Source organism: Culex pipiens, chromosome 1, assembly GCF_016801865.2.
Source record: "Culex pipiens pallens isolate TS chromosome 1, TS_CPP_V2, whole genome shotgun sequence".
Classification (NCBI taxonomy): Eukaryota; Metazoa; Arthropoda; class Insecta; order Diptera; family Culicidae; genus Culex; species Culex pipiens.
In genome coordinates, this window is record NC_068937.1 from 138,099,845 (window position 1) to 138,171,933 (window position 72,089).

At 39.4% G+C, this 72,089-nt stretch overlaps 2 protein-coding genes across 2 annotated transcripts; one reads left to right on the forward strand and one right to left on the reverse strand.

The window, feature by feature from the left end:
* The first annotated feature begins 25,215 nt into the window (after nt 1–25,215).
* Nucleotides 25,216–35,033, forward strand: LOC120417093 (cytochrome P450 306a1). The gene is made up of 6 exons (XM_039579072.2): nt 25,216–25,424; nt 30,593–30,902; nt 33,448–33,593; nt 33,756–33,961; nt 34,068–34,566; nt 34,631–35,033. Exons 2-6 carry the CDS (start codon nt 30,593–30,595, stop codon nt 34,988–34,990), a joined length of 1,521 nt encoding a protein of 506 aa, XP_039435006.1. The 5' UTR covers nt 25,216–25,424; the 3' UTR covers nt 34,991–35,033.
* LOC120417092 (cytochrome P450 18a1) lies at nt 35,028–43,234 on the reverse strand. Its single transcript, XM_039579071.2, has 6 exons — nt 42,426–43,234; nt 39,163–39,284; nt 38,988–39,026; nt 38,527–38,917; nt 38,171–38,435; nt 35,028–37,148 (listed from the first exon to the last, which is right to left on the reverse strand). The coding sequence occupies exons 1-6, from the start codon at nt 42,808–42,810 to the stop codon at nt 36,749–36,751; spliced, it is 1,602 nt and encodes a 533-aa protein (XP_039435005.1). The 5' UTR covers nt 42,811–43,234; the 3' UTR covers nt 35,028–36,748.
* Between the last annotated feature and the right edge of the window lie 28,855 nt (nt 43,235–72,089).

A 72,089-nucleotide genomic window follows, 5' to 3' on the forward strand; every position in this document is an offset into this window, starting at 1 on the left:
TTTAAATACATGAGAAAACTGCATGAATTTAAATAGCAACTTAGGGGACGTTAAGACGGATCGATTAAAACCATTCCGGACAAAATCGGTTGAGCCTGTGACAAGATATTCCAGTGACATTGATTTGGTACACATGTCTACATACAGCCAAACACACAGACATTTGCTCAGCTGGTGATTCTGAGTCGATATGTACAAATAATGGTAGGTCTAGGAGGTCTAATTAAAAAGTGCATTTTCCGAGTGATTTTATAGACTTTCCTCAGTAAGGTGAGGAAGGCAAAAAGGAAGCGGGTAGAAATAATAATTGTTTAATAAAAAAGAAATCATTATTGTAGAAATTATTGTCTTTTTGAAAACTTTGAAGATTAAAAAATTAATCTAGTGACCAAAACCTGAAAATAGACGATAACTAAGAAGATTAAAATAAAAATGTTACGCCCAACTACTAAAATTTTATAGCAAAATGTATTGAATTGGATTTGTGGTACTACCGAAGATTCGCAAAAAAGCAATGAATTTATGGAAATATTTTTTTCCTGAAGTTTTATATCTTTTCCTATCTGTGGTTCCATAATTAAACATTTTGATTAATAAAACAATATAAAACGTTACACAATGAATTTTAAAAAAGTTTACAATCAATTGTAAAAGTTTTTTCAATAAATATTTAGTTTTTGAAGTGGGAGAAGACAAAAACTTGAAATAAAATTTGCAACGGTCTTATAGAATTTCAGTGATTTTCCTGCCCATAAATAAAATTGTATATTTAGGGTATAAATATTATGTAACTATCTTAAGCAACCATAGCCAGAACCTTATTTTTGCTTCCCTCACAGAAAAACGTGGGTGCGCATGGTTGCTTAAAATAATAATGTAGCATTATTTTCCGAAATTATAATTTTACGTGCTGGCAGAAAAAAGTCACCTTCCACAGGTAGAAAAGTAAAGCAGTTGCTTTTCTCCATATATTTTGACGATTTTTCTTATAAAAACTTTAAGCGATTGGAGGGAGAGGTTCCCGTGGTCAGAATGAGCTCAAATTTGGAATTTAGCTTAATGATGGGTCAATCTTTGATTTTGGAATTTAGCTTAATGATGGGTCAATCTTTGATTTCAGGGGATAGCCCCAAAAAAGTCCGGATTTGGACCACCCTAGTGTTCAGGGATTCTAAATATATTCCTCAACGAAACTGTCGAGTTGTGACCAGGTTTTCGTTTACAATAAATTACAGATAGGGAAGTAGGGTCCAAAAATCCAATGAAAATTTTTACGTACAACGGCAAAAAACACGATCAAAAAATGAATTGACAATACAACTTTTTTTCGATGCATCAACTATGGTCCCTTTGAAACGAGCTGTCAAGCAGGACCTTTTCTGTCAAGAAAGGGCCGCGAATTATTATTTTCAATTGATTTAAATAAGCCTTATCGTTGTGAACAATAATATCTCAAATTTAAGCTTAGTTTTAGGACACAAATGAGTGTGTTTCCGACTTGGACCTAAACCAAGTGTTGAGAAATTATAATGTTGAGTTCATTATAAAAAAGTTCCTTAATTGGTTCGTCTCTTAACATTTCGTTCAAGTCACCATCCTGCGAAAGCTTTAAATAATTATAGGAATGGCAGAAATTAAAAATAAAATTATATGGTTTCTTTTGCAACTGTTTATTACTAAGAAATTTAACGTTTAAAGCCATTAACATAATTTTTTTAATAGCGTCAATCAAACACAAAAAATAATAAATTAACGTCCAAAATAGCTTGGAATAACTGTCCAAAAGGCAGAACGCTCAAAACGGGTTGGCTCGTAAATAGAACAAAACTAGGGAACTGGGGAAGCCACAAAACGTTTCCAAATGACTTAGTTTCCTGGCCGGAATGGAGGCTGCTCAGCTGGCTGGACGGGCCCGACGATTGAAGCGGGCCAGAAGAAAGAAGAGGCGAGGCAGCAGTTCCATCAGCTGATTCGTAACAAAGCCATTACGTGGCGAGAAGATCCGACATAAAAAATCGGCAACAATTTCTGGGAGGCCAGAAATTTGGGGTCTGTGAGGAGGGGGGCCTTCGAGACACTGTCTGCTCGCCCACTTGTGGTCCAGGGTTGAACTCCGCGGGGGGACTCTGTCCGGTCGGTGTCCGGAATGGGTCGCTTGGTTGGCCAAAGTTGCCCCGGCACTTCACGCTATTATATACCGTTCAGACGCGCAGCGAATGGCCAAAGTGTGTTATCTAAAAAGCAAGTCAAAACTATTTAAATTTTTGCTTCTTCATTCGGAGTGTTACACCTCTTTTCCTTTCGCGGCTGGCTTGACTTGTGTGTCCCGGTGGTGGTGGCGTGCATAAAAAAGCGCCCGAAATTGAATACACAGACGAAATATTTTTCTTCGACGAATTACGAGAGAAAGACGCAGACACCCGCGAGAGATGAAAAATTGGACAAAGCGCAACACAGCAAAAGCTGAAAACCAGGCTGACTGCCAAAAAACCAGACTGTTACTACTACTATTAACACTACACACCCGGTGACTACTACAGCAAACATTACGGCCAAAAAGAAAAAGAAGGGACGCACAGACACAGACGCAGACTTAAGCGGGCGCGCAGACTTTTGCTTTAGGTAACGTTCGGTTAATGAACTCACGAATTTTGTCCAGACTTTCTCCAGTCAGCTGGTCAGGCATATTCAAATAAGGACCCCAATCCGTTGGTTGGTTGGTTGGTTGGCTTTTCCTCTTCTTCTTCCAGATTTCTTGCTATTTTACGGTGCGTGTTCTTCAGTTGGTGTTGCACACGCATACGCGTAAAGCTCGCCCGACCCAAAGTCCCGTCAGCCGCCAAAATCTGCCTGGTCACTTACCTCTCTCTGTCCGTCGATCTGTCTGTCTGTCTGTCCGTTCGTCGTTTTGTCTGACTGTCTGCTGATGCTGGGGACCCTTTCTGCGTTGGACCTCTGGTCCATTATTCTTTTTCGGCCGGGTTTTTTTTTTCGTTTGGTCGGTCAGCTTATAACGTAACACCCGCCAAGACGACCGACGACGACGACGACGCAGGGCAATGCTCCGATTGGCAATTCGACGCATGTTTTATTGAACTTTCCAGGCTGCGTCGACGGCGATGGCGGGAGGTGCGTCCGCTCTCTTATGGGTCAAAACGGCCGGATCTGGTCCCGCCGGAGACGGTCCGCGCTGTGACTTTTGTGCAGTAATAAAAGTTTGACATTGCCGAAAGTTTTTATAACTTGATTTTATTTCTCAACGATTTTTTTCAGTAATAATTCATATGTTAATCTTTTGGTGTTGCGCAACGTGGCAGAGTCTAACAGCTGGGCTGGTTTCGGACAGATCAGCTGGATAACCGAATGGTTTTTTGGTACCCATTTTTTACGCACGATTCAGTCTTTCATTCGATTTTCAACGTCGAAAATATGAAATTTTAGCATTCGTGACGAGTAATAAAAGGTTAACTCTAGAGTGCCTTTTCAAAACCACCAATGCGCCATGGGTTTGCTTTGTACATAGGACCTTTTGAAAAGTAATCGAGAATTGTTATGCTTATAATTTTTGGATTTACAGTTAATTTTTAACGTTTTATAAATTGTAATTTTAATTACATAACAAGATCATTATTGTGTACAAAATCCCATCCAACTTTGATTGGTCAATACACGAAGGTTAGCTTTATCTTGTTGGATCGTTACGGATAATGTGACGGAAAAATATAAAAAGGAAAAAAAATAAAATTAGGAAGTCATATGGAAGATAATTTCTTCTTCCTGCAATATATTTTTGTGCAATTCCGTCGTGAAACTGTTTGCTTTTCCTGTGATTCTCAAACGACGAAAGAGTCTGCTTTTCAAAACAAAAAGCTAGGGTGCGGGAAACTTCACTAGATTTACTGGCATCGGTTTTTCGGTTTTTTTTTTTTTGAAAACTTTTCAAACGTTTTTTGAGACCTGAAATTAAGAAGCCTCAAAAACTTGTGACAGGAAATAGTAGTTTTTGCACTTCCGCTGTGAAACTGACAACTTTTTCTGTCCTTCTGGAGAAACCTATTAAGAATAACATTTCATTACCATTACCCTACTAAAATAACCATTTCATTACAAATGGGTGCAGAACTTGAACTTTTCATCACTTGTGTCAAAAAGTAACCTTTTTTAATATTGTTTTTTCAGCACTTGTTGTATCTATCCAACTCGGTAAATTATTGGATAAATAAAAGACTCGTACTGAAAAAAACTGCTTTTTGCAACTTGTTGCATAAGCTACTATTATGCAATAAGGTGCAAAAAGTAGAAACGAAGAGTGCTGAAAAAAACAAGTTTTGCTACGAATTCCATACAACATTTTTTGCAATTCCGAAAAACACCCATTAAGTGAAATTTTAAGTCAAATTTCCATGTATTTTGTTAATAAATCGTTTAAATAAAAAAAATGAAAAGTGTTACTTTTCAAAACAAGTGCTGAAAAGTTCAACTTTTCAGCACCCATTTGAGTGCTGAAAAGTAGAACTTTTTAGCATTTATTTTGAAAAGTGTTGCTATTCGATTCTGTTATTTTTGGTACAGAAAAGTAGGCTATTTCGTCGTTCAAGAATGACAGGAAAAGTAAGTAGTTTTACGATGGAATTGCAAAATAGTAGTTTGAAAAAGAGGATATTTTCAGCACGAGTCGTACATTTATCCAACGAGGATCACCGAGTTGGATAAATACGAAAGTGCTGAAAAAATCAAGTTTTGCAACGAGTTCCATACAACATTTTTAGCAATTCCAAAAAACACACACTGAGTGAAATTTTATGTCAAATTTTCATGAATTTGTCAATAAATCGTTTAAATTAAAAAATGTTGAAAAGTGTTACTTTTGAAAACAAGTGCTGAAAAGTTCAACTTTTTAGCACCCATTTCAATTTAATTCAATTCGGTTTTATTGGTGAATAATCAAGATACAATGAGTTATTTTGAAGTGCATAACAGAGTTTTGGAGTTCCTTTCAGCTGTGTGTTGCATCTTAATCCATGTTGGAACAATTATTTCTTTAACTAAAGCACTAGCAAGAGTAAGAAAAATTCAAAAAAATTAGCACCCATTTGGAAAAGTAATACTTTTTAACATTTTTTTGATTTAAACGATTCTTTGACTGATTTTATAGACATTTGACTTATAATTCTGTTCAAAAGTGTTTTTCGGAATTGCAAAAAATGTTGTATGGAGCTTGTTGCAAACTTGATTTTTTCATCACTCGGTGAACCTCGTTGGATAAATGTACGACTCGTGCTGAAAAAATCTTCTTTCGCTTAAAATCCTATTGATAAGTAGTTTTTGGAATTGCAAAAAATGTTGTATGGAAGTCGGTGCAACATTTTATGTTTTAATAAATACTTTTGGCATGTTTGTTAGACTACTTGCAACGGCCTTACTCAAATGAATTTCAATGCAAATCGATTTCCAAAAAATCATCGAAATAAAAAGATGAATTGTCAGAAGAAATTGTAACGACACTAAGTAAATCACTTTTTTTCATAAATTCGGTTGTTCTGCGACCCCATTTTTGTCAGATGTGAGAAGTTGATTCCCTGTTACATAATCAAGAGAATTTTCTCAATATTTCACCTTCTTGAATTTAAAATGCCTAAATCATTTTTGATTTTTGAAATCATTTTAGAGCTCTTAAGGAGGAAATTGGAAATCTGATTATTGGTCAAAAGTGGACTCATTATGGGTGATTCTCCGCCAACTCACACAGCAGTTGCCCCGACCCCTCTTCGATTTGCGTGAAACTTTGTCCTAAGGGGTAACTTTTGTCCATGATCGCGAATCTGAGGTCCGTTTTTTGATATCTCGTGACGGAGAGGCGGTACGACCCCTTCCATTTTTGAACATGCGAAAAAAGAGGTGTTTTTTAATAATTTGCAGCCTGAAACGGTGATGAAATAGAAATTTGGTGTCAAAGGGAATTTTATGTAAAATTAGACGCCCGATTTGATGGCGTACTCAGAATTCCGAAAAAAACGTATTTTTCATCGAAAAAAAAAAACTAAAATAGTTTTAAAAATTCTCCCATTTTCCGTTACTTGACTGTAAAAATTTTTGGAACATGTCATTTTATGGGAAATTTAATGTACTTTTCGAATCTACATTGACCCAGAAGGGTCATTTTTTCATTTAGAAAAAAAAATCATTTTAAAATTTCATGTTTTTTCTAACTTTGCAGGGTTATTTTTTAGAGTGTAATAATGTTCTACAAAGTTGTAGAGCAGACAATTACAAAAATTTTGATATATAGACATAAGGGGTTTGCTTATAAACATCACGAGTTATCGCGATCTTACGAAAAAAAGTTTTGAGAAGTTGGTCATCATCGATCATGGCCGTTCATGGTCACCCGCGACAGGCACTGACGACGAAACAAAGAGAAACGCAAATACCTTTTTTTCGTAAAATCACGATAACTCGTGATGTTTACAAGCAAACCCCTTATGTCTACATATCAAAATTTTTGTAATTGTCTGCTCTACAACTTCGTAGAACATTATTACACTCTAAAAAATAACCCTGCAAAGTTAGAAAAAACACGAAATTTTAAAATGATTTTTTTTATAAATGAAAAAAGTGACCCTTCTGGGTCAATGTAGATTCGAAAAGTACATTAAATTTCCCATAAAATGACATGTTCCAAAAAATTTTACAGTCGAGTAAGGGAAAATGGGAGAATTTTTAATACTTTTTTAGTGTTTTTTTCGATGAAAAATACATTTTTCGGAATTCTGAGTACGCCATCAAATCGGGCGTCTAATTTTACATACAAGTCCCTTTGACACCAAATTTCTATCTCATCACCGTTTCAGGCTGCAAATTATTGAAAAACACCTCTTTTTTCGCATGTTCAAAAATGGAAGAAGTCGTACCGCCCCTCCGTCGCGAGATATCAAAAAGTGGACCTCGGATTCATGATCAGGGACAATAGTTACCCCTTAGGACAAAGTTTCACGCAAATCGAAGAGGGGTCGGGGCAACTGCTGTGTGAGTTGGCGGAGAATTACCCTTATACCTTAACAATAAGCTCAAATTTTCAAACTAGCATCTGCGATCATAAAACTTGAAAATTTCGGATCATGAGCTCAAAATTTAACTCTTTTGTCTTTACTTATATATCCGTGAACCACGCTATTGCACAGGTTATCGATGTCAAAAGTGCCAGCTGTCCAAACATAAGAATAGGCACTTAGTAAAATTAAATTGAAGTTAGCTTTTTAAATGCAAGACGATTTATCCATTAACCTTCTTTAAATTTAGTCTTTGTTGAATTAATATGACGTTTGAACGAGGTGTTATGAAATAATGTTTTCCTCAAACCAGTTACTAAATTAAACCCACACTACTGCATCGACATCAGTGGAAGTGGGGCCAACCGAAGTGGTGGATGGGTTTGGGTGGCTAGTAGCTGTCGACTACTAAAGAGACCGTTCATTGAACTCCGATACACAAACTTGAGGCCGAGCCAACGACCGCTGCCGATGCGACGTCTTCACCGATGAATACTAAGCCAGCCAACCAGGCCCGTTTTGGGGGTGGTGGTGGTTGTAAAAGTACCACTATGAATTCTAATTTCTGGAAACTTTCAAAAATGGTCGATTGCCGCTCGTTACAGAGCTTGACCCGATTTCACCCCCTTGTTCAGCGATACCGCCAACGTGTATAGGTTCACAGTCACGTCCGCTGGTCGAGCAAGAATGTGGTTTGATATGGGGAAATTTTTTCAATCTACTAATTACTCCAAGCACGTCATTTTGGTTCGTTTGCATACTCACCCTGCCCCCCATAGGGGGTGCCACCACTAAAAACACTTGTTAGAGTTCCTCGGATTGCCTTGGATTATAAAGTCGGACTATGACACTGACAACGGGACACGGTTTCTCGACCACAACAGGTCCCAATGCTGCTGGGCTAGTACATCCAGCAGGTGTATCTGTGCTGTGAATTACCACCATAACATCTCCGAACGGGGTGGTTTGCTTGCAGAGGTGAAGGGTTCGAAATGAGAACGCCGAGATTCACGAAACAACACAGTCTCAACTTTGGTGCACACACTCTACTGTAGTGCATCACTAATACCCCGACTCTAGTACCACTACCGTGCACACGGAGATTTGTATGCTAGTGACGGCGGCGATTTGCCACAACATCACCACCACCGCAATGCACTGCACTGGGGGAGGGTAGTGGAGCGCTGGACCCCTCTCGTCCACCCTCAACTCTGATCCCCTACTGCAAGTCATCGTATGCGGCTTTGTAAGTATGGGGCAAAAAAAATTGTAACCGGAGAGTTCATTGACTTGCATGGAATTTAATTTATTCAAATGTCAGCGCACACAGACGCGACTGGTTTGTTTTGATATTATATAATATCTTTTCCATACGAAATAAATCTTTTTGCAGGTTTTTCTTTTTCTTTTCCTCAACACACGCCTCGTCTCGTCTTGCACCCACCTTCCAACCCTCATGTGTGTGTGTGTGTGTGTGCGGTTGGGGGACCAGTTGAGAGCGGGTTGAGCAATTTCTGCCGATCGACCAAGCATCTTGATTAACCGTCACCAATTTGAGGTCATTATTAGCTTACCCAATCGTGTGCAGGTTTTGGGCGAAGATAATATTTCGGGAATCGCCTTGTTTGAGCTGCATTGCAAGTATTCGTACTATATTCACTCCAATAATTTGTTTGTTATGATTGAGTGATAAAAAACTTACCGAATAACTCAAATTCTCTAGCCGAAAAAATATTCATATCAATGTGAAATACATTTTCATGGAGTCGCATAGTATTTCATAACAAACTGCTTTTTGTCGTTATGCGTTTCTGTTAATTTTGGTCGAAGGGGAATATTTTTTGGGACTCAGAGTTGAAGTTGAATTTCTTAAATTCGGAGGAGCCTGAATCTTCAATATTTCAGAAGCAGCTGCTGAAGCTCACCAACCAGTGTTTAGGAATAAATCTGGTTCAGTGAGAATTTGCTAGGCTGCCATATTTCATGTAAGATCCACAGATCCCACCAGCAAACAACCCGGAATTGCTACGAACTACATCACCGATCCCTGGAAGAGGTGTGCAGCAGTGCAAATTCCACACCTTCACAGCTAATTGTTCTGAATGTGGTGCCGCACTGCAATCTTCTTAACTGTACATTGGTGGCCGTTGCTTCTTTTCGCGAGTCATCGCCACCGCGTTGTGCTGCTAGTCTTTCACACGTCCATCAAGCTGCTGGACCGGGGAGGTTCAGAATTAAAATCCTTGCGCTGTGACAGCAATTCTGTTCCGCGTTTTTCAATCATGTGTCGAGTTGTACACCCGGGGAGCTGATGGGGACGGTTGTACCTGGTAGACTGGTGGTGATCGGGCAGCGGTGTCTCCAAAACTTTCACTCTCAAAGGTACATGAACTCGGTTTACATCATTCCGCATGCGATCACGTCATTCTCCGGTTCTTGCGATGTGTTTTTTCTCCTCTTCCTGGTACGATGTCCGTATAGAACGACTCGACGGTCAAGTGGACGGTACCTTGTTAATAACCATCCACCATCAGCTGGAGTACGGCGTACAGCGTTCTGGACGACATGCTGTGAATTGTTAATGTCCGAGCGCTCCATACTCTCGTCTCCTGCGCGGCAGCTGATTAGGGCTGATGGACTGGCGCAAGGTACTGTTATTGACAATCGCACCTCTTCGCCGTCCCATAGAGCGGCACGGACACGGAACGGGTTCTGCCTGAATGGAGAAGCCAATCAGCCGCCGTATATGTGTCACAATTTACGAGAATGAGTACCATCCATCGTAAAGCTAAGCCAAACGTGTTCTACTCCCTGTACACGAGCAGCAGTCGGTGGGAACTGAACTCTTCTTCTTGGGACCGATACGGAATTAACCGTAACGTTTTGTACGCCACAAACGGATGTAAACGGTGCTACCTGCTGCCGGTCACGTCTCCAACAATTGATTTATGGTTTTATTCTTCGAACGTCATGAGTTCAAGTTCTAATTTTTAACCCCTGAAATCATCAACATGCTTTAGGCATGATCTATCTAAACGTTTTGCCCGATTTTTCAAAACTAACAGATTTTTGCCAATGTTTTATTAAAGAACCAACTTCTCATACAAAATCTAGTTACAAAAGGTTGGGCAGACCTGCTCTGTAAACTTCTTCCAAGCCCAATATCCAGACATTCCCAACGCTCTGCCCAATCCCACCACAGAATCCCAAAAACTAGGACAAACCCCTTTCGCGAGATGGTTCTCCATTTTCGTCTCCGTCACCGCCGCTGCTGACGTGTAAATATGTGCTTTTTTCGGACAAACTTCTTTTCAAAGCTCGCTGGCCTTTTTGATCTAGCTGTCTGCCTTCTCAACAGCACTCTCTCTCTAGAGGCACTCGACAAGCTGACCGCGATCAGAAGATCATGTCAAGTGTCCCCCCCACCCCCTCTTTCCCCTTCCCTCATCGTGGTCCGTTCTTCCTACCCAACTCTACTGAAGTGCTTGACTCTAGTCGAAGAAAGAATCGCAACTCTGAATTTGTGTCAGCGGTGGCGCACTCTAAATCTTGCCCTCACCGGATGATCGTGCCTAGCCGGTCAGTACCTACACGCAGATGCTTCTAATTACGTTAATTTCTTCTCGTTACCACCGGTGTGTATTAGAAAGACGACGATTTTTCGAGGCCCAGCTGGGAACGGTTGATTTGTACGATCGTAAAATTGCGCTCCGTCGTCCTCCCTAGCAGTGGAATGAACTTCTCATTTGCATGCGCCAGGAGACATTCGCTAAGAAGTCACTGCTAAATTGGAATGATATATGAGCCGCTGAGCCTTGTTCGCAGCATCTAAGCTAACGCTAAACTAGTCATTAAAGAGAGAGAGGATCAAACCGTTTTGCCAGAGCGATCGTCAACGTCGCTTATCTAACCTTTCATTCCAATTGGATTATTCTGCGGAGAAATGGGTTTTTACGTAATTTAACTGTTAACTGCACTGTGACAAGTTACACACACACATACACTCATCGGAGTCTGCTTAGCGGTTGTTTGTCAGCCGGATAAGCTGCGGCTACATCTAATCCGAAGTGACTTTTTTTTTCTACTCCAAAGCTGTCATTTGCATAAGCTTCGGCGTAGGGAGCGTTCTTTTATTACGTAACGCGAAAAATCGGACTTTTAGACCCCCTCCCCCCCCCTCGTAACAAAATTTCCATACAAATTTTAAAAATTTTGTATGGAGCGTAACACGGCCTCCGACCCCCCCTCCCCCCTACTGCGTTACGTAATAAAAGAACGCTCCCGTAGCTCTGCGGCGGTGGCAGCGGTTGCAGCTCCGATGAGATCCGGTGTTTTGTCCCACGGATGGGTTCATAAAATGGGTCACCCTAACGGGGAATCACGTGTGGATAAAGCTGAGAGGTTTGTTTGACCAAGAATGATGTTTGATTTGATGCACAGTCCCGACTCAATTATCGAAAGCATCGAATATCGGAAGTTTTGATTAGCCGAAATTCGATTATCCGAAGGTTATTTCTTGTTACAGCCCAGACTCAAATATCCGAAGGTTTGATTATCCGAAGCCTCGAACTCGATTATCTGAAAGTTTTTGACCACCATCTTGGATCTAAAAATTCAAAATCACTTAAGGCCCGAGCATGGGTAAATAACAAGGGAAATGCAAAATAATACCATTCAATGGTATCAATACCAAATTTTGATTTTCGCGAGCCCTTGAAAAAATGTCTAAAGTGTATGTTAATACCAATCTGTAGTATTATACCAAATTATGGTATTGTTTTGTTATTGGGCAAATTTTAAGAAAATGTCGAATTTTGACATACTGTTACTTACTTACATACTTAAAAACGCAAATCTACTCCAAATTACAGCCAACTATTTTATTTTGGTCTAAAAAAGTCATTAAATGAACTTTATAAATTAGGGAATACCATACATTGGTATTGTAAAGGTATTTTAAATAAAAATATTTTAATATAAAGGTGATTCATAAAAAAAATCTAATTTAAATGATGTTTAACATTCTTTAAAGTATGCTGATACATTTGAAAATGATAAGAAAAACGTTTATATATTTAGACGATTAACTTTACAACAACAATAGGTTTAACGTGAAAAAATTAAAATTTTATAATGGATTTTACGTAACATTGAACAGTGGTCCAGATCGCAAAATTAAGTGGAAAATGGATTTTCCGAAAAATTGTGACGTTTTGGAGCTTTGGTGTCTTCAGAAGAGTTGTTGCAAATGGAAAGGGGCAACTTTTGGTTTGGTTTAAAATTAGGGTGGTTCACGATTAGGGTGATTTTTAAAATCTAACTTTTCAGGAATATTTTTGGGAATTTTTATGTCTTGTAAAAAATTGTTGGGCTGGCCAATCCAAGCAACTTTGTCCAAGACACCAAAATTTTATCTCGTAATCTACGCCTTCTATGACCAAATTTATAGAAAGCATCTGAGCAAATCTTTAAAATCAGTTTTTTGAACGTGGCAATTCAGGGTTAACTTTTAGAGAAAAGTGATATTCGGAGCACTTTTAGAGCTCTAAAAAACAAACATTTTCATTTTTTGACATGTCAATTTGGACTTAAGGGTCAAAAGTTACAGCCATTTTAAGGTAAAAAAGAAGAAAATTTAAAACTCAAATATCTCGAAATGGCGCAAGCCAAATTTTAAGCACTGCATTAGAAAGAGGAAATCTAGCACTACAAACGCTGAAAAAATCTCAGGGGTGTTTATCTTAAAACTTGAGATATTTTCATTTGAAAAAGTCTAATTTTCAAGGGAAACCCATATGGGACCACCCTAAAGAAATTCGAAAATTGTCCAAATATATGTTTTTTTCATGTAATTTTGCCCGCTGAATCTGAATCTGCCCTCAGAATTGAGCAAAAATGTCAACAAATCGATTTTTGGTCATATTTTGGGTTCAAATGATAATTTTACGTGGCAACCAAGGGCACATTTTGGTATTTGTTATTATGCCAAGTAATACTAAAATATGGTATTCCCGTGTTATTTACTCTTGCTCGGGGGGGGGGGGGGGGGGTGCACAGCAACCAAGGAAGTTGTTGTCTTATTATTCTAAAATTGTTGAACTTACGGTCCCAATCCTGAGATAATTTGATTATAAAAATTTGTTTGTAAATCTTTATGGAAATAGTAGCTCAAGGAATGAATAAAAAACATATCGATAAGTCCCGTAGCTTTGAAGATACTAAAGGTCTGTAACAAAAATCTTGGTGCAAAAGCTCTATTTGATGTGCACCGTTAAGCGTAGTTTAGGGGTCATGTCAATGCTCGAGTCTGGACTGTATTGCATTTTCTACTCTTAACATCAAATTTGTGATCTTTCTTCAAATTTTAAAATGTTGAATGCAGTCCAGACTCGATTATCCGAAGGCCTCAGAAAAATTTTACTTCGGAAAGTCGAATCACGAAAAAAAAAGTTTTCGTTGCCTAATTTTTTTTATTGTTGAGCTTAAGTATGACCCTTGAACTATGCTAAAGTGATTTAAAATGTTTGAATCCAAGATGGCGGCCAATATGGCAGTGACGGAATATTGAAAAAAAAAAACATTTTATTATTTAATATGCAATCAACTATTCAAATTTAACTAAAATAGGGTCGCAGAACTCAAATTTGATGTATAAAACAAGAAAAAACAATAAATAGAAAAAAATCATGATTCGATTCGTCTGGACTGTATTTCATTACAGTCATATTGGCCGCCATCTTGGATTTTAAAATTCCAAATAACTTTAGAGTAGTGTTGAGGATATATTCAAGCCAGGTTTTTTTTCTTTTTTTGTTTATCCAAAGTGAATTTTTTTCCATGGCCTTCGGGTAATCGAGTCTGGACTGTATTGATTTAATAATGTAGCAAAATATGTTGCCATTGTTGTGTCAGAAGAAGAATCGAATAGAAAACGCCAAGGCAGTGCTGTAGAGCGAACGATTTATTTATTTTATTTGATGTGAATACTCAAAAGTTTTTTTTTCGAAAGTCATATCGACAATGAAATGAAAAATGGACGTAGCAATAACAAACAAAGCTCAAAAAATCGAACTTCGTAATTCGACATCGTTGAATCTTGAAACGAGTCAACCACCCAAATACACTCTAAATCAAAGAGGGTCGATCGGTTGAGTATGACTCCTATAGTGCTAAACCACCGGCACTTAAGCTCTTAGTATGCGGTTAGTGGTGCCTTCTGTTGCCACTATACTATTTGAGTAGCTACCACAGCTTTGCCTGATGCTGTATAGTATAGTCAAAGGTGAATGCACTTTGGTTTGCACCGCCTGGCGTTGAATCGGTCGTGGGAGGAAGGAAGGAACGGGTTCGCTGCAAGCCGGTTGATCCATGTGAAGGGAAACGCCATAAGGAAGGAGGGCCCCAGCAAGCGAATTGTAATCGAAACCAGCTTCAAACTAGTTTTGGGTCCAGCGTAACCACCTCCAATCACCCGAGGTGTCACCGGCTGGGTTGATTAAGCTAATCCGGAAATGTGTTTGAATCATTCTGTTTGTGTTACAGTTGAGCAACCACGCGTCCCCACCGGTAACCGGATCCAACCGCGATCCAACGGTACTTGGACGCTCGTTACATTTCGACCGTTCCCCCAACCTTTGTAGGTCAAACCACTGCTGCTGATCCGTTGTCGAACAGGTTCTGAACCAGAATCAGCTGAAGAGCGGTGTGATAGTGGTGACGGTGTGGTGGGTTGAACCGCGATCTATCATTCTGGTCGTCATACATGCCCGAATTTGATCCATTGCTTCACATCTGGCCATCGCGCTATCTTGTGCGACGACGTGCTACCGCGCTGCGCCGTTTTCTTCAAATCTGACTAGGACATCGCAAACCGGCTGTGACCAGTCTACATCGCAGTTCCCATATGTAGGTCTCGGCGCAAAGTACGAAAGCGTTCTCTTCTATACCTCCTTCTTCTTCTTTTGACGATCAACTCACAGAACCACGCACCGTCTTACGGTCTGAACCACGGTGAAAGATACCTTTCTCATCGACAGCAGCAGCAGCGGTGGCAAGCTCGTCATCGTTTCTTTTCGGATAGCCACCAGACCAACCCCAGCCGGGTCTACCAGACTTGGCCAAGCCAAACCCAAAGCCAGAGCTTAAAAGCTTTGCACAAAAATTTATGTCAACAAAGAGTTCAATGACCGGATTTAACGCTTCGTTCTCTTTCACTCACGTCGAGCCGTGAATGCCAAACCAAACACCATCGATTTGGGTGGGTGGTAGGGGCTGGGAGGAAGGGAAACTCGTCCGCTGCTATGACTGCGTGAGTGAGCCGAAGATTACGATATACTACACACCATCACACAACTGACGCCAGGTGTAGTGTCTCTCACTATAGTCGTCACCTGTATTGGTAAACGCAGTGTTTACTAGCAAGAAATTGAGCCTGAATTTGCAATTAAAATTAAACCTTTTTTTAACACTCCGACGACGCTGACGACGACGACGAGAGCGTAAAGTGTGTTTTAACAACACTGATCGTGCTGAAGATTGTATCGCCTTGTTCGGTGCAACTGCCACCGGGTCTTGTAAAACTTGTACGGCGCGGCGCTACTCTCTTGAAGCCTTAGCAATTGAGCCTAGTCCTGAAGCAGCGGCAGGTCGAAGATTTTGATAGAGTGCAATTTAAAATTTATAGTTTTTCCACCTGGCGTGTGTGCGTTGTGTGAGCTAACCGGCGCGCAAGATCAACCTCCTTGTTCAAGAGTAACGGAGGTTTGTCTCGATGCATGATTTGTTGCCACTGTCAGTGGGGACTAGTGTAATGCTAATTTCTTGCTTGGATTGCCCAGAACTGCACTATATTGACACGTGTATTTGAGAAAGAATGTGTGTTTCTATGTATTAAATCGTGTTAAATTTTATAATATTTCAATAAAAAGTATCCAATAAAACAAACAACTATAGTAATAATCAAACCTTTGGAGTCGCTTAATCTTAAAATTTTGAAACTCAGCAAAACCTTTTTAAAGTAATAAGCACCTTGAATGATATTTAGATTTATATTATTTTCAGAATCGGAATTTTTGCTGAATTTAAGAATAATTGATAAAAATGATATATTACTCTATCATGCGCCCTTTCATTCAAAATGAAATCTAAACGAGGTTTTCAAAATTTTTCTAATTATTTATCTATTGGAAAGTATAAGCCGTTGATGTGAATGGATCGAGATAACCTTAAATGCAATCATTTCCCATCAAAATTATTTTATGCAAAGCCGTAAATTTTGTAAAACTGTTGGTGACCACATTGCTCCCCCCCTGTGCTCTGACTTGTCTCAACTTTTGCCAACCGAATCAACTTTCTAAAATGTCTGGCTTTTGGAATTCACAAAAAAAATCCCCTCTGTAAGCTATGAACAATACGGTTGCACACGTCAGGTTGCGATTTACCTGGAGTTATTTTTAATCCTTATTGGCTGGTCAACTTCTTCACAGTCGTTCAACGAATTCGTTTTCTTGTTCAAATTTCTTTCGCAACGTGACGTTAAATTTTACGACAAAACAAAACCATGTTAATTTGAGAAATGTTACACTTATCGCCATTTCACCCACTGGGTCGCGATTTACGAGGGAGTGCGAAGCATTTGAACAGAGGAAAGCCACCATCGAAGAGAATGTTCGGAAAAAGGGGGCGAAATCTTTCACTTCGTTCCTCTGGTCTGCGCTGGCGCAAAAGTCAAACACACTCACATGCACGTGCCCCAGCTGCGTTTCACCCCGTGCCACCACCACCCACAAAGACAACATTTGTATTACATAAATGGGGCCTAGCGTCGTCGTCGTCATCTGGTGGGTGGGTGCTCGGGGAGCGAGCGAAAAACCGCCACATTTCGTGCCGATCTCCGAGTACAATCTGGGGTCGATCTTGCATAAAAAAAAGATGTAAATGAGTCCTCGAAACTCATTTCCAATAGTAGGGGCAATCCGGGTTTCGCGTTTACTACGGGGAGCTATAGAGTTGAACGGATTCGTGAAAGAATCGCGCACGAACCTCGAAGCCGGACTTCACGTCGGGAAGAAAGTTGTCTGCTGCCGAAGGAAGGGTAATTACGAAACATGTAAAACGTAAGAATTGTGCACGTTTTCATTGCATCCTCACGTCCCTGGTTAATCGGCTAGTTGGGAGGAAAAAAAAATGTTGGCTATCCACCAGCACTGGGACCTGATTGATTTTACATAATTTGACATGCTTAAAATTGTGTAATATTTGACATTTCTAAATCAAAATACCATATCATAAGTATACAAAATCTTTCCTTGACTAATTTCTTTTGATTTTGAAAATATTTAAATTAATGTTTTTAGTAGGCCATACATTTTGTGTCAAAGATAGGGGAACTATACCCTTTCTCAGCCTATTTCTAATATCGGCCTATCAGCACTTTAATCATGAATTACAGCTTTCATAAAGTGTTTTTGACTGTTCCAAAGTAATAAATAGTTCAAATAAAAGTGAGCAAGCAACTTTTCATTGTTGATACATCTGAAAAATGTTGATTTTATAGCGGAAAACGGCAAAAGTGATGAGAATTGGTCGAACGGCTTAGTGTGATTAAAATGGGTATATTTCCCCTACATGCATAAAGAATATAATTGTCTCCTAAATCATTGCCAATCAAACTGAAAGTATAACGCTTCTCCATTGCATAGTTGTCCAGAACGCAAAATTAAGTTGGAAATGGATTTTCCGAAAAATGGTGATGTTTTGGTGCTATGGTGTCTTCAGAAGAGTTGTTACAAATGGAAATGAGCAGCTTTTGGCTTGGTTCAAAAATCGATTTTTGATCATATTTTGGGTTTTAGGATAGTTTTACATAGAAAAGTTTTTTTTGACAATTTGGCTCAATTCTGAGGGCAAAGTTACATGGAAAAACATATAGTTGGACAATTTTCGAATTTCGTTAGGGTGGTCCCATACACATTTCCCTTGAAAATTTGACATTTTCAAATGAAGATTCTCTGGTATTTCTCAGCGTTTATAGTGCTATTTCTCCTCTTAGAATACAACCTGACGCTTAAAATTCACCCTAGTCATGAACCACCCTAATTTTGAACCAAACCAAAAGCTGCCCTTTTCCATTTGCAACAACTCTTCTCAAGACACCTCCAAAACGTCACCATTTTTCGGAAAATCCATTTTCCACTTAACTTTGCGTTCTGGACCACTGTGCATTGAATTGAATTCCCTACATGGCATTGCTTCAGCCATTCCAGAGATTATTTTTTTTTAAATTGTAGTTTTTGGGTCAAAAAACACAATTTGTGAACCACAAAACCCTATTTGCGATAGGACCACCCTAATTTTTGAACGAAAAATACTAGTTTCAATACTTAGACAAGGTATTTCCATGCCAAATTAGAGCCAAATCAAAACACTTTTTATCTGGTTCCTGCTGGTTTGACGTGAATTGTAGTATATAGCATTTTGAAAATTATGTTTGGAATTTGAAATGATTTTTAATTTTGCTCCCCTCCCTTCACATCGACCAGAGCCGAGGGACAAAATTTTTAACCTTCTACATCTCAACCCCAACTTTAGGTGAACTTCGATTTTGATAAAAAAAATAAGGATGGAAGTTTGATTTGTTTTATGTGATTATTCCAATGTTATTAAAAATTTCAATTTTTCTGGGGTCAACTTATTCTGTGATTTTCAATTTTATTTCAAATTTTTTTTATTATTATTTTTATAAAAATATAAGCTTTTCCCGGCAAACTTCGTCCTGCCCTGTTTTGGTTTCCTGACGTTTCTTGCTAGTTTGCTTATTCAGCCTCCTGTGATCAAAATTTGATTTTACGCAGCTTTTCTCATACAATCTCCAGATTATCCGGAATCGGTTCCAGAGCGGCTAAAGTTGTCACTTTTTGGCGTAAGAACCTTCCTTGGGCTTATACGAACCCAACGCAACAAAAAGCACCTCGATCCGACGCTCCATATTGAACTGATTCGCGTTCGAACAAAACCGTCGAATTTTTTATATATATAGAAGAAGTATGGAGTATTTTTTGAATTGCGCCAGCCTTAACGCATTATTTTACAAATGAAATGATAATGGTATCATCCTATAAAAGAAAACGTGAAAAAGAAGCAAAAAATTGAAAAAGTTGCTGTAAAATCATGCAAAAACTAAAAATGAAAAAGAGTATGATAGGAGGGAGTAGAATAAGCCAAATATTATCAGAAACAATCATAAACAAAACAAGATAAATGCAAAATAAAATACTTAAAAATTAAACAAGAAAACATCGAAGAAAGAGAGAAATAAAGTTTTTCGCTCAAAACGATTAGGAGGTCGGAAACACGTAAAAATGTATACTAATAAACTTGGTACCACCCTTACGCATTCTAGATTTTGAAAGAACATTATTCTATGTTGATTTCTAGCTTCATTATGTAAGAACGCTCTAAAAACTAACCTTGCAAAGTTATAAAAAAACACGAAATTTAAAAATGATTTTTTTTTCTAAATGAAAAAATGCCCTATAGGGTTATTGTAGATTCGAAAAGAAAATTGAATTTCCCATAAAATGACTTGTCCCAAAAATGGCAGAATTTTGGATACAGTTTGTGTATTTATTTGATGAGAAATACGTATTTTCGCCATTCTGAGTACGCCATCAAATCGGGCGTCCAATTTTACATAAAAGTCTATTTGACACTAGGCTGCAATTTATTGAAAAACGCGTCTTTTTTTCGATTGTTAAAAAATGGAATGGTTCGTACCGCTCTGCCGTCACGAGATACCAAAAAAAATGGAGCTCGAATTCATGATTAGGGACAAAAGTTACCCCTGAGGATAAAGTTTCAAGCAAATTGAAGAGGGGTCTGGGCAGCTTTTTCCGATTTAGTGTGAGTTTTCGGAGAATTACACAATTAAAAAACACACAAACAAAAAAAAACAATGCGTTCAGAAACTACACCCAAAGTTAAAGAACGAGGGGATAGTCCTCACGAAAAGAAACGTGAGGAAAGTGCTATTTTGCGATAGTAAAGTCCTCTCGCGTGTTCATTTCTTCATTGGAACAGTTCATCCTATTGAATGGCTTATATGGACAAATGACCGCCACTTAGTCACCGAACCATGGTGGCCCATACGGCAAAGGCACGGCTCAATAATCCGAAGGTCTTGGGTTCGAGTCTCGGTACCGGTACTCGGTACCGGTACTTGATAGATGAACTTTTTTTGAAGATGAACCCATGAGTAAAATACTCTCGGTAATTTCGGGATTCATCCTCTCCGTCCGCACACAGTACCATTTTACTACCGAATCGTGATCTTTATCCTCTCGTATGCCGATGCCCAGTTCTGGGTGTATATACCGTAAACTGGGGTGACTTTGATAGGTTTTTCAAATGCCCGTCAAATTAATATCTAAACATTTTTGAGAGTTTTGAGTGTGTAAGCATTAAGGGATATCTTATTATCGAACATATATCCAAAAATGTGACTGTAACATTGGATGTATCAAAATTAATGGCCAAATTAAATTTCTATCAATGTCACCCCGGGCTATCAAAGTCACCCCAGTTTACGGTATCAAGTATAAAACAAAATTTAAAAAAAAAATTCTAAAACAAAAATAATGTGTTTATACACAAAATGTATAGATCTTCCATGATCATTCCCGAAGCAACAGTCCGTGGACTTTGCCCTGTCATTGCGTTGCTCCCTTCAGAACATCTCCCCAGAAGTGAAACCCCCAGCTGTAAAACGGGACAACGGGAACGGGCCCCACATAACCTTCTTTCTGCTTAGCACTTCAAACCCTGTCTCTATCTCTCTCCCACACACACCTCATCTACAAAACACTAAACATCATTATTGAATTTTTATTCTTTTTTCTTCCTACTACTTTACTACTAATTACCATTTACATCATCCCACCTTCTCTATCAACCCTTTACACATCTCCCCCATTTCCCCCTCTACTTTCCTCCACCATCCTCATAACTTCACACCCTCCCCTACTAAAATATTCACCCTATTAAATAAATTCTCCCAACAAAACATTTCACAAATCTCTTTCAAAACCCAAAACCACCCTACCCCCACCACACCCCCCCCAACCCCAACAACAAACCCAAATACCACATTTCAAATATAATCCCTATAATTTTTTCATCATAACAAATCACTTCATACCTTTATCTTCCCCCCCACCCAAAACCCACAAAAAAATTCACAAAAAAAACCAATCAAACAACAATCAAAAACATCCTCTATACAAAACTAATAAAAAAAAAACAATCCAAACCCCCCATATAAACCACAAAAATTACAATAACAACCCCCTCCCCCACCCTTAACATCCCATATCAAAATCCATTAATCTACCAAATTAATTTATACCCCCCCCCTAACCCCTCCCTCAACCCCTCCCCCCCAATCATATACCTTCATTTACTACAAACAACTTCATCACACTCCCCTAACCACACACCAACTAACATCCCCCAATCAACCTCCCCAACCTCAAACCCCACCCCCACCCAACCCAAACACCCCCCATCCCTCATAAATAATTCACCCCCCACCTATCCACACCCTCAATATCCCCCCCCCCTTTCCCCTCCCCCCCTCTCCCACCTCCAATTCATATTCCCTCCACTCCCCCTCCTCCCCTACCAACTACCCTCTCCTAAACAATCACCACCCTATATCCCTTCCTCCCTTCCCTTCTAACATCTATTCCATTTAACCCCCTTCTCCTCATCCCAACAAAAAAAAATCATAATCAACATCATAACTAATAATTTCAACTTCCCAACTCAAATCCCTCCAATCCTATATCACCTCCCTTATTTTCCTTACCAATTCACTCTTACTACATCCTTACCTCTTATCAACATACCCCCCCCTCACCCCCATAAATCCCCACCATTCTTCAACTCCTACATTCATACTTACCACATACTCTTCTTCCTTCCCAACATTAACCAAAACAAATCCAAATACTTCTTCCTTAAAACCTTTAATATTATATTAAACCTCTATATAACTATAAATATACAAATTTTTTCCATTCAAAAACTAAATACCCCCCCCCCCCCCCCCCCCATTACTCATAAAATTCTAAGTTGATTAGCAAAAATGGTTAAGTAGTCAGAACTTGAAATTAAGTCGATAAAATTTTATGTTTTTGCCAGGAAAAAATGCCGTTTTTCTGCCACTGAAAATTTGCTGCAAAAATTTGAATTATGATGAAAATATTGTGATGGTAAATTAATTAAACTAAATAAGAAGCAACTGATGATTTGATGATTTATAACTCCTAGTTTGAAATTGATTTTTTTATTAATTGGCTTAATTTCTTTCTAAAATCATTCTATTGTTAATCAAATAATTGTACTTTTTTCTCTTCTCTGAAGTGAGAGAAATACATCCCAGATTAGGTTATCCAAACCACGATTATCCGAAATTTTGTTGAAGACTTCAGTAATCGAATCAAGAACATTTTTTATTTCTTTAAATTCCTTCAGAGATTCGAGATTTGTGCATATTTGAGTGGTTGATTGCCTGTTATGTTACCAAATGCTATTTCTCAATACTTCATAACTGCTATTTTCGGTCTCCATCCAAAATCCAACAGAAGATAAAGAAATAGTAGTTTTTTTCCAACAGGTTACAAAAAGACGAAAAATCATGTTTTGCAACGAGTTGAATATGTCAATCTACAAAATAATATCAATAAGTAATACTTTTCTGTCAGAGTAATGAAAACATGAACATTTCAGTATAGTTGGCGATGAAAGGCAAACTGTTTCGTAGTTTTACAACAGGATTGCAAAAAGTTTAGTATAGCACACAACTTTTCAACACTTGTATCGAATCGTATCGAAAAGGCTCGTTGAATAAATAAATTAATCGTGCTGAAAAAAACATCATTTTTAAAATTGGAAAACTCACTACGTCTTATTGTCTACAAAATGATTCCTCGACTTTGTACAGCTTGCGGCTCCAGAGATATCGCAGTTTGAAAATTAATATTTTTAACACTTTTTGCACAAAAGGCTAAACTTTGGGGAGATTTGGACAAAAATCAAGGGTCGTGCTTGTTATGATAGCCCACCAAATTTGAGTATGATCAGAAAATGTTGATATCAATTTGGCACATTTTGTGCATGATTGCAGTGGAATGACCCCAACCGGAACCTAAGATGACAGTTTTCGTGAGTTGCGCGTATTCACCGACAGATGGAAGGTGGGCCTCGTCGGAGTCCTCCCATCAAATACGCAACTCAAAATTTGCATGGGAAACTTTTTTTTTCATGACGGCTTTTGCGGCACGCTCACTTCAACTGTTCTAGACTAATATTTGAACGTGGCGTATCTCTAAACAAGTTTTTAAAGAAAATTCCAGAATGTTTATTTTGTCGTTTTAATCCAAAACAAGGCAAAAACAATATTTATTTAAACTATTCGCCATTTTCAAAAGCTTGGCTAGATAATATCGAAGGTTAATCTTAGGCCAACTGGACCCACAAAACGGGGTACACTCAGTTTGTATGGGAGCTGTCAACATGCTCCCGGGCTGAATGACTTATATTTAATAAGGTTAAGTTCTAGTAATCAAAATACCAGCAGAAAATTCCACAAATTTCATAGTTTCCATGATATTTAATCAGCCCAAAGATTGTTCAAGACCGAGCCACGTAGCCCAGTGGTAACGCTTCCGCCTCGTAAGCGGTAGATCGGAGTTCAAATCCCGGCTCGGACCAACACAACTGGTGATCTTTTCTCTTCTGGAATCGATTGCTTAGTAAAGGGAAGGTAGTGTATCGTCACAAACTGGACCTTATCACGACACCTTAGGGAGGCGACCTGTGGAATGTTAACATTAAGCTTAACATGTAAACATTAAGTTGAGAATGAAACTGCCACTGAATCCGCTTTGTAAATGCCGGCCCGATACTCTTCAAGGGTGTTCCCCTCAGGAACTGGGAAAAATTTACTTTTTTACAAAGATTGCTCAAGGAGCATATTGGTTTGTTGATTTTGTTCCAAAAATATCTGACGAAATTTGGCCAAAAAGTGTATGCGCATCAGAAAGTTGCTTTCGACATCCAGCACCAATAAACATAAAAGCAATTACCCCAGATTACGGTATGTTAAATTTCGATCTAACCAGTCTTACGCAGTCAACAACGAGGCAGTTCAAGTCCTTCTGCACTGCAACCAGTTTTAATCAGCAACAACAGCAACGCCAACTGACTGCTAGTATTTGCATTCGCTGTTTTTATTGACTGCAGATTTAATATTTTGTCTTCCATTTTTGCCGCTTGCAATCAGGGCTGATCCAGTCTGGTTCAGCGTGCGGATTAACCCTGTGCTCCACACTGCGCACAGGTAAATGCACTTTCTTGTGGTACCTCAGCACACTGAAGATCAAAAGTGTTCTTCAAAACTTCATCTCAGCCCATTAACGCCGCGTGGTCCAAAATCGTTCGCCAGACACTGTCCCACGAAACCGTTCGTTTGAATGTTCCTGCCCAGACCACCACCATACGATTGTGTATTGCACCAAAAAAGCAAGAAAATAAAACAACACGAGAAGCCTGTTTCCAGTCATTGAGCCCTCAACCGGCGGCAGGAGACTTGTTTCATTTCCCGTATTCGCGAAGCTGCACTGCAAGAGACCTCCGCTGCGTTATGCTCCTTCTCCCTCCCCCAACCAAGATCATCATCACCACACGAGAGCACCATTGCATTCGCAGCCGCCGCCACCGCCACCGTCGTTAGGTTCGTTGAACTGCGCGCGCGCGCTCGAACAGACTCACAAAAAAAAAGTCAGCAACCGGCTCAGCCTCTGAACTGGAGCCCACCAACATGAATTGCGCCCAAGTCCGCGGCTAATGCTTTTCCGCCTTGTCGTTTTCGTAAACGACGCCGAAGTCGACGACGCCGTGCATCGCCGCCTTGGATGGTTGAGAGCCTTGAGTTCCCAAAATCAGCGCGCGCGCGCGCGTGCGTTCTAACGGCTAACGAACTTCGAAATAGAACGATCGTTTGTTCTTGAAGAACGGGGGAGGGAAGAGAATGGAAAAAGATCGAGGAGGATCGTTTCGATTTTCGAAAAACGATCAGTCGGTTGGCTGTCAAATGTTTGAGAGTTTGTCCGGTCGAAACAGCTGAAGCGAGTGTAAATGAAGTTGTTTTGACGAGAACGGAGGATCATTCTTTAGAATTTGAAAGTGTAATTGGTGCTCACTCTGATTGATATTCATATGGAGTGAGACCAAACGGGTGCGAGTGCTTTCAGCTGAAGAAGTGAACGAACAGTATTGTTTTAAAAGTGTTCAGAAGAGGAGAGCCAACCCGACAAAGTAAGTCCTCAAATTTTTAATTCAATACAGTATTTTGGATCCATTTCATGTTTTTAAATTCTCAATTCATATATTTAAATTTATAATATTGTTAATACTTATTCTAGTTTGAAATCTCCCTTCAACATTTTCTTAAAATATTAGGGAACAATTACCAAATTCCTGATGCTACATTTGAAAAGGGCGCATAAACATTTAGACCAGGGTATGGCGGAAGGTGAATTTTATAAATCGAGATGGGAAATTTAAACGAAGAAAGTTGTTTTTAACCTTCCTGATAAGAAAGTGTGCGAATCAAAATATTTTATCGACTTGATTATCCGAAGGCCTTGGAAAAAATTCACTTCGGAGAATCGAATCTACAAAAAACATTTTTTTTTTCTTTCGTAGTCTAAGGTTTGATTGTCAAACTTTAGTATGACCCACAACTTCTCTTTATTTAGATTGAAATATTGAGAAAACACATTTGGTAGCTTAATAGTCAATCAAACATTTAAGTTTGACTAAAATGGGGTCACAGAATTCGACGTAAGAAATATGAAAATTAAAAAAAACAGTTTTTTTTTGTTCAAACCTTCGGAAAATCGTACTTCAGATAATAGAAACATAAAACAGCCAAGACTTTGAACTATCGAGTCTAGACTGTAATCGAATAAACATAAATATTTAAATTGAAACACGTCTAACCTCAAACGTCAAAGATTTACTGTCAAACTCTAGCAAAACAATGTATTTGAGCTAATGTCAAAGTGAAAACAAAAAGATAATTAATTTTAACTGAAAAATAAAAAAGGATTACAGTCATCCCACATATTCGGAACACCCACAAATTCGGAGCACTTTTGTGGTAATTTGTCAATAACATGGCATATGCAGTTTTTCTGTCGACCCTACTATTTTTAAGACCATCATTTGGACATTCTCTTGCAATTTCACTAGTAAAAGTAGTACTTTTGGAACGAAAAACCTCATTTCAAGACTATTTTATCCAGAGCAGCAAAACTCTGCCTCCAAATTGCCTGTTCCATGATTGTGGGATGTTATTGTGCCTCCCACAATTGTGGAACACCTGAATTTGACTGATATTTTCACAAAAAAAGTTATCAGACCATTCATAAAACATAACTAAGCTTGAGTTTCGTTGGTTTCAGTGCGTGAAGTCATTATTTTGTAAAAAATATGTATTCTAAAGGAGAGAACCAAAGTTTGTTTACATTAGAGCTGGGACTTTGAATGTATTCGGATATCCGGATATCCGTTCGGATATCCGAATGGATATCCAAATTCCGGAGCTCCGGATAGACGGATAATTATCCGATATCCGTTGGTATCCGGATATTTTTTCTCAAAACCCCTATTAAAATCATTAGAAAAGTGGACCCGACCCCTTTTTGATTTCCTAACTTTACGAAATTTTACTCTATGGGGTAACTTTGGACCCTTCCCACGAATCCGAGGTCCATTTTTCGATATTTCGTGACGGTGGGGCGGTGCAAGCTAGTGACTATGTAGAAAATTGGTACACTCTAAAAAATAACCTTGAGGGGTAACAACAAATTTATAAAACACATAATTTGAAAATGATTTTTTTTCTACATGGGTTATTGAAGATTCGAGAAGTAGTACATTAAATTCCCCATAAAACGACATGTCTTTTAATTTTTTGAAAGTTCAGTAACGACAAACGGGAGCGCATTTTTTTTTTGTTTTACTTTTTTGTTGAAAAATACGTTTTTTGGGATTTTGAGTACATAATCAAATCGGGCGTCAAATGTTACACAAAAGTCCATTTGACACCAACCCATTAGTCAATTACTGACAAACATCATTCTACTCACAACAGTACTCAGAGAAAGATCGTGCTCGTTATTGCAGTGTACTTATTCGTTAAATACAAGTACTTTTAGTATAGTTAATTACTGCGCCTAGTTTCACATCCATCCCGCCTTGCCTCCGCCACTCTCGGATATAACAGTTTTCAACGACTTTGTCAAATGTTTGGCTGTTTTTTCAGTCCTCAAATTATTTTTCCTTGAAAGGTCAACTCATCACTTTCATTTGCGTATAAGATCGGTTAAAATGGCGTGGAGTAACGATTTTTTCAAAATTATGGGTTTTTGCGGAATTTACGAAATTTGCAATTTTTCAGACCACCCTAGCACGGTGCAGGTCACCCTAATGGCCAAACAAAAAAAATAAAGGTCTTATTATTTTGGCCAAGGAACCCCCAGAAAATTTTGAGCCCGTTTGAGGAACTTCTTTATCGGTTAATTCTTTTTTTTAATGGAATTGCTTTATGTTGAAATAAGACACTTTTTTACAAAAAAAAGCAATCCACTTTAACGACCCCCGGGTCTTTTGTGGTCTTTGCTCATTTCTAGGCGTCCGAAAGTTATGTATGGTGAGTAGGGTGCCCAGAATATGGGACTTTTTCTCAAAACCTCGCTACACAAGCTGAATATTGTTCCTTGAGCTATTTTAGGACTCTAGGCCAAATATGAGCCAAATCGGTCATCATTTACCCATTGATACTCGCAGGTGAAGTTTGTATGGAAAAAAATCGAAAAAATGTATGGAAAACCCAATTTTCTCACGGTTTGGTCTGCACGGCGGGCTACTTCTTTTCAAATATTCCTAAAAGTGAGATTCTCATTGGAAATTTAATGCTCTACAACTTTGTAGAACATACCAACGCTGTAAAACTCGATCCTGAAAAGTTATCAACGAGTTAAAAAAGTCATTTTTGTATGAAAATCATTTTTTTCTCCAACTTTAGGCTCGGGTATCAATGGGTTAATCTCAACCAATTTCGCTCAAAATTTACACAGATGCTTAAAATAACCCAAAAAACAGTTTTCCGCTCGTGGAGCAGGGGGTCATTTTTTCTGGGCACCCTAATGGTGAGTCACCCAAAACCTTTTTTACGCAAATGGACCGACGTTTTACTTCCCCATCCGATAGATAGCCAGGAGGATAAGGCGGGAATCGAACCCGCGCCCCATAGCAACTTAGGGATCGGCAGCCAAAGCCTCTAACTACCGCGCCACGAGGCCCTCGTCTATTTTACAAATAATTATCAGAATAATCAAACAGTTCACTAATGTAGCATTATACGTGATTTATGAAGCTATCAGAAGTAAAATAATCCATTTGATTCAAATCTCCCCTGCCCCCTCCCCTTTCTGAACTATTCTGTCCCTATTGATAATGCTCCAAACATCATCACTTGTACCAAAAAATGGGGAAAATAATGCTTCCTTCTTGCTGCATTACATGTAAAATATCCGGATATCCGTAAATTTCGGATAGTATCCGTTTTTTCGGAGCTCCGGATACTATCCGGATAATTATCCGGATTTGGATATCCGGAGTCCGAAAATATCCGATCCGAAGTCCCAGCTCTAGTAAGATGTTTCGAATTTGTGGATTTCAAGGGTCAAAGTTCTTCTTCAAAAACTTAATATAAAGGTTAGATCAGCATTCGAAAGATCGCAAGAAAAGCTTTCAAATGAAGGTAAAAGCGAATCATTAAGTTCAATTATCGATTTTCTATAATTTTTTGAACATTGGCCGATCTGTAAACTGTTCCGAATATGAGGGATGACTGTAGAACATCTTAAATTATAATTCAAATTTTGATTTCCAACCTTCAAAAATTTCCGAAAAATTATTAGGGGTATAACATAAAACATGTTGTACAATTGATTGTAAACTATTCAAGATGCATTCAACTACGTTCATTTTTGATTTTTTTATCAAATTGAGCATAGAAATATTGTTTTGAAATGTTTGTCAATAACATTTTATTAATTTTCAGCTGATTAGACCGTTGCAAATATTTTTCTTTTGTCTTCAATATTGAGATATTTTGAAAACTAATGGTTTCGAAATAACTGGACTGGTGTAAAAATTATTATTTTTTAAATATTGTTAATGCCATGGGTTGCAGCTTTTTTTTGTTTGTTTTAAATAATTAAACTTAAATACAATAAATTTAAAGATTCCATATTTCAATGAGTTCTTAAAATTATGTGTGACAACATGCACTTTGGGTTTTTATTTACGCAGTTCAGACTTGATTATCCGAAGCTTCAATTATCCGAAGTTCTCCATATAAAGTTTCTTGTTTTTGCCTTCCTCACCTCAATGAGGAAAAGCTATAAAAAAACTCGAAAAATGAACTTCTTTATTTGCTCTCGTAGACCCACCTTCACGTATACCTATCGACTCAGAATCAAATTCTGAACAAATGTCTGTGCGTGTGTCTGGATGTGAGTCCGTGCACCGAAAAATGCGCACACGATTATCTCCGGACTGGCTGAACCGATTTGGACCGTTTTGATCTCATTCGATTCGTCTTGGGGTCCCACAAGACCCTAGTTATTATTATGAAGTTTAGAAAAGTACTTCAAAAGTTATGCTAAAAAAAAACGATTTGGCTAGAGTTTTAAATGTTATAAAAAAGGATGGTTTTTGTAAGAAAATCCGTCATGCTATATATTGTTAGAAAAGTATTTAAAGACCTTTCCAACGCGTTTAAAAGATTGAAGGTCTGACAACCCCATCAAAAGTTATGAGCACTTAAGTGTTATTTATACACTTTTTTGAGACCGGATCTCAAATATTTTGATGAAAAATTTGTCCGGATCTATCATGCGACCCATCGTTGGATTGGTAATCAAAAGACCTTTCCAAAAAACTCAAAAGATTGAAGATCGGACAACCCTATCAAAAGTTATAAGTTTTTTAGTGTTTTTAATAAACTTTTTTTGAGGCCGGATCTCAGATATTTTGATAAAAATATGCGAGGAAGGCATCAAACACCTAAAGGTGGATTAAGTAACATTTTTTAAAGCTAAATTCGTTTTCAGCACCCTTGAACATGCCAAATTAGAATTATTGGTTGTCTGTTTTATTTCAAAATAAGTATTCTTCGTGCTTCTCTATCGCCATATTGGCCGCTATCTTTGATGAAATTTTCCCAAAACACCTCAGAGTATTTTTGTTGTCATAAGTTCAACGACCTGAATCTTGTCAGAACTATTTTTAACATTAATGTTACCAATCAACTAAGAAAATCTTTTTGAAAATGTAGTAACGATCAATTAATAAATGCATGTTTTTGACATCAATTTATGATTTTTTTTTTTCATTTTCTCCATTTTCAGATGTACTTACTTTTGATCATAACCACGATTGTCATTTACTCAATTTGGACCATTCTCGATCGTCGCGGCAAACCTCCAGGACCATTTGGTCTCCCCGTGGTTGGTTATTTGCCATTTTTCGATTCCCAAAAACCGTACGAAACACTCACCAAGCTCAGCGCCAAGTATGGCCCGATCTTTGGACTTCACATGGGCCAGGTGTACGCAGTCGTCCTGACGGATCCCTCCCTCATCCGGGACGCCCTGAAGCGCGAAGAGCTGACCGGACGTGCCCCGCTCTTCATCACCCACGGTATCATGGGAGGACAGGGTAAGTACGAATTCGAAAAAAAAGAATTCCAGCGCAATTAGTCAGCCCCGTCTGACTCACGCTCGGCGATCGTTCACTTTCGATACAAGACGCGACACGCTCAAACATCGTTAGTTTCGGCGCGGCGAAGATCTCCAGTGGCATTCTCGAGATGATGCGGATATTTCGGCGCGACAAGAAGCTTCTCCGAGGAGCGCGCGTAGAATGGCAGAACAAAAGCTGCAAAGAACGACGCAAAAGCACGCAAGAGATCGTACTTTCATGCGAGGTGGAAGCACAGCGCAGCAAAAAAAAAAGTGAAAACCCCAACCTGAATGAAATGGAAATTATAATTTACGATGTGGTCTGGGGTTTCGAGGAGGGGATGGGGGAATGGGGTGAAAAGTTGAGTCAAGAATTAAGTTTTCGCTTTCGGTGTGGGTTCTTGATGGAGGCTGGGAGAGGGAGGGGCTCGGGGATTGAATGGGGACAGTTGGTTGACGCGAGAAAAAAAACTGATTTATGGCGCTTAACTTGATTGCACTCGCGTCGCATTTGTTGCTCTGTTGATGTTCATTCCACGATCTGATTTGGTTAGTAATAAATTCCATAAAAAAATTTAACGCATTTTTATCACTTTTCAAATATGGTTGAAAAATCATTATTAAATGCAGAAAATGACTTATTCTAATTTTTGATATTGATTAAATCGTCAGCTGTGTGCTATCTTGTGACATTGGCCATTTTGGTCGAAAATGAGTTAATGATGACGTTTTGCTATACTTAACAAACACTACAAGATGCTTTAACCAGATTTTGGAAACTCGTTTCCGTTTCCCGGATATCGCAATACACACTTGTGACATAGACCAATTTATCATCAAAATGATTGTGCACACTTGTGACACGTCATACATGTTGTTGGAAAATGTGGAAATTTTTTCTTGATTTTCACAAATTTATGTACACACATACTTTCTAAAGGCAATGTTTATAAAAATATACTGATTAAGTCGATTTAACCATTTAACCATTTGAGATTATTTTAGTTTGTATGGGAATTCTGTGCACACTTGTGACGCGTAGTACAATTTTACTTTCGAAACACACTTGTGACACGTGCTTTTCAGATTTTTGTTTATAAAATTTACTGTATCTTTTAACTGGTGTAACCAAATTAGTTGAAACTTGGAGCGTTTGTTAAGCGATAGTATACAAACCGATTGCTTCAAAAAGTTTGGCTCTATCATTCATAGTTTTGAAATTATTTACCAACAAACTTTAAAAATCGATTTTCTTGAAAAGTACTAAATGTCACAAGATAGCACACAACTGACGAAATGGAATCATTTATAGATACCAAGCACCTCCGAAAACGAAACTATTGGCACTACGCCCCCCGGGGCATGGCCTTCCTCTAACGTGGGATTTCTGCTCCAGCGCCTCTGACGAGACAGGAGAAACCGGGACCGACGTTTTACTTCACCATCCGATAGAAGCTCAGTGGATAAGGCGGGAATCGAACCCGCGTCTCATAGCATCATCGAGATCGGCAGCCGAAGCCGCTACCCCTGCGCCACGAGACCCACAAGCACCTCCATTGAATCTTATTTTCTTAAAATGAACCCGTGGAGGCGCTTGGCTTCGATGAATAGCATTAAGCTCGACTGCCTTATGTTTAGTACTGGCCTTGGTACTGGTCGAAAAAAAGTTATTATGTCGGTTTAAGTGTGTTCAGAGAGCCAATTTTTTGCAGAACGTGACGAGAAATCAACAGAGAAAAAAGTTACTTTCAAAATGGAGAGCCTTTATGTTAATTCCTACAAAAGTTACCAGCATGAGGAATCATACGAATTACTTGACAAAAAACATGAATACACTGCGGAGTCAAAAACCATTTTAAATTAGTTTTATAATCAACTCAATATTACCATAACTATCAATTTTTCCGATTACTTAAGGACATTACAGTTAGTCTATCGATTTTATGCTTTTTAGTGCTCCAAAAACCACTGTCCCAATTCAGACTGTATTCCCGATTCGATCCACTTGCAATGATGATGGTAGATGACGTTTTTTTTTATGTTTTTATTAAACGCAGTTTTTACCATTTTACAAACAAATTGTGATGGGGATGATACTGCCTTTTTCGCAAAAGTTTATAAAATTCGAATCATATTCAACAAGAAATTGTATCCTTGCAACGAAGCATCCCTGTATCTTAAAATTCCATCAATTCTAAGACCGCGTGTGAAAAAACCCCCACAGGAATTGAAACCATCGCGTTCCACGAACAAAAGCGGGACGCAAAAGGTGATTCACTTTCAAGGTTAGTGGCACATTCCTGGCCCCGAGCATCCCACCGGGGGCCAATTATGTGCGCTATTTCCGGTGCGGCCTTCGGGCGTCACGTTGCACTCTAGAACCTTCGTCGGTTTCGTGGAATTAATCGCATCAAATATTTTCGGGCCTGCTGCAGTCCTCGCTGGTGGGGCTTTTTCGGCGAGGATGCACAGCCGTGAGAGAAAACAGAACGAAGGTGAAAATTATGGTACCGCTTTTCCAGGAATCATCTGCGCAGAAGGCAATCTGTGGCGCGATCAACGGCGTCTGTCTAGCGAGTGGCTGCGCAAGATGGGCATGACTAAATTCGGCCCAGCCCGGGCGACCCTCGAGGCCCGCATCGTAGCCGGTGTGAATGAACTCGTACAGGTACGGAATCTTTTTTTCCTTCTTCCTACTGTGGTTATTCTTGGGTTTTTTCCACCGTTTGTCGAATTCCTTATGGTTGCTCCTTCCAGGAATGCTCTCGAAACATTGCCTTCTGCGCTTTGAGCTAACCTTCTCGGTCGGTTGTGTCGGTTTCGTTCGCAGGACCTAAAGGCGGAATCAGAGAAAGTGTTTGCCTTTGATCCTGCACCATTTGTGCACCACATTCTAGGAAATCTACTGAATGACCTCGTGTTTGGGCTGCGGTACGATCGGGACGACGAGACGTGGCGATACCTTCAGCACCTACAGGAGGAAGGCGTCAAGCACATTGGCGTTTCAATGGCGGTCAATTTCCTGCCATTTTTAAGGTACGTTCACATCGTTCACCCAGGATACAAACGTACAAGATCGTAAAGAAGATTAATGCTCGTTTTTTTCCTCCTCTGCTCCTTGCTGGATTCGTACATCATGCAGACATCTGCCTGCGAGCAAAAGGATAATTGAATTTTTATTAAATGGCAAAGCAAAAACTCATAAAATTTACGACTCGATCATCGAAGAGCGACGCAGAGCACTGCCTGAGGATGCAGGCGACGGTGGCGACCAGGAGGGAAAGGTCAATGACCCGGCCAACGGCGATTGCATTCTAACAAATTTCGTGCAAGAGACTCGTCGGCGGGAAGCGGCCGGCCGTCCGGAGTTGGCCTTCTGCAGTGACGCCCAGCTGAGGCATCTTTTGGCTGATCTTTTCGGGGCAGGTGTTGATACAACGTTCACCAGTTTGCGCTGGCTGTTGCTCTTTGTAGCGCTCGATCGAGACGTACAACAGCGGCTGCGGCGTGAACTTTGCGCTCTGCAGCGTGAGCCAACGCTCAACGATATTGATTCGCTGCCTTATTTGAAAGCTTGCGTGGCCGAGGCTCAGCGATTGAGAACGGTGGTGCCCCTCGGTATCCCACATGGCACTGTTTCGGTGAGTAGCCCATAAGTTGAGCATTGACAATGTTCTAAAGATGCTATCTCCTCTATCCTTACAGGACACCAATATCGCTGGCTTCAAAATCCCCAAAGGAGCGATGATCATGCCCGTGCTGTGGGCCGTCCACATGAACCCTGATCTGTGGTCCGACCCCGATCGTTACAATCCGGAACACTTTCTGGACGAATCTGGCCAGTATGTTGCTCCCGCGCACTTTCTGCCTTTTCAAACCGGCAAGCGAATGTGTCTCGGTGACGAACTGGCCCGTATGATCTTGTATCTTTACACCGCCCGAATCTTTTGGCACTTTGAGCTGGACGTTTTCGACGGCAAGGCGGTCGACTTGACCGGAATCTGCGGAATCACGCTGGCTCCACCAGCGTATGAAATCATCTTTAAGAAGTGCTCGCCCAAGTGAACAATGTCATCAACAGTAAATAAAACACAAAGAACCATTTAAGCTTATAAATATTTCGTTTTATTTTGTTTCGTAAAACCTGTCAAACCGACAATCGAGTCAATCGACTTTTCTCAACTGTCAATTTTTGAGAGAAAAACTAACATTTAAAAACATATGTAAAGTATAAATAATCACATAACACATATCTCCCTAATGCTAATCAAATTACTAATTACCATACATTTTAACGCTCGAACACTCAACCATTCGCTCGCTTCTCCCTCCTATTTGTCAATTCGCGCTCACACATGAGCTTTTTACTGCTTGTTAAATATCTGCGTTCCATATACTCTCTGTTCGTTTTCGTTTGTTTAACAAATGATATTGGCACTGATTTTCCCACTCACTCTCTCTCTCTCGCTAACTCACTCTCACACACTCGCCTAAACTCTCTTCCTTCTCGTTTCTTTCACTCCTGCTCGCTTGCTCGTATGCGCTTTTGCGGAACGAAGAGCTGAACGCGCGAAGCGACGAACCCCTCTCAACGGAAGGTCGTTGAAAGTTTTGATTTGATAAAAATGTCATAAAACTACATAAACTTGAAGCTTGCTTCCGTTTCTAAACCTACGCCGACCCAGGTCAGCTTACAACACTTATCGAGCTAATAATTAACGCTTTGCGCGCGCGCTGCGGAATAAGCGCTCGGGTCCGAAAACACAAGTATTCAAAACGTTACTTTTCGGTGCGTGCCCACGTCGCAATATCAAGTCAGAAATTTATAAAATTTAATCAAAGCTATGAAAATGTTACTTTTCATTCGGTGTCTTCTCTCCTCGGGTTGTTGTCGTCATTAAATATTACGCTGCCATATTAAAAGTAATAAATATGTACTTCATGCTGGGAATGCTTACGATATTACGATACACGAAATTACGTTTCAACTTTTTTGTTTTTTTCTAAAATTTACTGAACACATTGTATTTTGGGAGGCATCATGTTACTGTTTTTTTTTGTTTCACTACTATTCTTCGTTGTGCTTTCCATCACTGTCCGGTGAACTGTTAACACCACTCTCTTATTGTCATGCTGTTTGGCGCGTTTTTCTTTCGCTTCTCTCACTGATTTGTGCGTTTCAACTGTTGTCATATCATATTCCTCAATCCTTTTTTCTTTTCATCACTCTATTAGCTGCGGGTGTGTGTGGATATTTGTGCAAGTCTGTGTGTGCGTGTTGCTGTGTACGTGTGTCGTCTTTGTGTGTGCGTGTGTTTGTGTATTTGTGGCTTAAGCCATTTGTACAACGTAAATTCTCGTTTCTCGTGAGTGCGTTATTACCCTCTATTTTTAAAACTCGGTGCTTGTATAAATAATTAACTGTCATTAAAATGCGATTAAAATGCGGATTTCTATCTCTTTCTCTCTCTATATATGTATTAGGCATTAAAACAAACTCAACATTGTAGAAGAATGATTCAACAAAATTACTCTCCGAACAAAAACGCATGACTAGCTAGTGTACTTTCGATTTAGGTGCAGGCACTTGATTCAAATTGTTTCGTTCCACTCTGGGGACCGGTCCACTGGGGGGGAAGTGGTCAGGACAGAAGGAGAGGATAGATTTTTGTTTTGCTTGATTTTGCGCTAAAATCATGATGGTTGTTTCTCAGCTCTCGCGTCTCGCTCATGATGGATGTGTTTGTTGTTTTTACTGTCTTGTGTTTGCATGAAGCATAGGAACATACCGTGCTCTAGTTTTGAAGGCCAGTTGCCGGAGCCTTAGTATCCGCCAACATTCCTCACCCGATCGAGGTCGGTGTTGAGGGGTCGCGGGATCAGCTTCACGCGGAAGGCCTGCGGACTGATGGTCACGCCGATGATTCCCTTGAGGCTCGGCATCGGTTCACCTTCGGGCAGCTCAATCGTGAAGGTGTGCATGATCGAGGAAAAGAACAAAAACAGTTCCATGCGGGCCAGCACATCGCCGAGACAACGGCGACGACCGACGCCGAACGGGATAAAGTACTCCGGCTTGTGGACCTTTCCTTCGGCGTCCAGGAAACGGCTCGGGTTGAACTCCTCCGGCTTGTCCCACAGCGTCGGGTCCATGTGGACGCTGTTGATCAGGGGCACCACGTACGAACCGGCCGGGATTGTGTAACCGTTGATAACGACATCACTGCAGAAGAAAGAAATGGAAGAAAACCGTCAAAAATATTGCTTAAAAGTTGAGCCAGCTTTTCGCTGGCTGTGTTTCTGCCCGTCATCGTCGAGCCGTGCTGTGAATGAAACCCGCTGCCGCGAGTGGAAAACAAGAAAAACAACATTTTTGATAGCCGTCGCAACCTGTCAACTGGTCTGATGGTAGACTTCCATTGCGCTCTGGACGAGGGAAAAACCCGAAATTTTGAACCACTATTGCACGCAGTGCAATGAACTTTAACGCATGGCCATGAAATAGCAACAACATCCCGCAGACCGCCAGGTGTTTCAAAACCGTGTCACCAGGTCAGTGGCGCACGTGCGCCAGAACACGCCTCCATAAAACCCAAACACACAATTACACACGGTCCGCTTTATCCTCTCTCCAGAACGCGCGCTCGCCGGCAAGAAAGCAGAACTTTCACTCTCGTTGACCAGTTTCTCGACGAGCCGAGCAGCTGTTTGGTCCCGCACATGGGGGAAAGACGGAAAAAAGAAAGAGCTTAAAGTTCTCCACCGCCCCCGGGGTTCTACCTCCGTTTTCTTCGTTATTTACATTCTCCCGACGCACACCCGACTGCCCAACTCCAAGGTTGTTGTGGGGAGGTAGGGGGGACACACTGCTAACACAGAAAAAGCTGCGGCCCCAGCGCGTTTTATAGTTCTTTTACAAGAATTCCCGTTAAATCCCACCGAGAATAGGAGACACACGCGGACTAGGCATAGGAAGATTGGCTGAGAGTATGTGTGTGTGTGCGAGGGAGAGAGTCGATCGAGGGAGCCTCGATCGTCAAGTTGTTCTACGGTGAGCGTTTTCTCTCTTTCTCTGAGCTTTGCAACGTTCTGAGACACACGCACCGCGCGGGTGGGGAAGAACGATTCAGGGTGAGTGGAGCGATCGTGAGAGTTGAGTACCTCTCGACACCTGCTCGATATGGAAGTGACGACGATGACGGCTGGTAGGATTTGAAGGGGGATGGAATGGTATGCAGTTCTTACCTTTTCGGGGAGTGCGTAGTCGCTAGCGGGACGATGCTGGAGATTCGCATCACCTCCAGTATGGTGGTCTCCGTTATGGGCAAGTACGGTACATCTTCGATTTTGGGCAGACGATTGCGGCCAACTACCTGGTCCAGCTCGTCCTGAACCCGTTTCATCGCATCCGGGTGGCGCAGCATAAACACGTTCAGCCACAGCAGCGTGGTCTTGATGGTTTCCATTCCCGCCGAGAAGAGATCCGCAATCACCTGCATCATTTGGATTTCTGTACGGAGAGGAAGACACAAAACAAGCAAGAAAAACATACCGTGAGAAACTGGGTCAAGCGGCGAATGCGGTGCCAAGCAGGCCCTTACCATGGTCTTTTCCGTCAAACAGCTCGTTGTCGCGACCCTCGGCTTTGGCCTTCGCGATCTCATCCAGATAGGCGTCGACAATGTCGCGGATATTGCTTGCGTCGAAGGTCTTCTTGTGCTCATCAATCACCTCGCGGTAAAAGTCAAACATTTCCTGGCGGTTCTTGGCGATCTTGTTCTTGGCGTTGATGTTGCCGGGCAGGTACTGGATCTGCGGGATGTAGTCGATCGTGTGGATCTCGCCAAACAGACGCATTCCTTCCTCGATCAGCCAGTTGAACCGCTTGAACTTGGGATCCTCGAGCGAGAACCGCACCGACATGATAATGTTGCAGATCACGTTGCTCACCGACACGGACAGGTACTTGCTCAGGTCGGTCGACTCGTTAGCCTAGTAAGGATGGGAAAAGTGGCTATTATAGACACACACGCTGATTCGTGGCGGTAGTTCGGTGACCTACCTCATCATTCAGCGCTGTCAGCAGTTCGGTGACCTCAGTCTGGAAGAAGGCAGGAAGAGCACAAAACGAGCATAGTTAAGGAGAGGAATGGATAATAAGCAGGGGTGGATTCTGGCACGATCGGTTGAGCTTTTTGATGAAAATTGCTTTAAAAAATTTGCCTCCAGACACTCACCATGATTCGGTTTTCCATCAGTTGCTTCTTGTTGCCGAGCACGGTCATCCCGAAGTGACGCAGCTTTTCGTGCAGAAACCGGCGCTGTTCCTTCCACAGCTGCCCCTCGCTGTTGATGATACCTGTTGAGGCGAAAAAATGAAAATTTGTTAGAAATTGTTGAGTTTGTTATTTCTCGAGAGCACACTCATACAAAACATTCAACGCGGCTCAAAAAGCACGTGGAGCTCCCGAAACTCACGTGTTCTGAAAATGCGCGCCAACTCGCGCGCGCGCGCGCCCTCATGTGAGTGCTGAACGTGCCGAAGGCGGGAAAGCTCAAGGCCAGACCGGGACCGCAGCTGCAGCAAAGTGCATTGACTTTGCTCTTTACTAAGTCTCTCTCTCGCTGACCGGACCGGCCGCTGGTGGCGGAGAGCGGCACACTTTACGTAACCAGTTCATGAGCATAAGCCGGAGCCGGAGCGGTTTATTGTTGCACACCATGCACAGCTTCAGCAGCTCTCGGAAATGTGCACACACGACTTCGTCGCCGTTGCGCGCGCTAATCTTTATTTTTTAAACAAATTTGCGTCACTGTTCGCGGCGGAGATAAGCGCATTATGCGTTCTAGAAGCGCCGCAATCAGCACATTCGAGCGGCAGGCCTTCACGTGTGCCAATTCCGCGAAATTTGTGCCATTTCTTTGGAACGGTCGAGCGATAAAGGAATATCCCCACGGCGACCGTTCAATGCACCTTGTGTGCGGGCCGACGAAATGCATCATTGAAATTGGAAACCCAACGGACTGGGTGGTTTCGCTGATTCTGACCCTTTTTTGTTGGGCGATGAGGACTTCCTTCCCGAGAGCATAGTGGGTTTGAAGATACGTTTGACAAGTTTTAAGCAAAAAATTAAATCTACAAAAATGTTCAGACTTGTAGAATTCTTTATACACAACACACTTCTTTTCAAATTAAATTATTTCTGAGTCATTATCACAAAATAATATTTCTGAACGAGTTGTCCCACTTTGCAGCAACGCACTGCAACAGACACCTCGAATGCACAACCGAAGGGCGGCTTGTGAATCGTCTTAAATTTCACACCGGAACGTGGCATTGCTAACGTAGAAATTTTGTGGGCTTGCCACGTTACCTGCCCAAAATATTAAGCTCTTATTAGACAATTTGAACAGAGAGTAGGACCTATCAGCAAACACAGGAAATTGCATAATTTCCCCAACAAAAAAAAGTATGTTTGGCTCACCTCCATGACCTGCGGCGGCGCAACTGTCGGAACATCATAATCATATGGTCACACACTCACACTGCCTCAAACTGTATTATGCAGTCACAGGTGCCAAGTGCTGTTATTTGTGCTGATCCACACCGTCACCAGCCGAGGAGCAGCAACAAAAAAACGAACGAACGAAAAAAATGAGTCGACAATGTGATAACGAACGAAAACCGACCACGACGTAAAATACGCTTTATGAATGAAATTTAATGAGCGTGCACAAGTCAGACATTGAACGAAAAAAAAAACGCAGCGCAGATAAGTGCAACTTGGCCGAGGCCGCCGTACCTGGTGCGTTCATTCATCACGTCGAAACCCCCGGGTTTCGATAACGCGTGGTCGTCGTCGTGAAGGAATTCTCACCGGTGGTGCTCCCATTCAGGGATCTTTCATTCACTCTCAACCGGTCTGTCGGACTCCATATCTTGGGTAACGATTTCTGGCGAATGACTAATTGGTTTAAATAACAGCACCAGGGGGTGTCACCACACACCAAGTGAGTGTCATTAAAGCCGTGTTTTGTGCACCCCGTTCACACCTTGTTGACTTCATTGTTGTATGTGTGCGAAATTACCCACAAACACAAACACTAAACCTGCTGACTTGCGGTCCCCTCGGCTACAAAGGATCGTCACACTGGATCGATCTTTTGTTTAGCACACAAAAACATCGATCGCGATCGCCGCGTCGTTATTGAATGACAACGATGCTCTGCTTGCTATTGTCGCCGTATTTACCCGGGTGACATGACATAATCGAATCGTTACGAAGGGGGTGGCTGCTCCGAACGGCTTGCGTGAATGCGTCTTCATTGAGTGAGCGAGTGTGGGCAAACAAAGTTTGAATTGAAGCGTCATTAAAGGCTATCTGTCAGTTTAAGGGTAGTGTTTGATCGCGGCTTACAGGTTGTGGCAAAGTTTTTTGAACAGTTCCGTTTTTTTACATTTTTGAGTGAACATTTCCGATCAAATTATTCGCTAATTAGGGATAAATAATTTTCATGATCAGCTAACCCAAATAAGAATTTAAACAAATTATTGATTTTTTTTCGAAAAATAACATAAAATTCACTACCAAAACTATGTTAAAGCTTAATAAACAAAATACTTCGATACCCTGATATTTCACTCATTCAAATCAATAGGACTATTTTCAGCCACTTCACCCAACAAACAACGTTATCAAACTCAGGATCCACGAAAAATCCAAACTTTTCAATTTAATCTTTTCGCATTCACTCCTGAACCAGTTTGAAAACTGGCTGAAGCAGAGAATTTTTGACACTTCAAGCATTTTTTCTTTAGTTGAGTTAAATTTTGAAATGCCGCACTCTCACAAGATGATGATTTTCTGACCGAGCACGACAAAATGTTTATAATTGAAACTGTTTAATAACTGAATATTTTTGTACTTTGGAATGCCAAGATAATTTTGTTTCGAAAATCTAAGCTTAGAAATGTGCCAAATATGAGTCAAATCGGTGGATCTGAAGTGTGTGTGAAAAAATTAAAAATGATTTGCGAAATGATTTTTTCAGCTTTTTTCATCAAGAGGTCCTAGTTTTTTTTAAACTCAAACGGTTTTGAGCGACCCCTGACGCATTTACGTTCCTTATCGGTGCCAACCTAGCTATTGCGAGCTTTATGCTCGGCTAGAGTACTGTCAACTAAGCTAAGCTAAATGGTTTTCAGCGACCCCTAAAACTGATCCGATTTGACTCAAAATTTGCACAGATACTCAATTTGACTAATTTATCGATGAAAAATGTTGAATGGAAAATAATTACTTCTTGACACTCTTTTCAACTTTCACGAAATCAAATGAAGCCTTAGTTAATGGAAGAAGCATTCACAAAAAAAAATGATTTTATTTTGACTATCTTTCCTATCAAAATTCGCTCACTTTACATTCGCACAAGTCACCAGCACTTTTCTTTCAAAACACGCACAACACTCAAAGCACACGCAAAAAAAAAAGCTACTCACCAAAACCTCCCAGCGTTTTGAGCAGCGGCGAGTGTGGCCGCCCGGTAAAGTCCTCGGTCTTGAACGCCTCGCGGATGATCTTGTAGTCGCTGATTACCACGGTCAACTGGGCGCCCAGTTTGGCGCAGAACAGCGACCCATACTTCTTGGCCAGCTTCATGTACTGGGTGTGCTTTTCGCGGCCGATGAACGTGAGGTACCCAAACACCGGCAGACCCCACGGCCCCGGTGGCAGACTCTTGATTTGACACACTAACCGGAACAGCCACTGCAGGAACAGCACCACGGCCAGCGCACAGCAGAACACCAGCAGCGTGCTTCTGGCCTTGGACGCGTCCAAAAACTCCTGCCGCACCACACTCAACAGGTACGTATCGAGAAACATTTCTCCACGCTGAACTTCACACTCGAGTCAATCACCAAACTCTTTCACCAAATAAATGAGCGCAAATACGCCGTTGATCTTTTTCTTGAGCACACGCTAAGTCCTTTTGTTCATTGAGAAAAACTTTTGTTTCTGAAGATCACGATCACCGAAAATGCAGCGAGCCAACTCTGGAACTTGTACGATCACACGAAGCACACGGTTTGTATTAACTTGGCTTTCAAATTTTTCGGCAGCGCACAAAATTCAAAAATCACCATATCACACACCACGCGAGCGAGAGAGAAACTGAACTTGTAGATTCTTTTATTTTATTTTTTCACTAAACCTTTTCAATGAGGAGGAACAAAAACGCGACCAGCTCGCACGGATGGTACGGAACAATTGAAACAGTCGGCATCGGCGATAAAAAGCACAACTATAGAAGAATTTATATGTCCTTGCTTTTATAGTAGGCCCGGCCACCTAGAGAAATGCAAAAGTTGCGAGAGGGTTAAGGTGGGGGTGAATCGAGAGCGTAGCGCGAGAGGCAGAGCGAATAAGGAGAGAGCGAAACGTCGCGTGAGCGCGAGAGTGAGTGGTGCTGGGTGGCTGAGAGGGAGAGCGCAGAACAACATGTGCGATCGCAAGAGCACGTGGAGTGGCACTCACGGCTACACCCAAAGAGGAGGTAACAAAAAAGTTACTTTGAACTGGACAAGCCAAGTCGGTAACATTGAATGTCAGCATTTTTTCGTTTGGGTGTAGAGAGAACGATCGTGAGTGTCGCTCGTCCCACCGCAAAAAGGGGCAGCACAGCAGAGAAAGAACAATATTGTTCTCTCCACTCACGCGTGAGCGCCGGTAACTGCTGAGGAGAAAAGAGTGCCAAGAGAGATAGAGAGAGATAGCGGAGAGGAGCCGCCAGGTGATTAAGATCGCGATCGCGATCAGTCTCGTGCTGAGATTTAGCGCGGAAGGCAGCACGATCTCGTGCGGTGTCTTCTTTCAGGGGGGCATTTGTTCGGTGCAGATTAATGGGTCGTTGTGCGGTGAAATGTTTGTTTACATTTTTTGGAAACAAAAAAAAAGTTTCCTTGCTTGGATGTGCTGTTATTTATGTAAAATTAAATTTTCTCATTTTTTTCAACTAGTAGTGCTCAACGCAAAATAGTACTCTTTTTGAATGTTTTTGCACCGCTTCAAAATCTTCTTAAAAGTTCAAGGGGCGAAAAACTTGAAAATTACGTTGCAAAAAACTTATAAATTGATTCCAACATGTATGGTCTACGTCTTTTAGAATGAGTTGAGAACCACTTGAAAAGCATTTCGAAATACTGTTTGCTTCAATGATTCGAAAATTAAGTTTTAAATTTAGGCTGGTGCAAATATTTTTAATGAGTTTCTGTTGCCTCAGAAAATCAAGGAACAAAAAAATCAGGAGTTGATTTTTTTTTGGAAATTAACGAGCAATCTACTAATAAAAATGCAAAATGCATCACCTGCATATACAATAATTTTCAACTCGATTGAATCAATTTTGATTTTTTGTGATATTTTAATGTAAGTACCACTAAAAAAAGGCTATTAAAAAACAACTTTACATGTTCGATAGTATAACAAAATTAAAACGTTTTTTCATTTATCATCAAATATTTCAGACTTGAGGGATGGCCCTGTGTGTGAAATGTTTTATGCATTTTTAAGAAAAAATGGTTTTAGTTCGAAAGCTCATTGAAAAATAACATGATGTTTTATTTTTATTTGTTAGACAAAAAAGCATTCAAACCGACTTTTACATGGGCTGAAAATATTTTTATAAAACATTTTTAGTTTTAGATTTAGGCCGTTCCAAATATTATCCAAAGTTTATGCCGCTCCCTACCATTCAATATTGGATCAGAAAATCGAGATCAAAAATGTAATTAAACAATTTAAAAATGCAATGTTTAGTTTAATCAAACCAGTTTGAAAATACTTTGAATTTTTGTCATATTCAATAACGCAAAAATAAGATTTTTTTAATTAAAACTTTGAATTTATGAAAACATTTTTTTTAAACAAATGTTTCATCTATATTTGCAGACAGTTTTTTTTTTCATTAGGTGTTGGAATCTTGACAATTAATTTCAATGTGTGCAACTTTTAAATTATGTCAAAAACTTAGATGTTTGACAGTATTAAAAAAATAAAATGTATTTTCATTTATTTATTACTTTTTTGCATTTTTAAGAAACATCGGTAAAAATGGGAAAACTCATTTAAAAATACTATGAAAATTCAGCTTGGGATCTTTCATAAAAAATCCAAAAATAGACCTTCCGAGCATTACTGGAAAATGTCTAAGTCGAAGTAGCAAAAAACTTTTTTTTTCGTTTTCTATGTTAGTTCCTTTTTCGCAACACATTTTCTGAGTTGGTGAAATATTACGTTTTTAAATCTATTAACTTTAGTTATTACGAAGATAACTTAAAATTTGGATTGACATATATTTTTATTCTTTCGTCATGTTTCAAGAAAAGGTTTCACGTGATTTGAAAATCTAGAAGAAATATACCCATTTTCGTCACACTAACCTTTTTGACCTATTCTCTGTCACTTTTGCAGTTGGTCACTTTTCAAACAATATTTTCAGATGCATTGCAAAGTGCAATCGATGAAAAAATCTATCAAATTTGGAAAGGTCAAAATTTTCCAAAATCAGCCTGCACGTCAACGTGGTTCTCATCGCATCTCTCCGCACGCTCCCGCTTGAAAGTGCAATGTCTAGGATGACGAATCGCCACCAAGTGGTTGATCCCAATGTAAACAACAACAAACCCGATGATTGGACTAAGCGGCGGCGGCGGCGGCGGTGGCGGCCTGGTAGATAACAGTGATAATGACCTCAAAATGCTGACTCTGGGCATCAAACACCAGAAGAAGAAGATAGGCCATTCGCCACTGTATATTGCCTCATTGCTACTGTTGGCTACCGAAGATAACGTGCCTTTTGTATGAGTCGATCGGTTCCGATTGGCAACGAGTTGCTGCGGGCAGTTAGGTCATTCCCATTTGGCGCCAGAAGAGGTTCGCGTCCAATGACTGTTCAAGGGACGACGCGGGGTTGACCGCGATTGTTTTTGTGCACCCCGGTTGGCCTACAAATTCTGGGTGAGAGGAACAAAAGTGAAACAACTTCTCTCGTTTTTTACCCCCTTCGGCGTTGGCCACCGGTTAGTAAGTCAGGAGGTCTAAAAATTGGCGGAGAAAGACCGGGCCGGGCGAAGAACGCGATCATGCAACTTTTTTTTTCGCGATGCTCTCGCTACCCAGAAATGTTTTGCGTGTTTTTTGGGACGGACTTTCTTTTTGCGCCATTGTTGTTGCTGGTGTTGCTGATTTTACAAAACAACAACAACTGGGACAAACACCTCACTTAACCTCAAAAAAGGCCGATGAAAGCAGTTCGGGTTGCAGTGAGAGAGCGAGAAAGAAGTAGATCGGAATATCGATAAGGCCCCCGGGCGTCGTCGTCGTCGTCCGCCGCTGTGGGAAAAACGTAATACGTCAGAGCTCGCGAGCCCAGGTCGAGGGAAGAAAGCTGAGCAGCAGCAGCAGCAGCGGCTTGATTAATGCCAGTTGGTAGTGCGCGATTACCAGAGAGCTTTCTTGTATAACCAGCTCTCCGGGATTATGTGGAGATCGACATTTTTGCGGTCACACCGGGGCCGGGTTCACTGAACGATGTGACCAACTTTTGAGCGAAATGTTTTTTTTTCTTTATGTTTTGCCCGGACACTCGACCGGCTGGAGTGGTTCTCCGCTGTTGCGTGTGCTTCGGCAGCTTTCCGCCTTTCGAGCGTTGTGACCTAAAAACTTATGTTTCAACTGGTTTTGGACCAATGTTAATAACCTCTAAAGGGGTCAACACTATGTTGATCATTGCCATAGTCGTGAGGATTCAGCAGGCTGGTATAGACCAATTTCGCAAAATTTTCAAAATCACGTGTTGCACACAGCTTTCTACGACGGGTGATTTCAGGACATTGACAGTTGCAGGAATACAATGAACTGACTATTGTATTGTTTTAGCATCATTCCCCATGATTCAATACAAAAAGCTTCGCTCAGGAGCAGATGAACTCTACTATCAACAATAACAACAATCCAATCCAGTTGTAGTGCAGTAGCTGCGATGGTTTCATAACCTTTCCTTCTTAATACTAATGATCGAAAAAGGTAAACAAAAATACCAACACATGTCACTCGCCGGCATTTATTGTTATTGTTTTCCACACTTTTATAGCCACCCCACCGGCGCTTTTAATGTTAACTGTTGACCTTAGACTCAATTTTCGCACGACTACTACCACAACTGTGCTGTCGCACTCGATTCTTTCTGGCGCTGTGCCTCTGATGCAATTAATTGGATTGGGCTGACTGACGCTTGATTGAATCACGAATCACGGGATATTCGCCCGAGTGCAGGGAGGTTAGAATGATGGAACCAACCTTGGGAGCTTTCTATACAAAATTGATTTGTAAATACAGTCCAGACTTGATTATTTGAAGGCCTTTGCATAATTTCACTTTGGATAATCGAATCAAGAAAAAAGAATACTTTTGTCGATGTCTTTTTTTATTGTCGAGCTTAGGTATGACCCCTAAATTGCCCATGTTCGCATAAATGTCCCATATGCAAAAACAGCATGCTGAGAAAAACGCAATTGAAGTTTGTCCCACACATAAGGCTACGTACACACGTGTTAAGTTTTCACGAAAAAACTGGATTTCCCCCAGATTTCTAGAATAAAGTACTTGATATAGGCTTTTTTGAAAGAGCACACGATTTTGAATCAAACTGCATCATTAACTCAAAAGTGATGGAAATGCATATGGGATATTTATGCGATCAGGGGCAGTAAACTCAAAATCAAAAATCAGTAAACTACTCTACAGTAATTAAGAATTTTTAAATCTAAGTTGGCGGCCAACATAACTGCGATGAAATATTAAAAAATGCATATTTTCATTTATAATCCTTTTATAGCACTTCGGATAAGGCCGATGCAAACATTTTCAAAGTCGAGGGGGAGGGGGAGGCAAAAAGATAATAAAAAATAAATATTGAAATAACAAGCCATAGTTTCAGCATTTGCATGGAAAAAGTGTTTTAAAATGCATTTTACACTGTTTTGCAATCCTTAATTTTCAAAAAATGAAAGAAAAATGTTAGCAAAAAAAAACTTAAGCATCGAAAATTCAACTCAAACATGCTAAAAGTGATACTGCACGCAGGGAAACGCAATTTAAATTGATTTCAGCTGATTGTACTTTAATTTCCATTGAAATTTTGAAGTTTTTTGATTTTTTTTCCTTCTGGGTCAACTTTGAAGGGATAGGAGGGGGAGACAAAAACTTTAAATAAAATGTGTACCGAATAACGAAAAAAAAATATTTTTTTCGTTGTCTAATTTTTTATTTGTTTAGCAATCTACTATTCAAAATTTGACTAAAGTGAAGTCGCAGAACTCGAATTTGATGTTTAAAACAATTAAAAGAAAAAAAAACGAAAAAAAATGTTCGTGATCCGATTATCCGAAGTCCTATACAAACCTTCGAATAATCGAGGCTTCGGATAATCGAGTCTGGACTGTAAATTGACTAAAAATTGGGTCGCAGAACTTGAATTTGACCATCCATAAACCACGTGAACACTTTAGGGGGGGGGGGGGGGGTATGGCGAATGCCCACGATCCATACAAAAAAGTTTACAAATACAAAAAATATTTGATATGATTTTCCGAAGTCCTATAATAACCTCCAGAAGATCGAACTTCGGATAACCGAGGCTTCGGATAATCGAGTCTGGACTGAATTTGAAAATATTACAGGTATTATAATAAAATGCCAACGGGTTAGATTAAAAATGATTACTTTAGAAATAAAATATCCTCGGATATTTGAAGAATTGATGTGTTTTTCTTTGATAATGTTGTAAGAAACATGCTGATAAAGCACATAACATAGAACGAAAATGAATGACATTTTCAAAGTTATTCTTAATTATAAGACAACTTTCGATCCCAGATTTGATTAAAAAAAGTACAACTAAATTAAAAATATGCCGTCTTGTGAAAATATGCAGCAACCAGTTGACGAGGTCTTATACAATTTACCTAATCTTATATAACCCTAGCGCATCCATCCTTTTGGAAGCACTTTTGAGAATGTTGGGGCGATTTCTTTCATTACCCATATTTTCTAAGCGGCCAGGCCAACTGTGTTAAGTTAACCGCAAAGATAATGCATTGAAAATGATTGAGATTGAGCACGAATGCTTAATTTTGATTTAATTGGAGCGCAGGATTCTTTTTTCTACTTGATTGGGTTTAATGCCGTAGTTTTACTGCAGTTTCTCACTGAGGTGATCAAGTGCTGAGGTGCTTATTTTTGCGTGTGTTCAGAACACTGATCTCAACTAGTAGACTATACCGAGAAAAGTAAAAAAAAAGAGTGTCAGGGGTAGGGGTAGAACAGCACCATAAAAGGTGAGCCACCTCCTCTCACTCTCGCCACGAAATGCAGTTGAATCCGGTCCAGTGGCAGCTGCAACTGTTGCTGTTGCTGCTGTTTCCGATCCAAGCAAAACTTCTTTGTCCGGTGGATGTTTTGCGTATAGCGTTCGGCTTTTGGCCAAGTTGATGCGCGAGAGACAGCCAGATTTAAGCCAAGGTCCGTGCCGAAATTTAATCTCGGCTGTTAATCGTCTTTGTTGCTGCTCCACGTTCTGTTTACGTGTGTTCTTTGTTGTTGTTGTTGTGGTTGTTGCCTGACCGATCTGCCGGTGAGTCTATGAAAGGCATGATCCGGTGGCAACGCTATGCGTCTCCTTTATTGGCCACCTTTCTATACATTATTTAATTTACTGCCCACTGCTCCACAGGATATGCAAGAGAGAAGCGGGGCTTGGGGAGGTGCGGAGGGGGTTGTTTTTATGCTACAATTTTCGGCTTGGTCATGAGAACAAATTTCACAGCAGGCCTTGGGGGCCATTATAGCCATTCTCTCGCGCCGCGAACGCGCTTCGGAACAACCAAAGCAGGCCGAAATTCAACGCTGCACACGCCGAGATTCGTCGAAAAAAACGAAAAATGGGTGATGATCGTCAGCAGGCTTGGTCTTGAGTTTTGCAGTGGCCAGTGGCATATAATAGACGACCATAGTAGGCGAGCAGTATAGTTTATAACGCCAAAAAAATGAACAAGATTCAGACAGTGAGAGCGGGCTAGACGCAGCAATCACCTACCTCGCAAACGGATTATAAATCAGACCGTTAGCAAGTCATGCAAACAAGTCATGTGCACGTCTTTTTTGGACTTTGTCAACTCGTCTTTTGAAAGAAACGATGACGTCAATTAGGGGCATTTACATCTATTATTCAATTCACAGTCTAGAAATATGTTACAAGGTGAAAGGACAGCACTAGTGAGGCAATATGATTGAAAAGTTGTTTTGTTACCAGGTGAGATTCCTATGGATATTTTTATGTCGAACTATTTTTGAAAAACACAAAATGGTACAAGGTAATAATGAAATGATTTTGACCAACATTACATTTTTTTCAAATTTATACTAAACCTTAACGATTTTGTATAGGGGAGGTGGAAGTAAGAGGCCTAGACGAGATTAGACGCCATGCTCTTGCATTTAAACATAAATTGACTACCGTTATTCAAATTCCTCATGATATTCTACCTTATGAATAATAAGTTAAGTAAAAAAAAATCATTGATTTAAATGCTTTTTTTATAAATAAGCAAAAGTTCTCAAAATTATCAGCGTCACGTAATATTCGTCACCTGAAATAAACACTTGAAATATTTACTGTTTTAAACCATTCCAGAGCATATTACTAAAAGTTTTTCAATTCTTATTGTTGAATGTCCATAACAGTATCTAATACTGGACCTAATACAAATATTAGGTTTTTATGAGTTCTTCCCACAGTTATCTAAGTCACAAAAATCGAAGGCCATCCTCAAGAGGACAAAGAATCAAACGACACATTTTTTTAAATCAGTTTAAATCAACTTATTTTTTGATTATCTGTATGTAGCGATTTCAAATACAAAAATTATAATTTGTTATAAAGAATAGACATAAACCTAAACTGATATTTTTTAAGAAAAAAATAAGATGTCAATAAACTATTATTAAAAAAAATTAACTCGACTATTATTCAAAGTAAAAAAAACTTTGCTCAAAAATATGCATTAACTCCCAGAAATTAATGTAAATAATGTTCTGAAAAATCTCTCATCAGCGCAAATCTCACAAATATTTTTTTCAAAAGCTCCCCAGTTTCAAAAGAAATGAAATTTAAATAAATAGCATAGCATAGCATAGCATAACGGGTCTGCACCACGCTGTAGGGGGTGCCACAATGGTCAATTCAATATTCTTAGACAATTTGATTGCTGCCCGGTACAACCAAGAATATCTAAGAACGTAAATTTCCACACTGTGCTCCAAGGCTACGCCCATACAGTCCCGTGGGGATTTGGGAGGGGATGTTTTTGTTGTTCACTAGTTCACAAATATTTTTTTCAAAGGCTCCCCAGTTTCAAAAGAAATGAAATTTAAATAAATTTTCATAAAATTACCTAAGCCTAAAAAATCCATTTAATTTTATTTTCTTAAAACTTCTAATGTTGAATGAATATGAAAACTAGCATCAATTTATTAAAAAAAAAATGAATACGGCTCATTTCTGAAAACTATAACCAAAAATACTTTACTCCTGCTCATGTATCAAATAATGTGAAAAATCACAGAAATAAATTATTAAATCAAACATTTTTGAAAAATGTTACTTTTCGATACTAGTGCTAAAAGCTTCAACTTTTCAGCACCCATTTCAGTTCATCGAAAAAATGAAAAAATCTGTAAAATTGTGCTGAATAGTTTCATAAATAAAAAAGGTTTTTTTAAATATATTTATGAAGAAAAAAGCTTTTTCAAAATATATTTTTTGCAATTCCGTTGCGAAAGTACCAAAGGACGAAACGGCCTACTTTTGTCTGCCAAGAACAACAGAATGGACAAATTTTACCTTTCTATACCAGTGCTGAAAAGTTAAAATATTCAGCATTAGTATCGAAAAATTTTCTTAAATTTGTGTTATTTTGTGCATTTTATAACAACTGAGATTGCTGAGCTGTGCTTCCAGTATGGGTAGAGCCAGATACCGTTGGGACTCTCCTTCAAAACCCAGGATCGGCATGACGCTCGAAGTTACGCTAGGCCAAGAAAACATTCGCGATCAACTAAGGAAAAACTACCTTTATTTCACGCGGTTCGACGACAGTTTATTGGGCACTTCCTTCCTCACTCCTCACTAGCACGTCTCCCTTCCCACTTCCTTACTTCCTAGATCCTACCTCACACGATCCTTCTTCCTACTTCCTTGTGCACCGATGATCTGCTGCGGGGCCCCGATCTGCACTGCGGTCGTCGTTGTTCCGTCCGGATGACCGTTGAGCTCCTCCTGCAGTACGCCAACGGGGGTGGCTTCTCGGTCGTCGGATGGACCCTCCGACTTCTGCTGCTGCTTCTCGGACCTATCGCCAGCCGTCCGTGTCCTTTCTGAGCGTGTAACGGTGCTGCAGGCTTCGACGAGGCAGCGCCTCCGTCGGGATTGTCCGGGTTTGGGACACGGAGGTTACGTGGCGGCTTGGCGACGCACCGACCAACGGGTTGACGGTTGGTGGTTTCAGGGTTGGTCTGCCGGGCCGGATATGGCAATGCCAGGGCAGAAACCAACGGGGTTTCACGGGGAAACTATGGGTAAAACCCGAGAGGTCCTGGGGCAAGAGGGATTTAAAGATGGCGTTAGAGCGATGGCGGTCGGGATTAAGGTTCACTAGGGGGGTTGTTGTGGGGGATATCATCCTACCTGGGATGTCCAAATCTCGAGCAGCTCCTGCTCTTCGCTGTCCGCGGAACGTAGCACGGTTCCGGGCACTTCCTGACACGGTCAGGTTCCCTGCGGCCGCTGGTCCAACTCCGGGACACTGGCCTTCGGCTGAGATTGACGTCAGCCTTCCTCGACGTAGAATACCGGTCTTAACATGGCGCAGTCCTGGCTACTTCGTCCTGAACCCCCCTGATCCGATACCCGCCAACATTCCTCTCTTTTCGCCCTCTTTCGCCACCCCCTGCTGATCTCTCGTGCGATGTTTTCCACGACGACATCTGGTGGTGGCTAGCGGCAACAACGCACTGCGTGGGACTGGTCGTTCTGGGAGACGTCCAGGTAGCTTTCCGTCGACAACCACGAACATCTCTTGGCACTACATTTACACAAATACGCGACGAGTCACACCGATATCGAACACTACAGACACACTGGTTACAATTTACAAATGGATCTTTGACATAAAATTCCATTCAAAAAAGCGTTTTTCGGAATGTGTTGCATAAACCACTATAAATAGGAATTTATGCCATAAGTTGCAAAAAGAGGATTTTTTCGGCACGAGTTGTACATCTATCCAACAAGGTTCATCGAGTTGGATAAATACGACGAGTAAAAAAAAAATCATGTTTTGCAATGAGTTCCATAAAATGATTTTTGCAATTCCCAAAAAACACCCTTTGAACAGAATTTTAGGACAAATCTCCGTGCATTGAGTCAATGAATCGTTTAAATCCAAAAAAATGTTGAAAAGTATAGCATTTCCCAACAAGTGCTGAAAAGTTCAACATTTCAGCATCCATTTCAGTGCTGAAAAGAAGAACTTTTCAGCATTTGTTTTGAAAGGGTTACTATTCGATTCTATTATTGTTGGTTCAGAAAAGTAGGCTGTTTCGTCGTTCAAGAATGACAGGAAAAGTAAGTAGTTTTACGACGGAATTGCAAAAAAAAACTTTTTTAGTTTATGGAATCTTTCAGCACATTTTTACGGAATTTTCCATTTTTGATAAGCATTTTTGAATGATAATAAAAAAACACATACAGAGATGAAATCTAAAAATAAAAAAAATGTTGTTGTATCTTATCAAAGAAATTTACATTGTAATGATAAAGATCTACATTTTTAACAAAAGTGCATTGAATTTCTATTACATCGTTAACATGCGCCACCTACTGCCAAAATTCTGAAGCAATGTTTTTCCCCATACATTCTCACGATTTTCCCAATATAAAATTCAACGATCAATAGCGACCCCTAAACCTTAACTGAAAAATAGGCTAAATAGACACAGTTACTTATTTTCGCCTAAAGTTTTAAATTTTTCTTGTAACCCTAATGTACACTTATTTTTTAAGGAATCTAAAGAGAAAAAAATACCTTAGACCTCAGATTTTATTTTCTTAATTGAGCCATGTTTTTGGAAACTGAGAAGGAAAAGAGACGCTTTCAACCGACAATATTCTTATAAAATTGTCTCTTTGAAGTCGTGATCGAGCTATCTTGACGCGTGTCGCTTTATGACGTTTCTAGACTAACATTTTTGTCTCAAAACAAATGCGTTCTCTTCCATGATTTTGTGTTTGAAGATATAAATGTTGCTTCGCTAACAACATTTCTGGAGTTTTTTTTGAAAATGACCTATAAACCAAATTTTCATTTTTTGCTTTTTGGGTGTTTTTGAATACCCCTGACTCAAGGCGGTTCTAAAAACACCCAAAAAGCAAAAATTGAAAATTTGGTTTATTGGACCTTTTCAAAAAAAACTCCAGATTTTGGCAGAAATTTCTTGACAGGTTATTTTGACCACTGCTGATCAATCAATGTATCCAAGACGTCATAATTACATCCTGAAATTATATCGATCCCGAGACTTATTTGTTTTGAAATAAAAATTTCAATTCCGACACATACAAATCGATGTATTTGATATTGCTGCTGAGTTGACATTTAAATGCATTTTGCACAGTATGGTGCACATAAAAAACAAGGAATCCCACACCCAAAGTTAAAGAACGAGAGGATAGTCCTCACGAAAAGAAACGTGACGAAAGTGCTATTTTGCGAGAGTATAGTCCTCTCGCGTGTTCATTCGTTCATTGGAATAGTTCATCCTATTGAGTGGCTTATATGGACAAATGACCGCCACTTAGCCACCGAACCTTGATGGCCTATACGGCAAAGGCACGGTTCAATATGCCGAAGGTCTTGGGTTCGAGTCTCGGTGCCGGTACTTTTTTTTGACAGATGAACTTTTTTGAAGATGAACCCATGAGTAAAGTAATCTCGGTAATTTCGGGATTTATCCTATCCGTCCGCACACAGTACCATTTTACTACCGAATCGTGCTCTTTATCCTCTCGTATGCCGATGCCCAGTTCTGGGTGCACTAATATTCTATATAAGCAGGATTATGAACTATGCATTTTGCCTTCCTCACTGAGGTAAGGCTATAATCCTGCTCTAAAAATGAACTTCGTATAAAAACGTCGTAGACCCACCTTCATGTATACATATCGACTCAGAATCGAAAACTGAACAAATGTCTGTGTGTATGTGTGTGTGTATGTGTGTGTGTATGTGTGTGTGTATGTGTGTGTGTATGTATGTATGTGACCAACAAACTAGCTCATGTTTCTCGGCACTGGCTGAACCGATTTGACCCGAACTTGTTGCATTCGACTTGGTTTAGGGTCCCATAGATTGAGTTTTATACAGATTGAAGTTTCGATAAGTAGTTCAAAAGTTATGTATAAAAATGTGTTTTCACATATATTTGGATCTCACTTAACTGTATGTAAACTATGTCCGAGTCCATCATCCGACCCATCGTTGGTTAGGTTATCAAAATACCTTTCCAACGAGTCCAAAACATTGAAGATCTGGCAACCCTGTCTCAAGATATGGCCACTTAAGTGATATTTATGTACTTTTTTGAAGCCGGATCTCACTTAAATGTATGTAAACTATGTCCGGATCCACCATCCGACCTATTATTGGTTAACTTATCAAAAAACCTTTCCAACGAGTCCAAAACATTGAAGATCTGGCAACCTTGTCTCGAGATATGGCCTCTTAAGTGATATTGATGTACTTTTTTGAAGCCGGATCTCACTTAAATGTATGTAAACTATGTCCGGATCCACCATCCGACCTATTGTTGGTTAGGTTATCAAAATACCTTTCCAACGAGTCTAAAACATTGAAGATCTGGCAACCCTGTCTCGAGATATGGCCTCTTAAGTGATATTGATGTACTTTTTTGAAGCCGGATCTCACTTAAATGTATACATTTAAGTGAGATCCGGCTTCAAAAAAGTACATCAATATCACTTAAGAGGCCATATCTCGAGACAGGGTTGCCAGATCTTCAATGTTTTAGACTCGTTGGAAAGGTATTTTGATAACCTAACCAACAATAGGTCGGATGGTGGATCCGAACATAGTTTACATACATATGTAAACTATGTTCGGATCCACCATCCGACCTATTTTTGGTTAGGTTATCAAATTACCTTTCCAATAAGTCCAAAAGATTGAAGATCTGGCAACCCTGTATCGAGATATGGCCACTTAAGTGATATTGATGTACTTTTTTGAAACCGGATTTCACTTAAATTACATTACATACGTAAACTATGTCCGGATCCATTATCCGACCGATTGTTGGTTAGCTTATCAAAATACCTTTCCAACGAGTCTAAAACATTAAAGATCTGGCAACCCTGTCTCGAGATATGGCCACTTAAGTGACATTTATGTACTTTTCTGAAGCCGGTATCACTTAAATGTATGTAAACTATGTCCGGGTCCATCATCCGACCCAACGTTGGTTAGGTTATCAAAAAACCTTTCCAACGAGTCCAAAACATTGAAGATCTGGCAACCCTGTCTCGAGATATGGCCTCTTAAGTGATATTGATGTACTTTTTTGAAGCCGGATCTCACTTAAATGTATGTAAACTATGTCCGGGTCCATCATCCGACCCAACGTTGGTTAGGTTATCAAAAGACCTTTCCAACGAGTCCAAAACATTGAAGATCTGGCAACCCTGTCTGAGATATGGCCACTTAAGTGACATTTATGTACTTTTCTGAAGCCGGTATCACTTAAATGTATATAAACTTTGTCCGGATCCATCATCCGACCCATTGTTGGTTAGGTTATAAAAAAAAACCTTTCCAACGAGTCCAAAACATTGAAGATCTGGCAACCCTGCCTCGAGTTATGGCCACTTAAGTGATATCGATGTACTTTTTGGAAGCCGGATCTAAAAAATAGATGAAACTCGTGTACAGCCATTGTTGTGAGGAAGGCTCCAACCACATAGGTGGATTAAGTTAGTTTTTATTTAAAAGGTAAAATAAAGTTTTGTGTTTCATTTGTTTAAAGGACCTATTCAAAAAAAACTCTAGAAATGAACTCATTGTAACTTGATAATTCGCCAATGAATTGAATTGAATAACATACAATCTTCGAAATAATCTTTAAAGAAAAAAATAAAAAAGACCTGGATATTTTGAAGATTAAAAGCTAAACCAAATACAAAACGAACAATGCAAATTCTGTGCCAAATTATGCACATCACGATTTCATTCAGCGACAGCATGGGACCTCCATTCATTTTTTTTTTTTTTTGCTACTCCTGACTGTTTCTATTAACATTTCGAGCGGCTCGTCCGGTGTACTTGAATTCAACGGCCAATTTCACAATTTCTTCCAACAAGTTCATTGACATTAGCGACGACGGGTGACGGTCACCAACATTTGGGTTGCCAAATTTTTGAGCACGTGATTCCGAACGACGACCACAAGCTTCGAGTTTCTTCCACGCTGTGTTTGGGTTATGCTTTGGGAAAAATGGGCCACGAACAGGGAGTCTGAATGGGCTTGAAAAGGCTCGTATCCCCGCGAAGGAAGTAGAATAAGGGGGGGAAAGAGGAGATCCACCAAAATAAAAACAACTTTTGGCCCCCTTTTCCGAAGCGCACGAAGTTGACACAAGAAATATACATAACACTATTACACTAAAGCTTTCTTCTTTCCCCGGCGTCGTCGTCGTCGTGTTTGCTCGTGGAGGCCGAAGCCGGTCAAGTTTTTCCTACCCGGTTCCTCTCTCTCGCAGTCCGGAGCTGGGGTCCAACCTCGCCGGTGAAATGGTAATTGTGGGAAAGAGAAAGAGAGAAATTGCTCGAAGAAATTGTTATGAAAACTTGGTCCCCGGAAAGTGGGTCAGTGGTCTCGTTTCTTTCATGGCAGGCCGCCACCGCCGCCGTTGCCTCTCGCTGGAATCTCTTCCAGCCCGGCCGGTCGGGTCCTCGGTTATGGCCACGGCCACGACAGCGAAAGAGATGGTGGTGTGGTGTGAATGGGATTTTTTTTCTCTTCTGTCGTTTATTACAAAACTTTTATGGGCTGCAAAATCTCGTTATGCGTTCTGGCAGCTTGGTGTGTGAGTGTTTAATGAGGTCTTACGCACCGGAACCCGGTCTTTTTGGAGGTTCATTTAATGATTATTCTTTTTGGGAAAGCGGCTCGCTTGCGAACCTTTCTTTCCGGGAGTGTTATTTAACGGGTTCGATAGTAAAAGTAGTACACGACGACGCAGCATCTTGCGTGGCACTAATGAAAAATTTCACGCGAGTCTTTCCATCGCTCGGCAAACAATTTGCCGGTGTTTTTTTTTTTTGTTAAGGGGATGAAAATAGACTAAGCGTTTGTGTTGAGTCACTCGCTGATCCAGCGGTTGTAGGTAGGTAGCAGGCCGCACCAGCAACACGATGTTCTTCACATTATATTATTGGTGGCATTCAGCCGGAGCTTTGCATTGGCATTGACACAGTTTTCAGGCCAGTTGGAATTTGCTTATGCGATCCGGTCCGGCGCTGGAGCAGTTGCTGGTGGTGTTGTTGTTGTTGTTGTCGTGGTTGAGTTTTCCCTCCTCTTGCCTATTTCCTTGCCACTTTTAACCCTGTCCCTCACCGTGGTGGCACTTGCAGGTAGGTCCGAGCGGATTGAGTGCCCAATACAGTCCGTGAGTGAATGTCGGAGTCAGAAGGTTCCAGATGTCCGGTGTGCGCGCGGGGGAAATTTATGATATTGATGGGGGGTACGTTTATAATTTTAACATATATTTTACAAGAGAAGGTCAATGAACGTTGAGGTTGCATTGAGTTACGTATGTTTTATGTTAATTTGATCAACGAACTTTGTTCTTTAGAATTCATTCATAGTTGCATTGAAAACTCTGTGCAAAGTCGATTTAACCTGTTTTCAACAATGATTGTTGAATAAGTATTTTTTGAGTGTCAATCCATTGTTCTAAATCTAAATCAGAAATCTTCAGCAATTTTTTGAGTTGGCCGAATTTTAATATGGAATTCTAATATTTTTCTAATCATTTGCATTTTTCATGATTCGAAATTCTGTTGCAAGTAAAATCTGATTGTTAAAACTAAACCATTTGCAATCGACTGCATATTTCATAAGCGTATAAACTGCTAATAATATTTGAAAAAAAAAACTAAATTCTTCAAAGATTTTTAACTTGCGTCTCACATAATTTCTTGTTAAGGATGGCATTTTTTGAAACCTTTAAAATAAGCTTTAAATTTTGATTTTATTTTTAGTTTGATATGTACTCCTTGAAGCCAACAGACTAAATTAAATAGTAGGTATTTTTCAGTGAAAAACATTTACTAAATTTTTTTGTAAAAATATCATGGTTTTATTAAAAAAAAGGTCCAATAAACCAAGTTTTCTTTTTTTTGCTGGTTGAGTGTTTTTAAATCCGCTTTTCTTAAGGGCAGGAAAAACGTCCAAAAGCAAAAAATAAATAAATTTGGTTTATTAAACTTTTTCAAAACAAAAATTCCAGAAATGCTATGAATTCATTCTAATATCAAAACATCCATTGATTAAAAAAAAGAGGAATTTGATGGAAGTATTGGCGTTAAAATGCATAAAAAAATTATATTTGGCACCATGAAAGAAGCACTCTTTCCTAACATATTAAATTTGACCCGAAATATTTTGACAGGTGTAAGTTTTTGACAGATTTTTATTGAATAAATAAGATATTTCCGAGATATGTCTACAGAAATGCTTCTAAAATTCGAAGGATTCCGATAGAATGTAATGTACATATTCATCAAATTTCTCCTGAATGTTCCTTGTGAGAATCTAACTAACATATTTTGAATATCCACCACCAAAAAAATGTTTCTGAAACCAAATTTATCCGATAAAGGAGCGTTCTTTTATTACAATACTTTTTTTTAATTTGCCCGGAAATTTTGCAACGTTGGGGTAGGAGGTCAAAAAGTCCAAACTTTTGCGTGACGTAATAAAAGAACGCTCCCTATCTTCCCTTTTTTAAATAAACCCAAAACTCAAGCAGAAAGCACCAAGTTAAAAGAATAAAAAAACTTTTATTTACATAATTCGTCATGAAAAGTATTCTGGGCTCGATTCCCATCTGCTGCAACCTTCCATCGGATGAGAAAGTAAAATGTCGGTCCCGGCCTTGGTTGTTAGGACTTTAAGTCATTCCAGGTGTAGGAGCCGTCTCCATAACATAAGTACAAACAACACACCAAACCAAGCCTACTCCGATGGAATCGCTGGCGGCGGTGAGACTCGCAATACAAAGGTCGTCAGTTCAAACACTGGGGTGGAAGGTTCCTTGGAGTAGAAAGAGGTTTGGGTGCTCTCCCCATTCAAGCCTTCGGACTCCTAGGTTCAAGCAGAAACTTGCAATAGAGACCACAAAAGACCCGGGGGTCGTTAATGTGGATGGTTTGATTTTGGTCATGAAAATGTATCAAAAAATACGGATACAAATTTGAGATTTAAACTAAAAAACATTTAGATGGATTATTTGTGGCCTTTCAGACTCCCACAATTGTTTTTAAATTCTTATGTCATACTACAAAATCATATTTAAAAACGTTTCTGTAGCAATCAGATTGTAGAAATCAGTTTGCCGAGCATGTTCTCTGAAAAAAAAATTAAAAAAAATCATTAGAATAGGTCCTATAAATATAGGGTACCTCATAGCTTATAGGACATTAAAAAAAATTATATTAGCAATTGGTAACGCGGATCAGTACCGTTGATCAGTTGTGAGTTCAAATCCCACCTGCACCAAGTGGAATCTTTTTCGCCATCTCTGAAACATTACTAGCAGTTGTTGTAATACTTTAATATCGTTGCTTTAAACAAAATATATATACATAAGTTTCTTTAAAAGAAAAAAACCATTTTCTCCAAAATTCCTTGATTTAACTCCTTTTAGAACGATGAGAAATGTCTACTCAAATTCTTGACAAAAGTTTGTTTCAACATTCAAATTAAAATTATATCACTTTGTTTTTTTTAGGTGCTGCGACCAGAAGTATGACGTTGTTACAACCTGTGATATGAAAACTCAAATTTGTTGAATGATTGATATGATTCAAAATGCAAAATAAACGTTATACAAAGTATTCTTAATAATTTCCAATTATTTTACACAATTTTATAGCTTAAAATTTTTTAAAAGAGGGGAAGTTTCTTTTAGTCTGTATTGATGGCATAACAACCATTTTAATTTCTTTTTCTTAACCATGCGTCTCCACTAGTTTTCGGAAAAATATAATTTCTACGGGTAATTCTTTGCTTTTGGATTATTTATCAGGCCGTTGAAACATAACATTTCTCACAGAAATAGGATAACACTCAATAAAATCTTATACAATTAAGTTGAAATAAAAATTTCATCAACTTCATTGGTAAATATAAACCCAGGCAATTTTGATTTAATTCATAATTTCCAAAACCAAACAATAACAAACTTTTCCCTCAATTAAAGCCACACAGCGAAAAAAAAATGTTGATCCACATCGTGCAATGACGCATGATGACCGCAAGCCAAGCCACCAAGCCGCAAGCAAATCGTTCGAAACTCGAGCTCCAAATCTGCCATTTCATGTATTTTGCGCACTAGCCCAGTTCAAAGTGTCCTAATTTCACCGGTGCCGTGGTAGTTCAGCCTTCCTGCGTTGTATAGAAAGAGCGAAGAATTTGCACACTTGGAGTCCCAAGCAGCAACAGCAAAAAAAAAGCCTTGGCCTCGGGTGAAGTGGTGTCCCAAAATCACAACCCACCGGATGGAATTCTACCCCTTGTATGCAACAAAAAGATCATCGCAACTCACTTTACTTCTCGTCCGAGGAAAAGTTGGTCAACACAACATCAACTAAAACGGTGATACAAAAGTTGCTCCACATGCCCAGTTTGGAATGTTTTCAACGCACGATGCGCGTTTCCCTCGCTTTTTTGCAACAATGTTGTTCCTCGGATCACAACAAAACGAAGAAACGATGTAAACAAACAGCTTAGATGGAGACGCATGGTGCCTTTCAAGTTTGGAAAGCTTTCCCGTGTTGCCATTCTCTGCTCTTCTTCTCTTTCTGCACACTTCCTCGACATAATTTCTGCACCTTCTTTCTTCGGTGAACTCGTTCTTCTTCTCTGCCGGATGCTGCTGGCTCGGCTCACGCTGCATAAGGTGAGAGTTACACCATTGACTGCGCTCGCGCTCGTGCCCCGGAGAAATTGTATAAGATTCGGGCAAATATAGCTTAATTTATTCACCACCACCATAATCGCCATGCTGCACACACTTTTCTTCGTGTTCTTTCTCCTATTTGCTCCTAGCTTAAGCTTTAGCGATTTTTCCCCCCGTTGCATCCAACAGATCAAGTTCGGGCAAAAGTAAGTAGGCTGGCACTGAGTTGCAGAGAAAAAAAGAAATCAATTATGCAATTCAAGTACACCGGAATTCGAGGTCACTGTCATTATAAGCAGTTGGCACAGTGTGCGTCAGTTTCTGGAGAGCAGCACTAAGTTTGCAGCCAAATCGAGAAGACAAGACAAATCTCGCCTACTGTTTGAGTCATGATTTCCTGTGGCTGTTCGGGTTTGGTTAGATTGCACAGAGTACACGAGACAAGACAATGAACAAAAAATATGGCGCCCTGATGTCAGATATTTGGCATGTTATTTTTTGTGGTTGAGTTTCCGGTTGTTTTTAGTGAATAATTGGGGATTACCTTTTTTACTTGGGGAATTGTTCTTTTTGACATTTCAAAAAGGAATGTTGATAGTTTGTGATGCAATTGATCACAATGATTGGGATGAAGTTTTTATGATGTCAAATAAATTATAAAAGTATTTGTTGCCACCGAAAGCTGAGTAATCTTGAAAAATTATTTGAAATAAAAGGTTATATTGATATACAACTATTAACAATTAAGTCCTAACATTAAGCTAAAATTTTAGATATTATGTTCACAACGATAAAGTTTATTTTTCTGAGTACAATTGGGTACTAAAACCATAAGTCAATTTTTATGAACAACGGTAAAAAAACACGATCAAATCCATTTCTGATCACATTTTTTCATTTAAATGCAAAAATTGGCAAGACAACATTTTTTCGATGGATCAACTATGGTCCCCTTAAAATGAGCTGTCAAGTAGGAGTTTTTCTGTCAAGAAGGACCGCGAGGTAAATTTTTCAAAATTGATTTAAAAATCCATTTTAAACTCTTTGTGGTCGTACAAAGGGTCATTGTACTTAGAAAAATAAGCTTTATCGCTGTAAACAATAATATCAGCAATCTAAGCTTCATTTTACGACCCAATTACACTTTGTACGACCGCAAAAGATTTGAAATGGATTTTAAAATCAATTTTAAAAAAATACTTCAAGGCCCTTCTTAACAGAAAATTTTCAGGAAATTTGAAATTCATTGGAAATAGTTCTGATCCTTGTTTTGTTATATATTTTGCATCACAATAGTATTGGACAGCAACTTTAATGTTCAAAATAAGCGTAAAATTATCAAAAAAAAAATTATAAATTCGTCATCGTTATTTTTTCTGGGAACTATTTTTTGAAAAAAAATCAAGCTAAAATTAATCGAAAACTGTTTAACGTATTGATTTAATTCATCTCGCACAATCCCAACTAAGATGATATTGACAGATACCAATTCAAATGTTATCCGATTTGGCCAAGGCTACAACAAAAACGCAAAAAACATATATTCTTATGATAACATCATAATTTCTGTATGGACGTAGCCTTGGAGCACAGTGTGGAAATTTACGTTCTTAGATATTCTTGGTTGTACCGGGCAGCAATCAAATTGTCTAAGATATTGAATTGACCATTGTGGCACCCCCTACAGCGTGGTGCAGACCCGTTATGCTATGCTATGCTATGCTATGCTATGCTATGCTATGCTATGCTATGCTATGCTATGCTATAACATCGTAATTTTTTTTACTTACAAATAAGCAAAAGCAATTCTAGGTTTTTAATGCTACAGATATTATGATTATCTAAATTAAACATTGAAATTAAATTTTCAAAAAAGCTACTAATTTTAGTTGTTGATATTTTAGGGGAACTCTAACCCAATGCAAAAAGCTGGTTACCTTAATATAAAACTACATTAATTTAAATCAAAACAAGTTCATTTTTTCAATGCTTTTCTTTATAAATGCCCAAAAGATAAAAAATGTAAATTCTCGGAAATCGGAAAATATTTTTTCACTGGAAATCCCGGGACGGGAAATTTGGACCCTTTAAATGGATAAGATATTTGGCAACAACGTTTCAGTAAATTTCTATAGTTTAGGCTGGTAAAATTTTATATAAGGTTTTTGTCCCTCGGCGCTGGTCAAGGTAAAGGGGCCAAATTTTCAAAAAGTAGCACAAAATGCTTAATTCATTATCACTTTACAAACTTCCAATTTATTTCTAAAAAAAATCCGGTGCTTTGTTGTCCCACAATTTTGAATTTGTGAAAATTCCCTATTTAATTAAAAATACAAAAACGAACGATGTTGTCGATTTAGTATTTTAAGTGTTGTGTTATTTGAGCGGTTCGACCAAAAGTATTTATTTTCCGATCTTCAAAATAAATTCACCTTGTTCTAAATTTTGTATAAGTTCTTTCGTCAAACAAATAATCAAATAACTAAAGCATGTGTCACCAAATTTTCAGCCGTCAAAGATCAAAGTCTGGCCGCAACGACCTGCCAGGGAGATTAATTAGGCAACTTTATCGCCACTCAATAAATCATCATTGCATGCCATTTGTCCGTTTAGTTCTGGTTCTTAGCATCCTGATTCGCTGCCGCAGCTCCATATTTCAAACTCAACTTAGTTGCAATCGAACAGCTTCTCGTTCCGCTACTTAGCACCAGCCCCAAAACTAACCCACCAAAAACTGAAAAAAATGCATCGAGTAGGAGAAAAATCAAACTTTTTTTATGGTTCCTTTCGCGTGCGCCACACGGAGCCACTGACTTTGACGGACTTGCTCCAACGCGCGCGCGCCCCCTGCCCGGTGATGCACTAGCTGAAGGTGCTTGCATCCAACGGAGGTGGCCCCGGCAGTGAGTGGCGCAAAAAATCGTCTGACATTTTTGACTTTGGTCGATCGTTTTTCGTTTTCTTCCTGCGCCGAGTGTTCTTTCCTCTCTTTTTTTATATATATTTATTCCAAGAGGGGGCTTGATTGAGAATTTTTCGGGGTGTTTGCACGAGTACGTCAGTCTTTTGGCTTTAATTTAGCCTCAAGTGCAACTAATCCTCTATACGCTATTTTTCTGCTCACTTGAAAATGGGTAAGAGAATTGAAGAGCGCTCGCTCGGAGGAGGTGACTCGTCGAAACTCTGGTGGCGAGACGTTGCGTTGCACGTCCTAATCAGGAAGTCTGGCTGATGCACCCGACCCGAGGAATTTTGGCGATGTTTTTTGCTAGACTGTCAGTTCTTCTACAATGCTGCCCGACGACGACGACGACGTGTGCTCTTTTGTTGCATGCCCGCGAATTGCTAGTCATAAAGTTTATGACTCTTCTGTTTGATAATTTGTTGCTCTCCTGAGAAAATCGTATTGTTCTCGGTTGCGGTCAGACTAATGACGGATTTGCAAAGCTGCAATTGCAATAAAAGTTATTATCGTCACCTCCGGCCGAAGATAATTGCGGCTCAACAGTGAGATTCGTTGAAACGATAAAGATTTCCTCAAAAAATATTTCTATAGACAATATTAAAATAAAACTTAGCGTTAAATAAGACCATTTAAAATATTTTTTTGCAATTCCGTCCTGAAACTACTCACTTTTCCTGTCATTCTTGAACGACGAAATAGCCTACTTTTCTGTACCAAAAATAACAGAATCGAATAGCAACACTTTTCAAAATAAATGCTGAAAAGTTCTACTTTTCAGCACTCAAATGGGTGCTGAAAAGTTGAACTTTTCAGCTATTGTTTCGAAAAGTAACACTTTTCAACATTTTTTTGATTTAAGCGATTTATTGATAAAATACATGAAAATTTGACATAAAATTTCACTCAGTGTGTGTTTTTTTGGAATTGCAAAAAATGTTGTATGGAACTCGTTGCAAAACTTGATTTTTTCAGCACTCTTCGTATTTATCCAACTCGGTGAACCTCGTTGGATAAATGTACGACTCGTGCTGAAAAAATCCTCTTTTTGCAACTTGTTGCATAAACTACTATTAACATCTTATCTGCCCTTTCGTTCAAAGTTATAAAAAATTTTGGGGTCAAAAAAGTTCGACTAATGAGGTCACAGCATCCAAATTCCTTCTTTCCTTTTAATATTGAAAATAAAGCTGAACATTTCAATGATTAAATTTCAAAAGCTGGTCAAAATCTCTTTCTATCTCCACTTCGCAAAGAAGAAAACCTAAGCATGCCCTGAAAAAAGACAATACTGACAAAAGGGAAATAGTGTTGAAGGAAATGCATTTTAAGAAACCATAGAGGTGTAAAAGCATCGTGTTGGAGAAGATTTCGAGATAAGTAGCCAAATTAGTTATGTCACAGACATAACCGTAATGGCGTTGGTTTACGTAATTTATGTAAGTAACAGAATCACTACAAGGCATGATTTCCCAGGTGTACTGAGCTTGAATCCAAAATATGAACCTGATTTGTTGCGACAGGACCTGGCGCTCCATCGTTGTAGTTTCAATGCAAATGCATTTTTTCAATATGAAACACAATAGATTATACACAGCAAAAAATCCGATAATATAATCGCATGCAAAAGCATGCTCATCACCTTCGTCAAAAAAGACACTAAATATTGCACACTGCATGTACAATTTTTGTAAACGCAAAAAAAAGTTGCAACCGACGGAAATCAAACCCAGCACCAACAGTAAGGACTGGCGCCATAGCCCGCTCGGCCATCAGACCGATGAAGAATGAAATGGAATAATGCATATATGAGCTTGATATTTCGGTCAAGTAGGGTTCCCATACTGATGGGTTACATATTTTAGAGTGTAATATTACATAGATTTTCATAAAATAATGCAAAATTTATTTTCACCCAGGCTTTTACCATCAGCTGAATTACTACTTTGTTTTTCTGTGTAGGACCTTTTAAAAAAAAACTCTAGAATGGTAGTATTTTGTGAGGTACTAGATTAGCATCATAGGCCCTTTTACAAGTGCAAAACTACTGACAGTCAAACCGAAACGATGCGAATCAACATTACACACTGTTCTGTTCACTTTTACACACATGTACGGGATTTTTCAGTTTCGTGTAATCATACTTGAACCGAAAAATCCCACACAAGTGTGTAAAAGTGAACAGAAAACAATGTAAAGCTGTTTCTCAGTGAATGCGACGCGACAGACCGTGGACAAGCTGTCAGTAATGTTGCACTTCTAAAAGGGACTATGATGCACAGAGTGTCCAACATCCCGTCCCGGGAAAAAAAATCCCGGAAATTCCCAGGATTTCCCGAAAAAATAAATTTCCCGTTTCCCGGGAAATTTATAAATTTCCCGGGAATTCCCAAAATTCAAGCGGAAGTATACATTTTATTGACTTTTTGGTATTGTTTTTTAATTTACATAATAAAATAATAATGAAAGAACTCAATTTTCTTTTATTAAATTTGCTGTTCTTATCGTCTAAAATCTCCCTGTTAAGATTTATTTCAGATTACATTAATTTTTGAAGCAATCACAACTGAGAATAGGTTTTAATTATTTGCGGGCAACACAAATTACGATTTTATGGAATAAAATTAAATCATTATAATTTTAGTATTCTTTTTAAACGAAAATTGATGTTATATCATTTGAAAAAGGTACCTCTTTCTGCCAAGATCAAAATTAAGTTTCAAAAAAAGTTTTTTTTTCCTTTTTTTACCATGTCCAAATTAGATTAAAATTGAATTGGTTTCATAAAATGTCTCAAAGAGGGTTTTGCAAGCAGAATTAAGCTAATTTGTTCAAAAGTGTTCGAGGAATAACAGTTTAACGTTGAACATTTTTAGATCACAAGAGCTAACGTCATGATTCGAAATCCGGACACTTAGTAGCATATAATTTTTGTTATAGCTGGCAAAAAATCATGTAATAAGTTGGAAATGTAGAAATATCATAAGGATGTAGTATAAACAGTCAGTTTCAAGAAAATGCATGCTAAATATGTCATTTCTAACAATTTTTCATCATAATTTTAAAATTAAAATGACTTGTTGTGCTTCGAATTCCGGACACTCGGTTTTGCTTATGAATCGCACAAATTTGGACTGAAATGTTAGTGAATGGCATTCTTTAGGTCTCAAAGAAGCTGTTAACATCAAAACAATCGATGGTTTATATGAAAATTAGCTAGAATTTAAGGAAATCGAAACCATAAATTTCTGCTTTGTCTTCCCGGTGCTTCGAACGCCTATGAAATATTTCAAGTGAAATGTTTCGCATTTTTGGTAAACTTATAATTTTATTGTATTAAATTGTGTTGGCATTAACTACAGCGTTCAAACAAACTTTAAATGAAAGTTGATGTTGGAATTCATCAGATAACACAGTTTTGACATTCATAATGCGAACTTATATCCAAATAATTGATCAAACAAGATGAAGTGTCCGGGTTTCGAAGCGTCCGGGAATTCGAATCATGACGTTACCAAGGGCGTAAGAGATTATTTTAAACTACTACTAAACTACTAGACAACTTTTTCAGCCATGAAAATTATTTTAACTAAAGTCATTATTTAGGCTGAATTATTTAAAAATCATTAAAAAACTACTTCGTATCATATATAGATCAAACCAGTAAGATTTGTTCTGGAATAAATATTTGCCATGAAAAACATAATTACTGCATTTTTTTTCTCTCATTTCAACTTAATTATCAATACTATTCTTTATCGTATTCTCTCCAAATGACAAATTTAAAAACAATTGTGTGGTGTTTATACCAACTTCTTAACAAAAAATACTTATCACAATTTTTCAATATTTTGAACGAATTTTAAACTGTATGTTTTGTTTTACAAGCAGTCAAGGCACTCATTGATCCTCACACTTATTTTGACCAATTAAGTTGCTATTGTATACAATTTTGTTGCAAAATATAAATCAGAACTAGGATCAGAACAATTTTTGATAAAATTTCAAATTTCCCGGGAATTCCCAGGATTTCCCGGGAAATTTGAAACCCCGGAAAATTGGACGCTGTAATGCACGCGGAATGGGAATACATCGCCAAATCAGCAGAGATTTTCCTGGTTTGATTTTGCTGATATTTGCCAAAAAGTTTTCTAAACCAGCGACATTTTTCACTAGAACCAGCAGCGAAATATAAAGCAGTTAGATAGTTCTGCTGTTTTGTTTTCGCTAATTACTGCCAAAAATATCAGCAGAAAAACTAGCGAAATTTTTCGCTGTTTGAATTTGATAACATGTTGAAACATTGCACTGTTTCAGTAGTCATAATATAGTATATATTGGAAGTTTATTGAAAAAATGCTAACAGAATGTCAAATTGAATGGTGCATAAATCGATTTGCCTGATTGAAGATCGTTTTGCCTGATTGAAGATAAAAGTGTTTGAAATTCATGTTTTTGTTTATTGTTTATGATGCTTAAAAAATAACAACAGTCAAAATTTATCAGTTCAGTCATTGTATACAATAAATTATATCTAGTTTTGAACTACAAAAGTCAACAACAGTCTCACTGTGCAATTGGCCAAATCTTTAATAGAGTGCCGAGTGCAGTTAAAATTTGGCCAAAATAATCCCCTATTGTCCGGGAGCATAAAGCCGGCGAATCTCTTTTGGGGAACCATATCTAGCCAGAATCGTTATCGTTAGGAGGATTCCCCTTCCCAGCTCCACTTCACCCGGGGATGGTCATTCGCGTCAAGTGTGTGATGCAAGAAATATAAAAATTCCTTTGAGCTACCGCCAAATGACGAAGTCGAAGTCGATGACCACCGGGGACAAATATTGGGGAAGTGCCGTTGGTTTGCTGAAGCTGCCCCATCCGGAGCGGGGTTGGGTGGGTGGTTGTCGCGAAGTGCTGCTGTTTGGGGTGAATACACTCGACCAGGGTCACTGAACGGGTAACAAGCGCGATTCTCGAGAGGTGAAATAGCTCGGATTGTTGCCGCTCCGGACTTTTGCCAATGCGAGACGACTGATAACGACGCCGGAGGAGACGTCGCCGGCCGTTGAGCTGCAACCCACTAGACTCCTCATCATAGCGCTAATATTTATTGCTCTCGTTCTTCCTCAACCACCTACTCCAACCCACCCCCGGAAAGCCACTCAGTTCCGCATAAATCTTCTTTCGGCCGTTTGACGACTTCAAGCGGGTGCGAGAGTGCGCGAAACCGCGGGTGTTGTATGCAAAATGGTTGTTATTCTGAAGGACACGACGGCGACGACGCGGGGCGCGCGCTCGGACGTTGCAAATGGTCATCACTAATATTTCGTCCGCGCACGCCGGGTTGAACTTCCGTCAACTCTCCTGCCTGCAACACACAGTCGTCAGGGGTTGACGATCTGCGAGCGGTGGGTGTGTTCTTCGACCAGATAACGGTTTTTTTCCCCCCCTGACGTGGTTGATTAGGATGGTTATTTTTAATTTGAGGAAGCGGAGCGAACTCTCGTTTATTTGGCGATCGCGAAAAATTGGCGCTGACCTTATCGAGCGGTTAAGCTTTGTTGTGGATGCAAAAAGTGCGGCGTAGTTTTTTGGGGCAAGATACTTTGGAATTCGGCTCAAGGATGAAAAATAAATTCGTTAGTACTGGAATGCAATCAAATCTGTTTTGGTTTTATATTGGTTAAACGCAACCAACAAAGAGCAATCATCAGGATGATTATTTCTACTATTTAGAAAACATTGTAGAAAAGGGGAAGGGCTTGGTCCCCTTTTTGTATCGTGATGGGAGGAGAAGACAAATCTATGATGCAAAACTCAACTATGCAAAAGAAATTCATTTACGGAAAACTAACCCTATCAATTGAATTCAATGCTGGACAATTCTGATTTTTTTACAAAATTTCTTAGGATCACAGATCGAAAAAAAATATCGTAACACTTAAGGAAACACAATATATTTACAAGAATTCAAGCAAAACATTGTAATAGAGCCGAAGCCAAAGAGTAAACAAAGAGTCTATCCTGCTCGTTCTTAATGTAAACATCAACTGACGTGAGTAGGATAGACTGCACAGAAAAAAAAAATGAATTTTGGAATGTTGAAAATTTGATACGATGGGATTTTTTTTTTGACACAAAATCTGTCATAATTTCCTGATGAATATTACCATCTTTTTTTCTGTGTGTTTGTTTACACTTTGGCTTTGGCCAAATTACAATGTTTTGCATTAATTCATTTATATTTGACATGAGCCTAACAGTAACAATGTATTAATTCAAGACCAGATGTGTCCTGTGTCCTATCCCTCGATCCCATGATAGATCTGTCAGACCAAGACTGCCAGACTTAAGAGTAAAAAATAAACAACCTTGGTTTTAGAAATAGGTGCTCACAAATTTTGCAAAGACAATTCGAAATATTTTTTTAGTCATTTCAATAAGGCCGTTGCAAAGATTTTTCAAAGTTTATGTACCCTCCCTTATAAATTGGCCTGACAAATCAGGGGGGCAAAAAATATTTTTCGAAAAAACTTAAATATTTCCATGAAAATAGAAATCTTATCAACTGAAAACAATGTACACGAAAAAAAAACAATTCTCGAAATCGTGATTAAATTCACGAATGTGAGAACCACGAGGGAATATATTCACGTTTATAGTGCAAATGAACTAGAGGTGTGTAAAAAAAGAGCGAGCCGCTCAAAGAGCCGGTTCACTGAAAAGAGCGAACGAACCGTGGCTCACAAAAAAAGAACTGCGGTTCTTTTTAAAACTTCAGTCTTTTGAAAGAACCTTTTCAAAATTGCATAAATATGTTTATAATTG

Coding starts and splice junctions, on each gene's coding strand:
- LOC120417093 (XM_039579072.2), top strand. CDS start 30,593: ATGTACTTACTTTTGATCATAACCACGATTGTCATTTACTCAATTTGG. Junction 30,903..33,447: donor CGGTATCATGGGAGGACAGG/GTAAGTACGAAT, acceptor CCGCTTTTCCAG/GAATCATCTGCGCAGAAGGC. Junction 34,567..34,630: donor TCCCACATGGCACTGTTTCG/GTGAGTAGCCCA, acceptor CTATCCTTACAG/GACACCAATATCGCTGGCTT.
- LOC120417092 (XM_039579071.2), bottom strand. CDS start 42,810: ATGTTTCTCGATACGTACCTGTTGAGTGTGGTGCGGCAGGAGTTTTTG. Junction 38,918..38,987: donor TGACAGCGCTGAATGATGAG/GTAGGTCACCGA, acceptor CATCCTTACTAG/GCTAACGAGTCGACCGACCT. Junction 38,436..38,526: donor GTTTGACGGAAAAGACCATG/GTAAGGGCCTGC, acceptor CTCTCCGTACAG/AAATCCAAATGATGCAGGTG.